Here is a 72,089-nt window from a genome sequence, read left to right as displayed (position 1 = left end):
AACTACCCTAATACTGACAAAGGTCTCATGAGTTACAAATATCATCTATCCCTGTAGGAATACAAACAGTTCAACCTTAATAAGTCTCTTATGATTTCTCTTTCCTATTTACCTCTTCATGTCTCTCCTGAGTCATGTATTTGAAAGTCAAATTTTCTATTCAGCTCTGGTCTTTTCATCAAGAATGCTTGAAAGTTCTCTATTTCACTGAATGCCCATTTTTCCCCTGAATGTTTATACTCAGTTATGCTTGACTGGTGATTCTTGGTTGTAATCCTATCTCCTTTGCCCTCTGGAGTATCATGCTCCATGCCCTGCAGTCCCTTAATGTAGAAGCTGTTAAATCTTGTGTTATCCTGATTGTGTTTCCACAATACTTGAATTGTTTCTTTCTGGCTGCTTGCAATATTTTCTCCTTGACCTGGAAACTCTGGAATTTGGCTACAATCTTCCTATGAGTTTTTCTTTTGGGATTTCTTTTAGGAGGTCATTGGTGGATTCTTTCAATTTCTTTTTTGCCCTTTGGTTCTAAAATATCAGAACAGTTTTCCTTGATAATTTCTTAAAAGATGATGTATAGGCTCTTTTTTTTTATCATGGCTTTCAGATAGTCCAATAATTTTTAAGCTATCTCTCCTTGATCTATTTTCCAGGTCAGTTGTTTTTCCAATGAAAAATTTCACATTTTTTTCTATTTTTCCATTCTTTTGGTTTTGTTTTACAGTGTCTTGATTTCTCATAAAGTCACTAGCTTTCAATTGCTCCATTCTAATTTTTAAGCAAGTGTTTTCTTCAGTAAGCTTTTGGACTTCCTTTTCCATCTGACCTATTTTGCTTTTTAAGGAATTCTTCTCCTCATTAGCTTTTTGGACCTCTTTTGCCATTTGGGTTAGCCTATTTTTAAGGTGTTATTTTCTTCAGTATTTTTTGGGGGTCTCCTTTAGCAAGCTGTTGACTTGCTTTTCATTATTTTCTTGCATCACTCTCATTTCTCTTCCCACTTTTCCCTCTACTTCTCCTACTTGCTTCTCAAAATCCTTTTTGAATGCTTCCATGGCCAGGGACTGATTCATATTTTTCTTGGAGGCTTTGGATGTAGGAGCTTTGACTTTGTTGTCTTCTTCTGGTTGTACGTTTTGATCTTCTTTGTTTCCAAAGTAAGATTTTATGGTTTGAACTTTTTTTTTTTTTGCACAGTTTGCTCATGATCCCAGCCAATTACTTGAGTTATAAACTCTTTGTTAAGGTAGGGGTCTGCTTCCAGTGTGGAGAATGTACTGTCCCAAGCTTTGAGGGTTTTGTGCAGCTGTTTTCAGAGATATTTCTAGGAACCTGTAAATTTCAATTTTCAATTCTTCCAAGGTGGTATGATAAGGAGCAAGGTGTTTACTCCTTTCCTGGCCTGGGCTCTGGTCTATGAGTGACCACAAGCACTCTTTTCTGCCTTGGAATTCTGAGGAGGATTTTCTCTCCACCACCACTACAAGCTCCACTAAGCCAGCACTCCTCCTCACCCCAGGACCACCACCCAGAACTGTGACCCAGATCCAAATACAGGCAAACCAAGAGAATCCTCTCTCAGCACCAGCAAAGAGATCCCTGCAATCCTCCTCTGAGTAGCCACTTGATTCCCTCTCAGTCTGTGGCCTGGAAGTTCAGGAAGCAGCTGCCACCCCAGGGCAACACGTGGGGACTGGGGCTGGGACCGAGCTTCTCTCTCACTGCAGTCATAGACTTTTCCTACTGACCTTCTAAGTTGTCTTTGGCGTTCATGTGTTGAGAAGTCTGGAAACTGCCATAGCTGCCCATAATGTAGTCATCTGAGGCCTGCTCCACATTTGCTGAGGCCTGTTTTGCCTGCGTGCCTGTGCCAAACTATGTTCCTCTCCCTGCCTGGCACAATATACCTTTCCAATCAACCATCCAAGTTATCTTGAGCTGGAAATTTGTTTCACTCTGTCTTTTTTGTGGGTTCTGCTGCTGCTTTAGAATTTGTTTAGAGTCATTTTACAGGTATTTGGAGTGGTTTGGGGGAGAGCTCAAGCAAGTCACTGCTTTTACTTTACCATCTTGGCTCCACCCCCCCCTTCAAATTCTAAAACTAGATGATTCTGTTCTGTGCTCTAGTATACTAAATACATGGCATTATTTTCTGCCAGATATCCTACTTCTTTTGGGTATGGGGTCCTACTTGTCACCTGATCCTTCAAGGAATTTTAGTCTCGACATGAAATTTCTTACTGGGACCACATTTGCAGATGATATGTTAGGCAAGTAATTACCTTATTATTACTTGTCCTAAAGACAAAATACCATACAAAGGATCCAGTCACCAATTAGCAAGACTGACATCATATCTGTGTATTAAGAAGATTTGACAACGTTATGGAGAACAACTTGAAGGGAGAAGAGATGGACATGTGGAGACTGGTCAGGAGACTGTTGGCTACATGGCTCAATACTCTGTCAACTACCTCCATTCTTCTGGTTCTGGGAACCTCCCTGTGAAGGTAGATGGCACAATGGATCGACTACTAGACCTGGAGTCAGTCAAGAAGACTTGAGTTCAAAACTAGCCTTACGCCTTTACTAGCTTTCTAACCCTGGGCAAGTCAATTAACCTCTCTCTGCCTCAGTTTCCTTATGTGCTTTTTGTCAAGCCACTATAAATAAGACACATAAATTGAGGCATCTTTCTCTATTTGTACAGGCTCATGTAAGTCTCTCACATATTTTCCTTTCTGATGAAAGTCTGCAATTTTAGATATAATTTTTGATTAGCTTATAGTTTGTATGTGAATTAGAATAAATTGTTTCAGGAAGAATGGATGGAAAACAATATCCTCTTTTACTGGGCATTTTTATTTACTGGGAATATATTTATAGACAACATGGCAAGCAAATAATAACTTTTCCACTCTTGTATTGTTGCATGTGCTAAAGACCATACTATGGATCCATTAATTAGTAAGCCTGACAAAATCATAGCTGTATGTTATTATCTGTCAAAGATATGGAAAACAACTTGACAGGAGTAAAGAATGGAAATGTGATGGCTGGTTAAGAGATGATTGTGATAGTCCAGATGAAAGATGATGAAAGCCTGAACTAATATGTTGACAATGAAAATCTAAAGAAGGGATGGAACAGGGAGATATTGTAGAAGTAGAATCAGTCATTGAAACTGGAAATTAGTTAAATGTGATTTGTGTGGGAAAGGGATGAAGAAAAGATGATTCCTTGTTTTCTGTTTCCTAATGAGAAATAAACTATTTCAAGTAATTTCATTTCAATATTTTCCAAGAGGAAAAAAAATGATAGAAATGCATTGCTATTTTAAGGTTCATTAAGGAGGATGGTTTAATATCATTATCATTGTCTACCCCTGTTTTTCCATTTGTCCCTCCTGAACTAGACAAGCCACAACCCAGTGTCAGCTCAATTATGCTAGCTCCTGAACAGCTTAACTTGCCCAGTGAATTTCTCTGTTCCAAGACTATCAGGTAAATAGATACATTTCCAAGGTGATGAGCAAAAATGATCAGCCCTAGAGAGTAAAAGGGTAGTCCCATTGAGCTGCTACTCTTCTGGAGTCTGTATAGATGGAAATTTAATGCCATAAAATCAAGCTTGGCAGTCCCTGTTAGCCTGAAGCTATAGCAATACCTTTTCCCCAGCAGGAGCTGTTGTAGAGCAAGGAACCGTAGCAGCTGGAGGGAAGTACCAGGACAGAGTATTATGAGAAATATCTGTATGCAGCATTGTCATTTGATGCAGTGTGATGAAATGTAGGATGATTTTTCCCCACACAAAAAAATCTATTAAAATTAATTCAGAAATACCTCAGGGATAGATTTACTGTCGTAAAATCCTACAAGATGTGCAAATACTTTCTGCTTTGATAAGAGAATTTATTAAAAGCTAGGGGGAAAGTAGGAACCAGAAAATTTAAACTGGCACAAATTTCTACTATGGGACCAGGAAGATTAAAATGATATTTTCTCTATCACACCCACAAACATACCACTTTTATTAGGAAAGGTTTTTTACATTATATAAGCATTCAGATGCTGAACCAGCAAAGAGGGTAAAAGCCATAATTGGAAGTAAACCATCTTTAAAAAGAGACCAGCGTGCAAGAAATTTTATGTTTCAGGAGACATAGAATCACTATATTCAATAAATATAAATTATATATCTCTGTGGCTACATGTAGTCATGCCAACATTGTCTTTCACTTTGCCCATAATGAGGAAGTGGGAACTACACTGCCCTTCTTTACTTATACATAGAGCACATGGCATTTTAACCTCCCCAAATTAACTGATAGATCACCCACCTTATTCATCAGAACTCCCCCTAAATGACCTTTAGCTGTTTCTAACTAATCTAAGTCACCCTCAGTGACTTTCTGCCACTAAGGCCCTTTAAAAAAAAAGTATGTATAAAGCTCCCAAGGTGACTACTTTGAAAGGAATAGCTCATATTTGGAGATGAAAAGTCTAATTTTTCTTTAAAATGCCACAGTATTTATAGTCATACCTCATATGTAGGGGGAAAAATAGCTTGTGCCATTTTTGACAAATTTCTAAAGGTGTTGCAATCTTTCTTTGTTAGGTAAGTTGCCATATGTGGCAAATTATGAGTGATTCCCTTCTATGATGCCCCAGCAATCCAACAGGAAAGCCACTATTAAAGTTTTATTGTTTCTCTTGTTTCTAATCTTTCATTTTGACTCTATACTTATTCTTGTCCTCAGTCACTTAGTGAACATGGAGGCATTGCTTCAAGATGCATTCAAGATCATTTGTAAGCCAGAAATAATCTTTGTTTGGTTAGTTTCGCAAATGGTTGATCCTGAGATTTCTAAATACAGTTTATATAAACATAAAAAAAGAAAAATTCTGTCTGTGTATGTGTGTGTGTGTGTGTGTGAGAGAGAGAGAGAGAGAGAGTGTGTGTTGGTTCTTCCAGATTTCTATCATCCTATGGGGAAGCAAGAACGTTAAACTCAGAAACTTCTGTGTCCCAATGCTATTGTGTATCTGAATTACTCTGTCCTAGGCAAGATGTTTATAGACATAGAGAGGTACAATTGATAACAATGTTCCTTTAAAGAAGGTTACAAATTAATAGAGGAAAAGCAATATGTAAAAAGATAACTTTAATAGGAGATAATTAATGCAGAGTTCCAGGCAAAGTGCTCTAAAAAATTAGAAGATAAAGTGATCAATTTCATATGCCTGGAATTGGGGGAGATTCCACAGAGGAGATGGCACTTGCATTGGGCCTTGAAGGAAGTTTAGAATATTGTGTGTGACAATAATAACAATAGCTAGCATTTATATAATGTTTTAAAATTTACAGTCTTAGGGAAGCTCAGAGAGATAGGTGCTATAATTATCTCCATTTTATAAATGAGGAAACTGAGACAGGCAGAGGTTGAGTGTCTTGCCTAGAATCACACAGCTAGTAAGTGTCTGAGACCAGGTTTGAACTCGGGTTTTCCTGACTGCAATCCCAGGGCTCTACTTACTGTGGCAATGTAGTTGCCTCTTGCTTCATGGATCTCTTTGGTGGTCCTGGTACCTATGAACTCTTTTTCAGAATCATGCTTTTAAATTTATATATATATATATATATGTGTGTGTGTGTATATATATGTATATGTATATACATACATGTATATATATGTATATGTATATATGTATATGTATATATGTATATGTATATATATGATTACAAAAGAAACCTATTATACTGAAATCATAGTTATCAGAAATTAGCAATTATCAACATATTAAGAAAGATTCACCAGATGCCAGGATAATAATCTCCACTCTAGAGATACTCCAACAACTAGAGATGGGGGTAGGGAGAGGGATACATTTTAGGCATGCTAGATCTGTGGGGGAAAAGAAGCAGAGAAATGAGAGGTTAGGATGGAAATGAAGGAGAAAGAGTGAGTAAAGAAATTTGACTCAAATGCTGAGAATGTGAAACAAAGTAGTTTATAACTGAAGTTATAAATCTGAGTCAATCAATCAATAAACATATATTAAGTGCCTACTATATGTCAGGTACTGTGCTAAACACTGGACTAAGTGCTGAGTGACTAAAAGAACAATGGTTCTCTAAATAAATATTGGAGAAAATAGGATGTGAGGATCAGGTTTAGGGAGAAGCACAGTACATGGAACATATTTGGTGCTTAATAAATGCTTTTTGATTGATGTACTCAGCCTAGGAGAGATTGAATTTTAGAATCGATAAAAAGTGCAAATAAAGACATCCAGCAGATAGATTTAAATATAGGACTAAAGAGCAGAATAGAAACCAGGGTTGGGGAAAGAGGTTAGAGATTTGGCATCATTTGCATAAAGGTGATAATTGAGGCCATGGTCCTGCATGAGATCATCAAAGGTGAAGAAATCTATAGGGAGAAGAATAATGAAGAAAGAAAGAAAGAAAGAAAGAAAGAAAGAAAGAAAGAAAGAAAGAAAGAAAGAAAGGGGAAACCAAAAACAAATGCTACTATACCCTAATCATGACCTTTAAATATATCATCCCTAATTCTGAACTATCATATTCAAATTAAACCCCTCTATTCAGTATTAATGAAGCACCCATCAGCATGTGGCGCTTTTCCATTATTATGGTGACATTCAGTTTTATCAATGAGTTCTGAGATGGATGATATGTTATCTATGCTAATTAATGATAGTAAATGGCCCATAAATGTTAAATTGCACCCTTGGTATATTAAAATCAGAAGCCTTCCAAGGATTCTTCATTTCCCTCTGCTCACCCTCACCCCTAAATTCAACCCATCTTCAATTTTTTTCATTAGAAACACCCTGGGAGAGCAAGGGAAATATGTTGTTCTAGTATCCTTTAAGGTACTCTATGTCAGGACCCTAGTCAAAGGCGTTTCTATTAGAATCTTGCCCAAATTCCCTTCCTAGTTTGGCCGATGAGCATTAGGGGAAAAAAAAAACAGAAATGAAAAGTATCCCACAGACTTGAAACATAAGCCACATGGGAAGGTTGTGACCCGGTAGCATCCAAAATGTGTAGCATGATTATCCAACTCAGACATGACAGAATATCAGGTCCAGGAGGCACTTAAGAGACCATCTAATCCAGGGATTGGCAAAGTATGGTCTGTAGGCCAAATGCAGCCCAATGCCTGTTTTGTATGTCTCTAGAGTTAAGAGTAGTATTTATATTTTTTAAATAAAGTTTTATTGTAGTTATTAAATTCTAATCCAATACCACTGCTTTCTCAGGAAATGAACCAACTGAAGACATGATAAAGGAATTGATTTGTCCCCAAAGTTGCAGATACAGGATGCAAACGTGGATCTTCTAACTCCAAGTCTAGAATTTTTTTCCAATGTACAAAGGTGACAGAAGACTATTTCACTGACAAATAACAAAATGCTTTACTGGGTCCCTCATATTGACTTTTGATCCTATACACCAACTCGTCCTTGTCTGATATTCCCACCCTGACTTTTGGGCATTGACCATATCTAAAGTGTCTTGTCCACTGAATCTGCCCTCTCCCCGAAAACAAAAACAAAACAAAAACAGAAATAAAACTTTCTTCCTTTGTGTGCTCTTCCCATACAGATATTGTACTTAGTCTCAGCCCTACCAGATAGGTCAGATAGACCTTTGTCTACCTGATCCCACCTCTTACTTGAGTTACCCCTACAAAGTACCCCAACTCATCCTTAGTCTGGTAATATGAATTCTGGCTTTCCTGCTGAGACAAATCTCCTGTGACTCTGAAAGATATACCTAAGTAGACACTAGAAACTAATTAATGAATTAAACAAATAAAACTTTTCTTTGATTTCAAGTCACTAATTATTAGTTCTAAACACTCCTTACCTTAATAGCTTGTCACTGTTCTTTGAGACTCCAGTGCCCATTATCTTCAGCTTTCCTTGTGATTTTACAAAGAAACTCACATTCTAAACCAGTGTTGTTCGAGACTTCCATATCTCTGCTTAGCAAGACCAAATATCTGCTGGCTGAGGTTTCTTCTAGGTATTTTTTTTTTCTTCCATATTGTAGTAGTTGTTTTATAGTAGTCAAGCTGTATGGAGGAAAGAAGGTCAATTTTGGAATGTGGGAGACCTAGGTTCAAAACACATTTTTGAAAAATACTGGCTGCATAAGCATGAACATGAGAAAATTACTTAACTTCTCAGTGCCTAGGGGAATTCTTTGAACTACAAATTGCAGTCAAGTTGCTGAGACTGTGGTATATAAGAAAGAATGAATAAGGATGGGTCTTGGAAGACAAAACTTGAGGTCATAGAGCCTAAGTGAAAATCCTAGCTTTGCTACTTACTGCCTGTGTGACCTTGGGAAGTCACTAAACCTCACTGGACCTCAGTTTCTTCATCTGTAAAAGAAGGAGATTAGACTTAGATGGCTTCTGAAGTTCCCTCTTATTCTAGAATCTAGACTAGAATCTAGAATCTAGATTCATGATCCCATGATCTATAACTGCATTGATCAAGCCTGTTCCATTCACTGAAAATTACCTAATAACATTATGGTCTAGATTTTCAAAAATTAAGAACTAATGCTTCCATATCAATATCTATTCTTTTATCTGTTTTGCATTTTTCAATTTAAGAAGGTAGAGCTGTACACAAATTACCTCATTTTTGTTTATCTTCTAATTTGATACTGACTTTGATGTTTTGGGTTCTTAAATGACTACCATTTTGGAAATTGATATATTTTTGTGCAGAACTTTATTGTGTTATCATCATATGCTGAATCTTTTGATTCCTTTTATGAAGGAAGGATTCATTACACAAAGGTTTAAGTCTTCTATGTAGTCTACAAACCTCTTCTTTTGTTTCTTAATCCTGAATTATATTTTCAAACATATTTTCCATCTAGCTATGCTATGCCTACCTTTGAATGGACATGATCAATATAAAAGTATAAGCAGATTTAATTTTTAGGGTTGTTGGGTTTTTTTTTGGCTCATTAGTAGTATTTCTGTACCTCTACATCATCTACAATGGATATGGTCACTTAAGCAGCAATTATCTTCCTGACAGTCTTTTTAGTTGCTTATTATGAACACTGTAATATGTAAGATTGTGTGTCCCAGGAATTGTTTCTTTTCTTTCCTTAGAGTCACAATAAAACCATCTTCTGTCTCTGTCTCTGTGTTCCCCCGCACCCACCCACCTCTGGTCTTCCTCTTCTTCATCTTCTTCCTCTTCCTTTTTCTTTGCCTCCTCCTCCTCCTCTTCTTCTTTTTGTTCTTCTTTCTCTCTTTTTTCTTTATTCTTTTCTTCCTCCTCCTGATTGATTGCATCCCAGTTGCTTGTCTCCTTAGTTAAAGATTCAAGGTAACATTGAAAATAATAGATCATGGGAATTGGCTCACCAAGACAACTTTTCTGTTACTTCTTTGCAAGTTATAGTACGCAGACATGCACGTGCATGTGTGTGTATGCACACACAAATGCAAACACACACACGCACAAACACCCTTTTATTGATTTGGTTTGATTATTTTAATTGCCACCAAAAAGATAAAATGTAGAAATATTTACACATAAAATAGATGTTATGAAATAAAAGCATTAATCCAAAGCAGGTATGGGTAGTGTAGTATAATATCTCAATATAGGACATTGTCTAGCACATTTCCATGGTGAAAGATAAAGGTTAAAAAGTAATTAAGTGGAGTTTGGAGACAGTAGCCATGGGCATTTTAGGTCTAGACAAAAACAAAATTAAAATAACTATATACTGTTCTTATAGTACTATTGATTTAAGTGAGTGTTTGGAAAATTTGGCATCTCAAATGAAAAGATCAATGCATTTTACTTCTTAGATATATCTTTCTTTTATTGTAATAGGCATGACATTTAACATTGACAGACAGTATTTTAAATCAAATCTTACCTTTATTATTATCACTAGTTCTTCCAAGTCAGAGAATTCATAACTCCCAAGAGGAATCACCTTTAGTGAGTTATGATACATGTTCATCCATCATGAGCCAACAAGGATAAAAATACTGTCTCATTGCCATCTCTTCTTGTATATTATATATTCAGATAAATTGAGATGAATTGGCAGATCTGATGTATTGCCTGAAAGCTAATACTGGAAAACTTACTTTACCAGATTTTCTTACTTAAGCTTCTATAACAATGCTAGAGCTTACTATCTCTCCAGAACAAAATTTGTGCATTGATAGATGAATTTTCATTAAGACATGATATTTCAGAATATAATCCCCCCAGTGTCCAAGGTTTTGTCACATGTATGTTCTGCATGAGAGATCATAATTTTTTTCATAAAGAGAACATATTTGTTCATAATACTGTGAGTAATCAAGAAACACAGTGGACCTGTTTGCTCCCCAACCCCTATCCCCTGAAGAAAAAAAACCCTTTTGTAAATGACCTGACAAGTTTTGGAACAATAGTTGAAAATAACTGATTTTTTGATCTAGTCTTTCCTTGATGAACCTGAACTCTCAGAAGCTATTAAAAGCAATCAATTAATAGTTGTCATATAAGCCAAGTTTCATTACAATGAATGATATGACACCAAAAATTATTTTGTTTGCAGTGGAATCTTTGTTATAATTGATCATGTGGCTCATGCCATTCTACCTTACTGGTTCATTTTGTGAACCATTCACCAAATATTCATCAAGTATTATGAGCTGCCTTCACAAAAGTCTTACAATTTACCCTTCATAGACAAAGAGTGAACCTGGGTTCTCAAAGGTCATTCCTAAAGATTACAGGCTGTGGCATGTCCTGCCAAGACTATCCTGTCACTTCTTCCAGGACCAGCCTAGCTATATCCAGTGAGATTTATTACAAAGTTGGTAGCAAGTGATGATTTGGGACACAACAGGTAAGTGGCGTAGCAGTAGGGTTCTGGGCCTGGAATAAGAAAGACTTGAGTTCAAATCCCTCCTCAGACACTTACTAGATGTATGACCATGTGCAAATCATTGAACCTCTTTTTGCCTCAGTTTATTCATCTGTAAAATGGGGGTAATAGTAGCATCTACCTCCCAGAGTTGTTGTGAGGATCAAATGAAATAATAATTGTAAAGCAATTGGTATATGTCTGACACATAGTAAGTGCTACACAAATGTTCATATTTGTTATTATTATTATTATTACTATTATTATTATTTCAGATTATTCATTATGTTAAGAGAGGAGAAACAAATTCTGTTGGCAAGAATTATCTGTCTGGTCTATTTCACATAACTAACTCTAATGTAGAAGTGATGTATTTGGGATATTATGTATTTTTTATTTAAGATAAGTACCTGTGATTATGCCATATTCCAAATGATGAATGGTTATGCTATTTTCTCATTTAAAAAGTTGAAAGCCAAATGTAAAGGCCCAGTGGTCTCTAGGATATAACAGTAAAGCAGATAACAATTCATATTATTTGTCTTTCCACTGATAAAGACTTTTGGTATCTTATGTTGGACCATTTTGTAGTGACAAGGACTTTAGTAGTAGCAACTTGCTTTCATTGGTCTTTAATTGCTGAATCTTCCAGGCTGTAGTATCTAAAGAAGAAGATGGTAAGTCCCATCTCCATAAGGATTGTTTCATTGGACATTGGCTTTGAGGGCCTGGGCTGCAAGCAAGATCAGTAGTCTGGATGACATTACTATTTCTTAGAACTCTTGGGCTTACCTGCCCATAGGTGGCAATTGTGCAGCAGTGAGTGTTGATGGTAGGGATGGTGAACCTCTTCTCCATAGTATTTGTTCCCATAGATGATGGTTGTAGAGTTGGGGGTAGGAGGGAGATTGGAAACAAGCCAAAAATTCTCTGAAATACTCTTCCCAGGGTTCTTGGTTTTCAGGTCACACATAGTCTTCTTAGGGTCAGAAGAGAGGTAAAAATTGAGTATTATCAGTGGTCTGACTTGCCTAGCACATGCTACCTCCTCTTCCTACCTCAGGGGACCTTGTTACTATAATGTAGGGTGTGTTTTCTATTGTGTGATTTTATCTATTGTCCGTCATTCGGTTGGTCAACAAGAATTTATTGATGAGGACTTACTGTATGCCGGAAAATGTTCTACTAATCCTGGGAATATAAACAAAGGTAAAACAAGCTCTGCGTTCAAGGAGCTCATATGCCAATGAAGGTGAAAACATGCAAACAACTATACAAGACGGAGGAGAGTTGGTGGAAGATAATCTCAGAAAGGAAGTTATTAGCAGCATTGGGGTTCAGGAAAGACCTACTACAGAGTCTAAATGTCTCTGTCTCTCTGTCTCTGTCTTTCTCTGTTTCTCTCTCTGTCTCTCTTTCTCTGTCTATACACACACACAAACACACACACACACACACACACTTTGGCAAAGTAAGTAAAAATAACATCAGCAAAGCAAGTGAAAAGGTTTCTAAACAGAAGTCAAATTCTAAGTAAATTAAGACCCAGTAATGGTCCCAAACAACAAATAATGATATCCATTTCTTCCTGATAGTATAAAAAATTAGACCTACTCAGGAGAAAAATGCTGTCTTCATTGTCAGATTAAGACACTGTTGTCCTTTCATTTTTTAGGCATTTGTTGTTCAAATTTTTCGGTCATGTCTGACTCTTATGACCCCATTTGGGGTTTTCTCGTAAAGATACTGGAATGATTTGCCATTTCCTTCTCCAACTCATTTTACAGATGAGGAAACTGAGGCAAACAGGATTAAGTGACTTACTCAGATTACATAGTTAGTGTCTGAGTCTGGATTTGAACTCAGGTCTTCCTGACTCTAGGCCACGTACTCTAACCACTGCACCACCTACCTGCCACATTTTCAGATACAGTCACTACATAAACTGTTTATTTACTTCTCTTTGTTAAGAGTAGGTTCTTCTTTTTTGAGTGGAGGTGGAGTAATATAGAATTGACTGTGATTTTAAAACAAAAAGCATTAATAACATATATCTATATATACATATGTATAAAAATTGTAGTACCTAGATAACCCCTATTTTGGTTGTATGTTCACATATCATGCTAAAGATCTCTTAGTAATAGTATTTGTAACTTTGAAAAGTTGATGTTGCCTTAAAAACTTAGAACAAGTCATAGAATACTCAGAGATACAAGGCATTAGAGCATAAGATTTGATTACCTCTATTTAAATAATCATTCACTAACTCTTCTGCTCCCTAATTTTTCTATTGTTCTTATTTTTGTTTACATAAAACATATATAATATATATATGTAGAAACACATACAAATATCATGCATGTGCATACATATGTGTATTTACAGGGGATTACAATAGCCTCTTCCTTCTTCAGAGATTTTATAAATTTAACTGTTTACATATACATACATACATATATATGTACATGCATGTGTGTATACCATTCAGGTGGTTATAATTTAGCTTGTAGTTTGTTTTTTTAAAGAACTGAATCATTATTTAAATCATTACCTTAATGATAACAGAATGAACATTCCTGATACTGATCTTACTTCCCGCCCCCCACTAATAACAAGATATATCTTTATCAGTCTGCATTGTTATGGTGGCAATATGCAAATGCCAAACTGTCCATTTCAAATGGATCAATCCAGACCAAGAAAAAAGCTAGAGATGGGGTACATCTGGGAGGCAGAAGTGAAGAGAAAAAGAACTTGTAAAATACCTCAGCATTTAGAATGGCAAATGCAAAGGATGTGGATTGTAGTTAAGATAACTTTCTTTCTAGAGGTCAGAAAAATGAGGTGAAGCTTCCAATTACTGTGTTTTGCCCTTGACAGGTGGACAGACCTAATTGTCACCTTAACCTGTTCTTGAATTACTTTGACTCTAAGGATAATCAATTCACATTCTTAATTAGCATGATTTTTCCACATACATACAAAACGTATTTTAGGATATGAGTTAATTAGATTGGAATTATAAAATAAAATGCTGCTACTATGACTTAATGATAACAAAACACTGTTGAACATCCCATTTGTTCCTTTTTCTGAACAATACTCTGGCACTTCTTGGTGGGCTAGCCTGGAAGACAGACAACCGATAAAGAAATGACAGGTGACATGCTCTTGGCGGACTAGGCTAGAAGAGACAACAGATAAGGATATGACAGGTGAAGTGCTTCAGGGCAATTATGGGTATCAAAGGATTCCAGAATCCTTTAAATATCCTGTAGCATATAATCAATCCATTGCCTGACATTTCCAGGGGGTCTGCCAGAATTCTAAGAGAAATTTTCCTTTTCCATCCCCCGCTCCATACATATAACTTAGGCAGAATACATCTCAGTTCACAGGACGTCAACTGTCTTAAAAACAATTTAGTTTGAACAATAAATTTATTATTTTTTAAACTAAATTTAGATCAACTACTTAGTATTTTGTTTGTTAGTATGTCTGCCTCCATGATTCTAAGTAACTAGTTTCCAACCTTTTTGTAAATTTCCATCTATTTTTGTATGATCTAAATATAAATTAACCTTGTGCATACATTTATGTAACTTGCTTTATGTTTATGTATATACGTATATATATATATATTTAGTTTTCTATGTTGACTATATCTAAAAAAATATGTCTGTAGAGTTAAATATATACAACCACATACTTAGGTTTTAGAAATTACTTAAAAATACAAGGTATATGAGGTCTGACTAAAAAGCAGTGCCTACAAAAAAGATTTAGGCATGTTATTGAAATTCAAGCTTAAAATGAGTCACCATTCTGATGTAGCAGCAAAAAAATCACATACTACCTTTGGCTATATTAAGAGAACTACAGCTTCCAGGAATAAAGAGGTGGAGGTCTGTCTATACTCTGCTCTTGACAGATTATATGTCTATTTTTTTGTTCAGATCTGGGTACCATGTCTTAAAAAAGGTCTAGTATGCATCCAGAAGGTTGGAGATGTTAAGAATATGGCCTCCCTACACTTAGAAGTCCACACAGAAGGCAACCAGGATGGCGATGGGCCTTGTGCCCATTCTGTGTGGTGATCCATTGAAAGAAGTGGTAATATTTAGCCTAGAGAAGATAAGACTCAAGTAGGGCAAAATAACTTTGTATTTGAAAGGCTACCATGTGAAAGAGGGATTATTAGCTTTACATTTAGCCCCAAAGAACAGACATTAGAATGAGGGTAGAAATTACACAGGTAAATTTAAGCTTGATGTCAGGAAAAACAACAAAAACTTCTTAACCAGTAGTGGATGGGTTAACTTGAGTAACTGAATTTCTCCTCACTGAGAGAATTTATAGTAGAGGTTGAATGGTCACCTGTCAAGTATGTTATATTTGAGATTCTTTTTCAATTATTGGATCAAGGAAATGCATATTGAAGTCTCTTTGAACTTTCAAATTTTGTGATTATATAATTTTGTCAAAGAACTATACATGTTTTTATGTATAGGGAAAGCCTGAGTTCCAAAATAGGCCAGATACAGGGAGGATAGATTGTGGCCATAGACCAAAATTGTCACAATACACCTGAGAATACCTTGGATAATAATCATAGCCTACATCTGAATAATACTTTTTGATTTATAAAATACTTTACATGCATTGTCTCCTTTGATTTTCACAACACCCTATGAAGTAGGAGGCAGAACTATTCAAATAATTCCCACAAACACATTGAGTCTATATTCATACAGAATGCTGGGCCAAGGGGATATAAAAGATATACAGATTAAAACAAAATATCTCCTGCCTTTAAAGATTTTATTATGGCATGCCTGTTACAGATAAATAAACTGAAGCTTAAAGTGGTGAAGTGATGGTTCATGATTATATGGCTAGAAAGTATCAGAGCCAGAAATTAAAACCAAGTTCTCAGTCTCCAAATCCATATTTTTGCCATTTCCGCAGTGGCTGTCTGGAGAAGTAAAAAGATGTGTCTAGATAAAGAAAGTACATTCCCCCCCCCCCCATACTGGTGATCACCCAGTTACTGCTATGTTTGATGTGCAAGCCCTGGAACAATCCTAAGATGGAAATGATTTGATAAAATCAGCAAAATCAAACAATATCAAACAGATTTCCACATTTGCTGCTGGCTCTTTCTTTAAAATAAAATATTTAACAAAAATAATTATTACAAACTGTTCCCACTAAATTACTGAGAAATTGGGCCAAAGAGAGGTAATTTTCCAAATCTCATTATAAGAGATAGAGCTAAGATTGAACTTGCCAACTGTTTACATTTCTAGTAAAATACTTAGCCCAATCTAGAGTGACATTTTGTAAGAAAGAGAGAAGTATGATGGGATGGGGGTTGGGAGAGGGATGAGAAGGCCAATGTATGCTAAAGTAAATTGCTTCTTGCAATTTGTAACACATAATTCCTTCAACAATTATATTTGAATGAAGGTACAAATGATAAATGTACAGAGAGAAGTCAGAAGGTCAAGGAAACAAATCAATTGTCTAACTACTCATAAAAATTCATGTTAGTAGGGCTTAAAAAAAACAGTAACGAGATTACTGCTTTTAAGGGGGCATGACTTTCAAGCCTTTGTCTTAAATTGATTGCAATTAAATTCAAAAAATAACTATTAAGCATCTACAATATGCAAGAAACTGTAATGTGGTGAGAATACAAAAACCAAAAAGAAAGTCCTTGAGTTCAAAGATTTCATATTTTACTGTATTGTTCATTCCAACCCTTTAGTAGGGCTGTAAAGGATGGCATAGGGTTGCTAGCAGGCAGAAGTTTGCTGAGTTACTGAATCCCAAAGGTACCCCCATTGTCACTTCCAGAGTTGTCTATCATTCAAAAATCTTTCTTCCTCTGAATTCCACTCAAAATTTAACACTCAATACCAATTTTGGTGGCTGTGATATACTGACCACCAGATTATTCTCTCTCATTTCTTTAATACTTCATCCATCTTCCTCTGCTGCCTGCCTCCTGATTTTATATGAAAGAACTATTGTTTAAATGTTTGGTCCTCCCAAGTTACTAATCTCCCAATTCCTCAGCTTCCTTGAAAACCATGACCTAATCCTTCATTCCACTTTAGCCACATCTAGAGAAGTCCCAGCACCATTTGCAACAAGTGATCTAATTCATTAATTAAAAACTCCAATATCCCTCAGCTGACCATAAATTCCATTCCCCCTATGTCTCTTCCTTCTTAAACCTATTCTTCATTTTCATTTAGACCTCCAATCTTTCTACCCCTTAATACTTTTTTTTTAATACTATGGTCTCTACTGTGATTATACTTTCCTCCCCTTCCAATCTTAACCCAACAATTAATTCTGTCATTTCTATTAAATCCTCTGTTATACACTCCTTTGCTCCCCTTTTCCTATCATATCTCTGGCAAACCTCATCCCTGAATCACTCCTCCTATCTGCTTCTGATGATCCTACTTATGAGGGGCTAAACAAAGCCGGGAGAATTCTCACAACCAGAATGACTGGGCATGTTATAAATTCATGCTAGCATTCCACCTAAACTAGACCCTCAACATAGCAAAACACTTCTTTTATTTCTTCCTAATTAATCCCCTCCTCTCTCTACTGAGAAGTTATTAGAAACATTCTTTTCTCTCATCAAAACTCCCATATTTCCATCACCTCCTTCTCTCTCTTCTCTCTCTGTGAAAACTTTCTCCAAGAAAACTGAGAAAATCACTTGACTCAATCTTGTATTCTCTTACCTTCCCTCAGGCTCTGACAAGGATGTGGTTTCTTCTTGCTAATGTCAACCCTTCACATGTGTTTGATTCCATCTCCTCCTGACTTCTTCAAAAGAATGCATCTTTAGTCACTCTCTCTCTCTCTCTCTCTCTCTCTCTCTCTCTCTCTCTCTCTCTCTCTCTCTCTCTCTTTCATCTGGCTTCTAATCTTACAACTTTATCATTCAACTCAAAGGAATCTTTCCAAAGTTACCAGCATCTCTGAATTGTAATATTTGATAGTCTTTTCTCAGTCTTAATCTTTCAAAACTATTGATACATTTGACACTGAAAAACACTCAGTCCTCCAGCATACTGTTTATTCACTGGGTTCATCTCCTATCTGTCCCAGCACTACTAATCATCATATCACATTCTCTTTCCACATGTTTTGTATTCCCCAAGGTTCTGTCTTTGCTCTTCTTTTCTTTTCCCCTCTCCATTTTTTCTCTTTTGGTAACCTTATCAAATCCCATGGGTTAAATTATCATATCAATTGCAATAACTCTAAGTTCTATTCTTCCTGAGATTCTCTGAGATCCAATCCCACATAAATTTCCTATTGTACATTTATTATTGGGTATCCTCAAGACATTTCAGATTCAACATATCCAAAATTGAACTCTTTCTCTTTCTCCTCCTAAACCCTTAATTCTTCCAAATTTTTCTATTTCTGCAGAAGGCACCACCATATTTTATTTTTTCCCAAGTCTATAACTATTTCATTATACTCAATTCTGCACTCTTCCTTACCTGATCTATACAATCAGGTAAAAAATCTTGCTATTTCTACTTCTCCATTGCCTCCTGCATTTGACCCCTTCTCTCTAATCACACAGCTCACACCTTAGTTCAGGCCCTCATCATCACTTACCTAGATTATTGCAATAGCCATCTAATTAGTCTCCCTGCCTTAATGTTCTTACCAGTACAATCCATTCTCTACACTGCTGCCAAAATGATTTTTCTTAAGTGTAGATCTCAGCAAACACATGCAAAATTCAATCAGCTTTCCTTTTGCCTCAAGTTTAAATATAATATCCTGAGTTTAGTTTTTAAAACTCTTTACAACTTGGCCTTGACCTATCTTTCCAAACTAATAAAGCTATTCCTCACTGAGGACTTGCTTCCAGAAAAATCCAGTGAATACTGAAATTGGAGGACATTCAATCTTAACTAACATGTGGTTGGGAGTAGCTTTTTTTCCATTGTATGTGTAGCAGGAGTTATTGGTACCCTTAAGATGGACTGACTCAGTATCATTGTGTTTTTGTTTGTTTTTTTGCTGCATTCATGTATGAGGGTAAAGGCAATTCCTTCACTGCGGCTTCCCCTTTACTGAATAACAAAATCTGCCTAAAGCCATACAGAGAAGATAAAATGTTATGTATAAAATGTCTGACCAGTTCAAATTTACATGATTAGATTTGAAGAGTGTATACAGAGAACAAGCTAAGCAGTATTGCCACTAGGACCATATGGCATCTCTGGGCAGTGGTAAGTCATGGTGCTTTGTGGTGCCAGAGAGGTCTCTATGTTAGAAAGATTCAATGACTGGATTTCTGAATACAAATATTACAAATGTAGGTTAGACCCAGTTACTCACCAGCTCCATAAAAAATTTCCACAATTAATACTTAAAAGTATTACATCAAAGATCACCAACACACCTCCTCACTAATTTCAATGCCAAGAAACACAAAAATATAATAGAAAGGAAAGGAGAACAAATAGAATTCACTTTAACTGACCCTCCACACTACTCATAGGCTTCAGTGACTTCCCATTGTATTTAGGTTAAAATATAACTTGTTCAACTTAACTTTTAAAGCCCTTAGTAGCCTGGCCCCAGCCTTTCATCCCAACCTCAGTATGTCTCTCTCCTTCTCACTATGTGATTTGGAAGCCAAATTGGCATTCACTTTGTTTACCAACTTGGTACTACATCTCCCATATCCGTGTCTTTGGATTAACTGTCATCCATGCTTGGAATTTACTTTCTCTTCATATCTACCTAATAGCATCCTTCTTTTCCTCCAAGATGTGGCTCAAATGCCACCTTCCTCTTGCAGCCTTCTGTGATGCTCAACTGACACAACCTTTGATAATCAAGCTCATTCCCATGCCATGGTAACATATTGCTGTAAGACTTTTGTAGAGGTAAAACATATATGTTTTAAGTTCATGGCTATACATTTTTGTCACCAAACTGAGTAAAGGAAGGGTATCATTATATTTAATAAGGAAAAAGGTATCTCATAACATGTAACTTTAAGCAGTTACTACCAAGCTGAAAGTTATAATTTATTGCTGAAAACTTCTCTCTTCCTTTCCATTTCTCATGATATTCTTTGCCTTTCTAGATTCATTCATAAAGGACAGTTTGACACTGGAAATATCTTGCTTTTCACAATGCAGATTGATAAAGTAGAGAAATCATCAGGGGTTGAGATGATAGGGATTAAACAGGGGGATAGAAAAAGAGAACACTGTTATTTTAAGCATAATCTGCTTCTTTCATTTCTATAAGGATATATAACTTTCCATTAGTGCTTCAGTGTTGAGCTAAATTTTACAACTGATAGACAGTAAATAGGAATATTTAAATAAACATTTAATTAGTATTTTAATAGACATATTATTTACTATTAAATCAATAAATTGGTTTATTATTAAATTAATATGATGACTTTATTGTTAAATCAATAAATTTCATTTATTATCACATTAATAAATTTAATTTGTAATTAAATAAATATTTTGGTTTAGACATTATTAATTATAAAAAGAAAATAGGAATCATCTTGAAATTGTTTCTTTAGTAAGCATGCAAGTACAAAGCAGACAAATCAGAGAATAACTATACCTTTTTTGTTTTGTTTCATTTTCTCTGAATGAACATAGAATGTATAAAGGTCAATTGGACATTGGAACATTGATGTATAATGGCTTTCCATTCATTAAATTAAGTAACAAGAGTGCAATTCTTTTAGGAAGAATTCACCAATTTCATGGTTGATGAACACACATGTAGGTAATGCACTCTAATTTTGGAGTAATGAAATTTCATGCTTCAAATGAGAGATTAATCACTACAGATGGCGAAGAAGAATCTTCTCCCCACCTATAGCTCAGTGGGGTTATCTAGATTCTGGAAAAATTTTAAGATGTCTTTATATTTTTTCAAAGCATTAATATTAAATAGCATAGAAGATAGGTAATTGTTGTGAAAATACCCAATTCTTCAAAGGAATGTTTGAGTCATAATAAATATACAATCACACCAAACAAAGCATATATTAAATAATTATTTGAATATGTAATATATTTCAAAAAAGATAGGGAATTGTGGAACAATTAGGGACCCTAGACAACAGCTAAGACAATTCCTGAGATGGAAGGATGCTCACAACTGATAAATGTTAAAGATAGAGTTTGAACCCAGGTGTTCTAACTCCAGGTCCCTGTCACTTTCTAGTGGTGGTGTGCTGCTAAATGTTCAACAACTAATACTTAACAACCTCCTTTCTGAAAAGATGGGCCACACTTTTAAGTTTAGTCTGCATTATTCACATTTTCCTTATCTAGATGTTATCTGTCTAAACAAGAAATAAAAGAATAAATAAAACCCTAATTTGTAGTGTTCAGTGATTTCTGGGGTATAAGTGATCACATTGAAAATTTGAAAATCTGCTTTTGTTAGCTGTTGGGGCCATAGGGAAACAGACACACACACACACACACACACACACACACACACACACACACAAACAATTCCAGGAGCAGTGGTAGATTTTGTTTAATCATGGTTCCAGAACTGGAAGTGATGGGAACATTCAAAAAGATATGCATAGCTCTCTCTAAAGCCTCCAGAGTAAAGTTCAAATACATTTATCTAGCGTTTATGACCTCACACAATCTGGCACCAACCTATCTTTTAAGCCTTATCTTTCATTACTCTCTTCCATATACCCTATGTTTCAACAAACTGAATATCTATTCCTCTTGAATATGTACCAAACCCTCTTGCCTCCATACTTTTTCCCTAACCTGGAATGTTCTCAGCTATCTTTTAAATCAAACTCAAATACCCTGAAACCTTCCAGATTTATCATCTCAAACTCTATCTACTACAATTTGTTTGACAAAGTTTTAAGGGATATTTCATGTATTATTGAGTATTGTAACTATCTTTATTTTTGTAATTTCTTCAAGTTCCTAAGCTCTCCAAGATTGGAGCCTCCTATGGAAGTTTAATTTGTCCCTCAACATCTTCCTATTCATATGGTAGATGATTAAAGAAACTTTGTTGAATCTATTGACTAGGATGAATGAAAGAAAGAGTAATTACCTATGTACCTAAACCATGGCTATACATTATTGGATACAGGAAAGTATCAAGGATCTGTAATTTTATCAGTCAAGGCAGATCACAGATCCCTCTGTAATTTGGTAGGTTGTCTTTTTAACAGTCCTAGTTAAAGAGTTTATTACCCAATAACCAAACTAATGTTTAGCCTCAGAAACTAATTAGATTGGTATCCAGACAACAGATATTCAGTCCACCATGAGCTCATATTTTGCAAATTGGGAGAACCTGTCAGAGATAGTGATTCACTGGGAAAAATATCAAGAACCTAGAATGATCTTGAGGCTATAACGAGACATCAGAGAAGGACTTTAGTGAAGATTGTAATGGAACAACATTTATAAATTGTAGGAATATTAACTAGTATAGGTATCACCATCTGAGACAAGCATAATCAAGTGAATAGGCATGAAAATGCACAAAAAGTTTGGACAATAAACCTGCATTAATAAGGAGAATGATGGACTTACACATACTCCTGACATTTATTACTGTTATCTGAGCAAGTTATTTGCCTTTTGATATATCAGACAATCTCCTAGGATGCATATACAAAGTCATAGATGAGTTGGGATTTTTGTTATTGGAGAGTGTTACCATGGTGATAAATTTGTCATGTATTTCCAGAAGGATGGGCTTAAATGGACATGGTGGAAGGAAGATAAGACAACTTGTTAGCTCTATGTTGGAGAACTTTAATTTCATGTTACTTTTTTTTCTGAATAAAAATGCTATCCTGAAAGTTCTGTGATCCTCTCTTAACACCTTTCCTCCTTCTTTCTGATTTTTTCAGCTAGATGGCAATTAAGTGTAGATACAGAAATGTTGACCTATAATAAGAAAGTGAATTTCTGACTCCATAACTTTTGTGAGTTTTATGTCTTGGCTTAGAAAGGAACTAAGATAAAGAGTCAGAGATGGCTGGAGATAGTAAGGAAATAATGGGCCAAAGCAACTGGCAGCATGGTACACAGGAAAGAGGAATCAGGGAACATGGGTTCAAATCCTGTCTCTATCATACATTATGTGGGTGACTGAGAAAATAATTCAACCCCTCCAAATTTCAGTTTCCTCAAATATAAAAATGAGAGTGTTGGTCTAGGATGCCTCAAAGTTTTCTTGCATTTCTAAAACTAAGATCCTGTGATTTCCCCTACTGTACAAAGCCTTACATGGTAGGCAGAATCAAAGAGTGTCAGATTGTGAATGAAAGGGGGGAGTGGAATTTTTCCAGTTTATTTTCCTTTCTCTTCAAACATGGGACAGGTATAATAATAATAATAATGTCTATGAAATATCCTAGGTTGACATAAAATCATCAACTTGGGGCAATTTGTTCCCAAAGTTTCCACATCTAAGAGACAGTAATGTTTTCTGGTAAATCTCTATACTGCACAGTGCAATCTTATTATGTATGATACTCTCCCTGACATTCTGTATTGCATAATTTAACACTTTATTACATTACTATAAAACCTTTCATGTATAACGGCATTCTTTTCACCAATTATTTTATATTTGTATGTCTTCTAAAGGAGACTGTATGTTCCTTTTAGACACAGAATGTATTATGCTCCTTTATGTTCCCTATCCCAGGGTTCAGCAACTGGTGTACAATTAATACTTCATTAATTATTTCACCTCCTCCTCTGTATCCCTGGATAAACTTGCTGTCAGACTTTGACCAAGCTGTTTTCCTCCTCCTCTCTATCCCTGGATAAACTTGCTGTCAGACTTTGACCAAGCTGTTTTATTTGCTTCAATTTGACCAAAACAAATGTATTAAGTACCTAATATCTACAAATGTAATGGAGGTACTGACCAATAGAGGCAATCTGCTTTTGCTAGTGCCAACCCACAAGGAAGCTTTGGGAGTCTGATTCCAGAAATGAATGTATTTTATGGAAGGTCCTGCCCACCACTTCAGTGGATGAAAAGTTATTCTGTGACTCCAGTACACTTTCTGTGTGGTGGAGAAATTAAATTGTCCACTGAGCTAGAACTGAGTGTGTATCCAAAGGGGTCCATTGGAGGAGGAACTCAACTACTCTTTCTTCTCTGGTGGCAAGGAGAGATAACTGGTTGATCAATATGGGGAACTCAATAGACAGTACATATATCATTAAAGTTTTGTCACAACTCCTTAGGATTACCCTTATAACTCTGAGGAAAATAGTAACATTGCTCTATTTGGTGACTCAACCTATTACTGAAAGTTTGGGTGGATAGAATGACTCAGAAATTATAACTACCCATGATTCTGTGCTAGATTCTGGGAATATAAGGCTTCGTCATAATGCAACCTCTCTGACTCTAGTTTATTCTGCTAGAAAATGAGAGAAGGTTGCAGGGAGGTTATTTCCATCTCTATTTTCTTTACATGGAATTTTCCTCCTTTCTCTATTTCCCTGCCTTTACAAGAAGCAAATGAGAAATAATTAGGGAGAGTTCAAGATGAGGTAGAAAATAGGAGGAAGATTAGATCACAGTGATAAGCAGAGTCATATAGGTAGTTGGGTATGGATTGATAGGAGGGGAGCTTCAAACCATTACATCAACAATGAAGGGTGTATTTTTCCTCTCTGGGGTACGAAGGGGAAGATGTTTCTTATGTGACTTCTAGGTTCTTTGTTGCAACACAAGCAGTTTCTAGGGCCTTGCACCATCTCTCTTTCCATCCTCAATATCTGTGGTGATGAGTTCCTTAAGTTATGGGCTTTCTATAATATTTTCCCCTTACTTGAAGTCAGACTCTCCTCTGTATCCCTATGCCACTCTCCCAACTCCATTTTTTTTCTTTTTTTTGCCCCAGGTGAAAGAATTTACAGATATAGTACAGAGTATTACTCTTCATTTCTCCTACATAAAGGGAATGGAAATCTGTCCCAAAGAAAAATTGGTTTACATTTATAACTTACTCTACCCTACCTCAAAATCTAAGGGGATTTTTTTTATTTAAAAAATGAAAACTCTTTGAGTGCATGAGGTGATGACAACCTGAGTTTCTTGGTGATTCTGTCTTAGTTTTATTTACCTGAATGGTTTATTTGAAAATAATAAAAAAGAAGGAAAGGTATACTTAGTGGCAATCTAGACAAGTAACTAGACAAAAAAATAATTTAGAAAAGTGACAAGTTACATGTAAATCATGACTTTGTGAAACACCCTATGAAGGCATGAGAAAAAAGTGAGCAGCAAGGAAAAGAAAAAAAAGGTTCTTAGGAACAAATGTCAATGGGATGATCCTGGGGGGCTTATTGTTCTGTTGCTGACTTTCAAATTGGCACAATCAGTGGACAGCTGTCTCCAAGTCTTCTACTGCTACAGTGATTTTCTGGCAGTTTCTTTTATAGAAGGAAAGTAATCCCAAGATGCCATGTTGTGGATCTACATATTGCCAAAGAAAAGTTTTGTATTTTTTTTTGTGGGGCAATTTTAAATCTACTAATCCCTGACACTGTTTGTAGCATATGTTTATGTAGTTTCTTATGATTATAGAATTAGATAAAAATATAATATAAATAGAACCAAAGGATAATATATTTAGCACACTAAGGCACCTGTGAAGCCATTTAGTCAAATATATTATTTTATCAATGAGAGATCAAGTAGCAGAACCAGAAATCAAACCCAGGTCCTCTATCTCCTCTTCCAGCACTTTTTCCATATTATTCAATTCTTGGAAATGCACACATATGTACATGTGTATACATACATATATATATATATTATATATATATTATATATATTTATACATGAGAAGCTGTGTAGTATAGTGGGAAGAATACTAGAAACTCAGAGTAAAAAGACCTAGATCTGGTTCTTGGTTCTTTTAATTATTAGCATTTATGGTCAATGTGACATTGCATAAGTTATAACCTCTCCAAGCTTCAGTTTCATCATCTATAAAATGGGAAGAATATTACCTGCCTTGTATACTCCTGGGGTTGCTCTATTATCTACCAAATACTACAAAATATAAACTATTTTTCTAAACATTTTGTATAGTTAATTGTTTTTACAGCTTCTATCTTTCATATTATATCATTAAATCTACCTTCCTAAATTTCAGATACACAAATAATTTGCCAGTGCCTAAGACAATGGAATTACATCTTGCCAAGGCTATAAGGCATTTGTGACAAGATAAAAGATCTATACTTTATGTTATAGATTATTTTTGTGCCTTTATATCATGTCCCAGTGTATTGAAATATGTAATTAAATGTGGAAGTAAGAAATTTGTAAAGATGATTCCTTGTGGAGAGTTCTTATGTGGACAGAATACAAGTCCACATAGCAAGGAAGACTGAAGAGGAAATGCTATAATTTTGGTTATAAGCTATCTTTTTTTTCTTACTTTAGGTTCTGATTCTTATCATTATGTATCTCAACATGTTATTCTGTTAGCCTTGGGATGCTTTTGCTTGTTGTTTATTAATTAACCTGTTTAGAAGGATTTCAATATTTGCTGCTTTATTATTTATGTAAACTTCAGTTTAACATTTAAATAACCCTGTTCCTCCAATATCCACACAAAACAGAAGCTCTGATGGTTAGAATTTTTTTCCTGAAGTGTTATACAAGGTTAAGCAGTGATAATTATGATAACCTAAGGTAATACAAGATCTTAAGATAGAATGAACACTGAATTCACAAATAGAAGACATGGGTTTGAATTCTACTCCTGTTTCTTTCTCATTGCGAAACTCAGAAAGACCACTTTTCTTCAGTAGGCCTGTTTCCTCATTCCTAAAATTATGAAGATGACCTAAATGATCTGAGATTTTTAAATACTCAAATAAATCCATTTTGAGGTTTTCTCTACCATGAATGCAGATCACAACTCATCCACGATTGATCATCCAATACGACTCTTGTTCATGTGTTTTCCATAGTCTTTCCATTTCCATTGTCTATCCAATGTTTTGGCAGCCTTCTTCTATTTCTCGTGACATCATGAAGGTATCCACGGAGCACTTGCCCTGCTCTTGTGTTATCCCTTCAGTAAGAGCATTTGGCCACCTCTTGTTATTCCTTTCTCTCAACACATGACCAAACTCATCCTTTTTAATCACACATTTCCCTTTACTAGGGGGAAAAAAATAAACTCCTTATCAGATTAAAAAAAAAAAAAGAAAAAAGAAACCTGCTGGGAAAACTCATAAGCAATATGGAAAACCTAAGGATTAGACAAATATTTTATAATATGTTCTAAATGTATACATGACCTTAATATTAGTAGTCACACCATTAAAAAATTAGAAGAGAAACAGATTATATACCTCTCACAGCTATGAATAGGAGATGTATTCTTATCCAAGTAATAGATAGAGTTGATTACAAAAGATAAAATACATAATTTGGTTACTTGAAACTGAAAAGATTCTACAGAGACAAAATTCATATACCTTGGATAAGAAGGTAAGTGGTCAAATAGGAAAAAAAATCTTTGTATCAAATTTCTTTGACTTTTAGCCATTCCCTAAGAGATAAATAGGGCAGCTAGATGGTGTATTGAATAGAGTACTGGGCTTAGAAGCAGGAAGCTTTATCTTCATGAGTTCAAATCCAGTTTCAGATACTTATTATGCTATGTGACCATGGGCAAGCCACTTAATCCTGTTTTCCTTAATTCCTCATCTGCAAAATAAGCTAGAGAAAGAAATGGCAAACTACTTTATCTTTGCGAAGAAAACCCCAAATGGAGTTACAAAGAGTCAGACATGACAGAAAAATGACTAAAGGACAACAAGATATAAAGTGTCAAGGGATAGGAACAAATAGTTTTCAAAAGAACTACAAAGTATTCACAGCCACATGAAAAAATGCCACAAATCACCAATAATAAGAGAAATACAAATCAAAACAATGCTGAGGTTGTACCTCACACCTTTCAAATAGGCAAAAATGACCAAAAAAAAGGCAATAATCAACATTGGAGTGGCTGTTGAAGGATAGGCACACTAATATATTGTTTATGGAGCTGTGAAATGGTACAACCATTTTGGAAACCAATCTGGAATTAGGTAAATCAAATAACTAAAATTTTTATACCCTTTAAAGAAACCCCATTACTAGGCTTATACACAAAAGAAGCCATCAATCTAAACAAAGTCCCTATGTACTCTGAAATATTCACAGCAGAACTTTTTCTGATAGCTAGGAATTAGAAACCAGGTAATATCCATCAATTGGGGAATGAGTAAATAAATTGTGGTACATGAATGTTAAACAAAACAAACAAACACAGTTATGGAAAATTACTGTGCTGTAAGAAATTATGTATGTGGGGGCAGCTAGGTGGTACAGTGGATAGAGCTCTGGCCTTGGAGTCAGGAAGACCTGAGCTCAAATCTAGCCTCAGGCACTTGACACTTACTAGCTGTGTGACCCTGGGCAAGTCATTTAACCTCGATTGTTCCATCAAAAAGAAAAAAAAAAGAAAAGAAAAAAGAAATGTATGTAATGAATAAAGATGAGCATAGAACGATCTTTATGAACTGATACAAGGTAAAGTAAGTGGAGTCAAGAAAACAATATAAACAATAACTCCAACAATGTAAATGGAAAGTACAACTACACACCAAAAAATCACATGTAATACAATTATAATGATCAAGTAGGACTGGAATGACAAGATATGAGAAGACATTCCTAAGTTACTGCTTCACTGATGTGGGAGGACCACAGGTCTTACACAGTGTACATGTTTGAAGAATTTTTCAATGCACTGATCAGTTGTGTTGATTTTTCTTCCATAAGAAATACTGTTGTCAAATAAGATGGCTCTCAGGGGTGGGGGGAGACACTTGGTATAACTATGGTAGTAGAAGTAATAGAAAATATCAATGAAACTATTTTAAAATAAAATTATTTTTCAAATCTTGCATTTCCTTGTGATATATTTCACTCCAATTCTGCAAAGATCCAGGTTTGTGTGCTTTGTGGCCTGTTCATAATCTGTGGCCTGCTCATGTATCTTTCCACTGACTTCTGTGTGGTACTCATTTTAAATTCTCAAAGATTGCAGTATTCTATGCTCAATGACATACATCATAAGTGGAATATTGTCATTAAAATAGAGGCCCTACATGTTAAAAATAAGTTGAAGTCAATGGAAAGAATATATATAATATATATATATGGACATACACATACACATATATGTATATTTGTAGTATATGTTTATGTATATATATGTATATATATATTATATGGGTGCATTCTTTGCACAGCAAAGAATTAAAAACAAAATAGATAGCCATCATTTGGTGAATGGCTAAACAAATCATGATATGTCAATCTAATGGAATATTGCATAGTAAGAAATAACAAAAAGTAAATTCTGAAAAATCTAGAGAGAATTGTATAAACTGATCAGAAATAAGTGAACAGAATCTGGAAAATAATTTATGCTATTATTATAAAAATATAAAGGGAAACAACTTTGAAAGACTTCTAATTAATGAAATTCTGAAACAATTCTAATTAATGTATGACCAACCACACTGATAAATCTAATATGCTAAAGATTAATGATGCCCTAGATATTCCTGTTAGGGTACTTATGTTAAGATATACATCACAACCTTATATGACCTGTGTAACTTGATAAATGACTTTTTGTATGTTCTGTAAGTAGAAAATGCATCACCCTATAATCAACCTGGAGATAAAACACCTCAAACTTTACTAGAATGGCCCAGTATTGTAGCCAGGACTGTATACCACTAATCTCATATTTGAAGCCTTTGCAGCTCATGAGAACCTACCACAGGTATTGCTACACTGACATTACCTCAAGAACCCCAAGTGGCTTTTTTATATCAATGAGGGAAAGAACTTTAATGGAGGAAGAAACAAATTAACATACCTTATAATGTTAGTAGGAATTTACTTTTACCATAAAGAAGTAAAAGTAGACTTCCACTTCCGGGAGCCAAGATGGCAAAATAAAAAGTTAGTTGCTCTCACCCTCCACTATCAACCTCTGAAATCCCAGAAAATATCTCCCCAGGAAAAATCCTGGAACAGCCAAACCAGAAGAAAGATGGGGAGCAGCAGTCCAGTAGCCCAGGTAACTTGAGGGATTAACAGGAAAGGCCCCTCTTGTCCTGGGGTTAGGGGAGCAGTACAGAACAGGAGGCGTCCCAGCAAGTTAGCAGACAGCCTCACCTCAGCATACCAGCAGAAGATCCCAGAACCCAGGTAGCAGAGCAGGCAAACACCAAGACCTGAACCTGAGTGCCTCAATGAGAGTGGGAGAGCCTGTGGAAACCAGCTCAGAAAACCATCAAGTGCTTTGGCATTCTACAGCAAACGGGTCTCCCAGTGCCTCAGCAAAAATAAGGGAAACAGCACCACAAAGGGTCCCAGGCAGATAAACACCCTGCAACATCCATCTGAAAGGAGCTGAAGAAAGTGAAAGGAAAGGAAAAGCAGGCAACCTGGAATTGCCCTAGAGTTCCAGCCTTGCTGATTCCAGCCCAACATCAGGTAAGCTGCCAGAACCCTACAGCCTCCAATTGCCAACATTGGAGGCCCCAGCACACAAAGTCAGTGACTAAGACCTAGGCTCCCAACACAAGAAGCTTGAGTCAGTGCCCTCTGCTCCCCAGCAGGAGAGCTCAATCTCTTTAAAGGCCAGGAAAAAATCAAACACCATGAGCAAAAAGAAATGCACCACAGATTCATATTATGAGAACACTGAAGATCAAGGTAGAAATTTTGAAGAGGACAACATTGTCAACAAACCCATATCTGGAACCTCAAAAGGGAATATGAACTGGTCTGAAGCCCAAAAAGCCTTCTTAGAAGAGCTCAAGAAGGATTTTAAAAGTCAAATGAGAGAGGTAGAAGAGTCCTTAAAAAATAAAATTGGCCAACTGGAAAAAAAGTACACTGAAGAAAACAAATCCCTAAAAAATACAATTGGCCAAGTGGGGAAGGAGGTACAAAATCTAATAGAAGAAAACAATTTGTTAAAAATTAGAATTGGGCAAATGGAAGCTAATGACTCTATGAGAGAGCAATAATCAGTCAAACAGAAACAAAAACAAGGAAAAAAGATGAAAACGAAAAATACCTCATTGGCAAAACAACTGACCTGGAAAATTGATCCAGGACAGACAATTTAAAAATTATTTGTCTACCTGAAAATCATGATGAAAAAAAGAGCCTGGACAGTATCTTTCAGGAAATCATAAAGAAAAACTGCCCTGAGGTCCTAGAACCAAAGGGTAAAATAGCCATAGAAAGAATCCACTGATCACCTCTTGAAAGATGTCCCAAATTTAAAATGCCAAGGAATATAGTAGCCAATTCCAAAATTACCAGGTCAAAGAGAAAATACTGCAAGCAGCCAGAAAGAAACAATTTAAATATCATGGAACCACAGTCAGGATTACACAAGACCTTGCAGCTTCTACATTAAAAAATTGTAAGGCATGGAACATGATATTCCATAAGGTAAAGAAGCTTGGATTACAACCAAGGATTAACTACCCAGCAAAAATGAGCATGATCTTTCATGGGAGGAGATGGATATTCAATGAAATAGGGGACTTCCAAACCTTCCTGATAAAAAGACCTGAGTTCAACAAAAAAATTGATCTTGAAGTACAAGATTCAAGAGAGACGTAAAAAGGTAAGTGGGACAGAAAGATACAATATGTTGTTAACAAGGGCAAATTGTTTACATCCCTTCAAGGGTAGATGACACTTGCAACTCTTGATAACTGTGTTGTTATTACACCATGTTAAAGGAGTATACATAAAATGGGGTGGATATAAGTTGATTTTGATGTAAAGATAAAAAAAATCTAATCAAGTGGGTTAAATGGATTAATCTGATCTAAGAAAATGTACTGAGAAAGGAGGAGGCAGACAAGGGTAAATTACATTACAGGAAAACTCACAAAAACCTATTACAGCAGATGGAAAGAAGGGAGGGAGATGAGCATTGTTTGAACCTTTCTCAGATTTGGCTCAAGAAGGGAGTCACATAATCAGTTAGGTATAGAAATCTAACTTGCCCTATAGGCAGTAGGAGGGAAAAGGGGAAAGAAAAGGGAGGGGGGATAGAAGGGAGGGAAGAAGCAGTAAGGGTAAAGGGGAAGAAAAGAGAAATGACTAATAGAAGGGAGGAGGGACTGAGGGAGGTGGTGGTCAAAAGCAAAACATTAGTAAGGAGGGAAAAGGAGAAAGGAGAAAGAAAAGCATAAACAGGGTGGAAAAAGGATGGAGAGAAAGACACAGATAGTAATCATAACTGTGAATGTGAATGGGATGAACTCTCCCATTAAAGGGAAGTGGATAGCAGGATGGATTAAAAACCATATTCCTACAATATGTTGTTTACAGGAAACACATTTGAAAAAGAGTGACACACACAGGGTAAAGGTAAAAGGCTGGAGCAGAATATATTATGCTTCAGCTAAAATAAAAAAAAAGCAGAGGTAGCAATACTGATCTCAGACAAAGCAAAAGCAAAAATAGATCTTATCAAAAGAGATAAGGAAGGAAACTACATCCTGCTAAAAGGCACCATAGACAATGAAGTAATATCATTACTAAACACATATGCACCAAATGGTATAGCATCCACATTCTTAGAGAAGTTCAGGGCGTTACAGGAAGAAATAGACAGCAAAACTATAACTAGTGGGGAACCTCGACCTCCCCCTCTCTGAACTAGATACATCTAACCACAAAATAAACAAGAAAGAAGTTAAGGAGGTGAATAGAACATTAGAAAAGATAGGTATGATAGACCTCTGGAGAAAACTGAATGGGGATAGAAAGGAATATATTTTTTTCTGGGCGGTACATGGCACATACACAAAAATTGACCATGTACTAGGGCATAAAAACCTCACAATCCAGTGCAGAAAGGTAGAAATATTAAATGCATCCTTTTCAGATCATGATGAAATAAAAATCATATGTAATAAAGGGCCATGGAAAAATAGACTAAAAAATAATTGGAAACTAAGTAATCTTATCCTAAAAAATGATTGGGTCAAACAACAAATCAAAGAAACAATCAATAATTTCATTCAAGAGAATGACAATAATGAGATAACATACCAAAACTTATGGCATGCAGTGAAAGTGGTTCTTAGGGGAAGCTTTATATCTCTAAATGCTTACATAAATGAAATATAATTAATTCAGATTTATAAGAATACAAGTCATTCCCCAATTGATAAATGGTCAAAGCATATGAACAGGCAGTTCTCAGATGAAGAAATTAAAGCCATCTATAGTCATATAAAAAATGTTCTAAATCACTATCGATTAGAGAAATGCAAATCAGAAGAACTCTGAAGTACTACATCATACCTATTAAATTGGCCAAAACAGGAAAATGATAAATGTTGGAGAAGATGTGGGAAAATTAGAACACTAATGCATTGTTGGTGGAGTTGTGAAATGATCCAGCCATTCTGGAGAGCAATTTGGAACTATGTCCAAAGGGCTATAAAAATGTGCATACCCTTTGACCCAGCAACAGCACTTCTAGGGCTATATCACAAAGAGATCATACAAATGGGAAAAGGATCCACATGTACAAAAATATTTATAGCAGCTCTTTTTGTGGGGGCAAAGAATTGGAAATTGAGAGGATGCCCATCAATTGGGGAATGGCTGAGCAAGTTGTGGTATATGAACGTGATGGAATACTATTATGCTATAAGAAATGATGAACTGGCTGACTTCAGAAAAACCTGGAAAGACTTGTATGGTCTGATGCTGAGTGAAGTGAGCAGAAGCAAGAGAACTTTGTACACAATAATAGCCACATTGTACGATGACTAATATTGATAAACTTAACCCTTCCCAGCAATACTAGGATCTAAGATATCTCCAAAGGCCTCGTGATGGAAAATGCTATCCACATCTGATGAGGTCTAGAGTTTTAGGGGTGCTGGAACCCCAAGATGGCAACACATGGGCTCTGTCTGAATGAATTCAACCCAAATCTTCTTTTAGCCAGGGAAAATGTTTATTAGAAATAAACCATGTAGGCCAGGAGAAACCCGCAAGGATGAGTGGGCATGAAAAAGTCTCAGCATTTAAATGGGAGCCAGGGTGGATCTTATATACACTAAAGCAACTTTGGGTGAACAGGGAAGGGGCTAAGAAAAGGGTCTAGGTGAGAATTCTGATTGGAATGTCTAAGAGATTGAATAGACAATGGGAATAGATAATGAGAGGAACTGGAATGAAAGAGTTTGAAAGGCATCTGAATGAGATCAAAATGTGGGGCTAGGGCTTTCAAAGGGAGAAAAGGGAAGTCAATAAGGAACCATTTGAGTCCAGAATAAGAAAAGTTTAAGGGCTTTCTGGGGTAGTAGACAAATGGGAGCCAAATTCTTTTTGGGGCAAGGGGCAAAGGTCTCAGCTTGGACCCATACCACATCACATCCAAAGAAAGAACTATGGAATTTGAATGCAGATCGAAGCATACTATTTGCTATTTTTTGTTCTCTTCTGTTGAGTTTTGTTTCCTCTTTCTGATGGTTTCTCCTATTGGTTCTAATTCTTACTTACAACATCACTAATGTGAAAATATGTTTAATAGGAATGTATATGTATAGCCTATATCAGATTGTGTGCCATCTTGGGGAGGGTGGTAGGGAGGAAGGGGGAGAAAAATTTTAACCTCAAAAGCATATGGAAGTGATTATTGATAAATCAAAATAAATTAATAAAAAGGTAAAAAAAGAAAAAGTAGCATAGGAATTATAACTTGTATTATATAAGTTATTTATATATTTATATAAGATAAATACTTATCTTCTAAAAATAAACTACTTTAAATGTAGATCCACACAATGGGAAGGGATTCTTTACCCTGAGGTTGTATTAAATTGAGCAGTAATAATGAGCTGATATCATTTCTACATTGTAAAATGTATGTTATTAACTCTATTTACATGCTAATTTATGCTTATTTTAAATAAATACTAATAATTGTGAATGCTGACTCTGTCCTAACTGGAATATATAACAAGGTTCCTAATTCCTCATTACATCTTTGAGTGATGGGGTCAAGAAGAAAAGAGTTGGACAGCATGGGTCATCTGTCCCCAAACAAAACTAATGTAAAATAGATTCCCCTACAGTGCATTAACAGAGAGATTTCAGGTATGCAAAAACAAAAATAGTGCCACTTTTGAAAGGTTAAATAATGTTGATACATTTTGCTGCTGAAAGATCCATGTACCACATGCCAACTAATGAATATAGGAAACAAAATACCCTGTTCTCTGATACCCTTATCAGGTGAGACTATCTTTGATTCAGTTATGGAATCAATCAATTAAAATGTACAATGGTGTAACTAATTTCTACATACCACCACCAAATCAGTTTGTCAATTAAAAACAAAAACTAAGGGTGAACAAACTAATTAATAAATTTGGGAGAAATCAAATGTTGACTCCTGGGGTGGGTTAAAAGAAATTAAACTAATTCTGTGTTCATGTACTTACTATATTTATAAGATCACAGACTTTGATGTAGAAAAAACTTTAGAGGTTACAAGTCCAACTCCCAGATTTTAAAGAAGATGTAACTGAGGCCCAGGGAGTCAGATTGACTTTGCCCAGTGTTATGTGGGCAGTAAGTGGAAAAGTATAACCCTGACTCCATACCATCTGACTCCAAATTTAAAAACCTCTTTACTAAATAACAATCTTTTTTTTTTAAAGTTATAATGTATCTACTACTGCACAGTGCAATATTAAGTACTGATGAAGATAAAGAAGTAAATGAGACATATTCCCTGCCTTCATAGAGTTCATAATCCATTCCTGAAAATAGCCCCATATAATAGGTACTCCATAATTGGAGCTTAATAGTTTGTTAATTTTTAAAATAGCATCTTTCCCCTTTTACAGCTAAAGATAATGAAGTTCAGAGAGGGAAAGTGAATTGATTGTTGTTGAGTAGTTTTTCAGTTGTGTCCAATTCTTCATGGCCCCATTTGGGATTTTCTTGGCAAAGATACTGGAGTAGTTTGCCATTTCCTTCTCCAGCTCATTTTACAGATGAGGGAGTGAGGCAGAGTTAGGTGATTTGTGCAGGGACACACAGCGAGTAAGTGTTTGAGGTCACATTTGAACTCAGGATGAGTCTTCCTGACTCTAGGCCCAGCACTCTATCCCACTGCACCACCTAGCTGCCCTATGCTGCAGCTAGGTTGTGGAAGTTAAAACTTGAATTCAGGTCTTCTTAATATGAGTTCAGTGATCTTTCCTCATAAGCTCTTATTATCTACTCAAAATAAAAAGTTGGTTGTTATAAACCAGAAAGGTTTCTGAGCTTTCCCTACTTCCTTACATCTGAGAAGGGAATGCTAGATTGAGCAAAATATTCTACTGAGTATGGTACCAATTTCAAGTCAGATTGAATAACAAAAAGGTTACAGATGCCCCCTAGTAACTAACCTGGGGAGATGCTATTTTTATATGATGACGGGAGCTCATATCCCAGGGAGTGGTAAATATGTGGAATTACTCTTTAGTAAAAAACAAAAGCAAAGCATAGAGCCATGAGATCACAGATGTAGAGCAGGAATATGAACAATAATAACTTGTATGTCTATAGCACTTTTTATTCTATGATTTCACAGGTCATCTCATTCGATCCTCTCAACAGTCCTGTAACATAGATGGGAGAGGTATTTTACAGTTACAGATCTCGATTTCACAGAAAGGAAAAAAAATGACACCAAGATAAATAAAATGAATTCTTCAAGGTCATTTGGCATGTGGGTGATAGAGGCAGAGCTAGAACTTGTATTTTCTTCCTCCTAGTCCATAGCTCCTTCCACTACACAAGCTAATTTCTGTGATGAGATCGTAGGAAGAATACATGACAAATCACAAATACTGGCTATATTGAGAATGTGAGAAGGAGAGAAAGGCTGGTATCAGTCAGTAGGGAAGACAGTGAAGTGTCATGTAAAGTGTTATATTTGTAGTCAAAAGATCTGGGTTCAGTTCATAGCTCTGATATTTTCCAACTATGTGACCCTGAACAAGTCTCTCTAGTCTTGTTTTCCTTATCTACAAAATGAGAGGATTAGACTAGATGATTGAAAGTTAAAAGTTAAGGGTAGTAAAAACATACCAAAAAAACCCCCACTGAATTTGGATTTAGAGGGCCAGGGTTGAAATCCTGGCTGTAACCTTTGTCAAGTTATTTAACCTCCTTGGGCCTCAGTTCCCTCATCTGTAAAATGAGATTGTTCAACTTGATCACCCCCAAGATTCCCTCTAGCTTGAAGTATCCAGATTATCAGGTTACACTGAACTGATTGGATATTTGGGTAATTATTCAACTCTCCTTTTCACTCTATTTTTGTAGGAAAAAAAATAACAAAAGAATCACTGGAAGGATGGATTAATTTGAAGACCATAATGGAAAAAGGGAAGGAAAAGGAAGGGAAGAAGCATTTATTAAGTGCTTAGTATGTGCCAGGCAGTGTGCCTTAAAAGAGCATCTCATTTGATTTGAATAGAAATATATATAAAGAACATAAAGTCCTCAGCCCCTTAAAGAACAAAGGAAGTCAACAGAAATCATTACTGGTTTTAATGGTGAGTAAAACTTCCTCCTTGGTACACACTCTGACAACATCAGAGCAGTCTGAAGGTGGGAGTTACAAGGAAATTGAGTGCATTCGCAAAGGCACTTGTCACCCAAACCTCTGATTACAGTGAATAGCATTCGCTTCCAAAATACACTCGGCAAGCAGGGACAGCAGTAATTGCTTTGTGCAGGGGGTTCAAATTGCTGAGCCAGCACTGTGAATGCAGTCTGGAGATGAGCAAAGCTTGGAAGGATGAAACAGGGTGGAAATGTTTGTTAACACAAGCTGACCTCATAGACAACAAAATACTGACACTCTGAATACTCTGGTCTCCACAGCAAAGCTTTTGGAAACTAAATTTGCAGACAAAATGAAATATATCCATGATAATGTCAGTGTTTCTCTGATCAGCATCTTCTAAATGGCTCCCTTTCCTTCCTCCTCTCCACAAAAGTGTCAAAGGAAACAACAAATAAAAATAACAACAGTCTTATTTCTCATGCGAACCTAAGTATTAGTGTAGATCATTCTGTGGCTATGCGACAGAAAGCAAACTAATTACCTGCACCATAATGAGTGTGGGTGAGCAGATTTCTAGTCTTAGTGTTCGGGTCAATTATAGTTCAGTTTCTAAATAAACAATTAGTAACAATGCCATGATATAGAAATCTGAAGATATAATTTGTATCAGTGATATTAAGATTTAATTACATAAAATTTAGTGATGTTAGGAATAGAAATAGCATACCTATCGATTATATACCTTTATTTAAAACTAGTCATATTGTCATTTTTTTGGAGAGGGGATATACAGCATTGGAATAAAGGATAATTATGATTATGATGATGGTGATGATATTCAACAGACATATAGATAGATGATAGATGAGAAAGAAAGGAGAGAGACACACACAGAGAGACAGAGACAGAGACAGAGACAGAGAGACAGAGACATTGCCATGGGCATGGAACTCAGTTTAAACCTCTTGCTATGCAGGCCTGGAAAAGTCACTTAATCTCTAGCTGCCTCAATTTCCTCATCTGGAAAATATGGATAATAATCACTATCAATGCTAGTAATTACCATTGTTGTTAATAGTAGTAGTGAATATTTCTATATCCTCATCTGCAAAATGGGGAAAACAATAGCACCCACCTCAAAGACTTGTCATGAAGAACAAATAAGCTGTTAATTATCATCGTCATCATCATCATTATCATCATCATCATCATCACCTTAAAGTGCTGTAACTAGCTATTGTTAGTGTTATCAATGACGTACCACTAGCTATTACTAGGGTTGTTAATAAAATGCTACTAGCTATTATTAGTATTGTTAATAAAGTGCTATATCAATGCTAATATTATCATCATGACTATTAATGATTGGCTATACTATAACTGTTGTTTCTGATAACAATAGCTAACATTGATATAGCATTTTATTAACACTAATAATAAAACTAGTAGAATTTTATTAACAACACTAGTAATAGGTAGCATGTGTTTAGCATATTAATGTTAACTAATAGTAACAGCTTGTTTGATCCTCATGACAAGACTATGAGATATATGCTAGTAGTACCTCCTTTTTGCAAATAAGGAAATTGAAGAGATGTTAAGTGAGTTACTCAAGGTTGCCCAATTAATAAATATCTGTGGAAGGATCTTAAATAACATCTTCCTTGACCCCAAGTCCAACATTTTATCAACTGTACCACCTTATTTAATTGATCAGATGTTTATATAGTTTTATAATAGCAGATTTTTATATAGCACATTAAGTTTGTGAAGATGCTTTGCATAGAAAATTTCGTTTGATCCTCACAACAACCATGGGATATAGGTGCTGTTATTAACAGCAACTTAACAGATGAGGAAATTCAGTCTCAGAGTTGTTATATAACTATTCCAATGTCACATAGATATTATATATCTGAAGCATGAGTTAAACCCCTTTCCAATATGCCATGCTACTTCACAAAAATGATACATTTAAATTTTACAAATTTGATACAGTGATGTCAAAATTTCTATTTTATATAGGCATCAAATGTTCATGACCTACACCTGTATGTCAGTGTTAATTTAGGCCAAAGATTAGGGCCCAAGGTAATGTTTTACAAGTTTTTCTCTTTGACCTTAAATCTTTTACAATCAACCCCCAACCTACGTTTCCAGATTTAATGAGTTTTGATTGATTAAAAACTACGCTTCACCATTTTACAGATCAGCCAACCTTATCTTCTTACTCTTCCTTATACAAGACATTCCATCTTTAGTCTCTGTGTCTTTGACCAGACCATCATCGACACCTGAAAAGTATGCCCTCGTCCCCTCTACTTCTTAACATTTCTTTAGTTCAAAACACAGTTCAAATGCTATGCTCTACATGTATCATCCTTTCTTCATCTCTTCAGCTGCTAGTGCCATCACCCCTATGGAAGCAGGTTACATTTTTCCCCTAGGAAAAAGTGAGTTCACTGAGGACAAAGACTCTTTCATTTTTGTCTCTGTAGTCATAATGCTTAGGCCAGTATCAACCACATGGTAAGTGCTTAATAAATGCTTATTGATTAAATATTTTATTCTTGTTCTAGGCAGGTGGAGCCACTTTGTAAACAGAGAATAAGGGACTTAATTTGTTGTCTGGTCTCACTTGTTGTCTAGGCTCTCAAAGACTATTTGTTTCAGGAAGGAAGCAATTAGTAGTACAAAGAACACTCAACGAAAATATCATAAAATATGACTTTTAGTTCTCGCTTTCCCATTAATTAGTGGTGTTGACATTAGGAGAGTGAACTTAACCTCAACAGTGACATACTGTTTATAAATGGTGGTGTGGGAGCCAATTTTATGCATTTAAATCTGAACTGGCTATGATTTTACATTCTGGTTTCCCTACACAGTGTCGGACATGGAGAGTTGACGCATTAAGAGTAGTTAGTTTAGGCAGGTTTGAGGCCCGTTCTTTCCTAACAATGACTAATTCAGGAATTATTTAAATGATGCTACTTTCTGAATAAATCCACTCCTGCACTGTACAATAATGAAGGTAAATAAGTAAGATAATCTACCCCATTAGTTAATTTCTCACAAAATTCCTACAAAGTATAGTGACTTATTTTAGTCTATTTTATAAATGAGGAAATTTAGAATCATTCTCCATACAATGTCTACACCACTCCCTGTTAGTTTTGGCTATGTTAGCATCTAGTGAATTCATGATTTATAAAGAAATGTGTTACTATTGTTCATGAGTTTTGATGTTAAGTTCTCTTATTCTGACCCATAAATAAAGATATTCTTCCAAGTTTTTGTGAACTGTATATGCTTCCTGGAAGAGTAACAAAAAAGGTGCATTATGCTATATTGCAAAGTGTTTTGATTTTCTATGTGGAAAAAACAGATACAAACAAAAGTAGAGAGATGAGGACACACAAAATATACTCAGATACTGAATGTTATGAAAGAACATTTGACACTTATGAACTGCAGAATATCCCGAAATACCACAGAATTTACCAGAATAAAAGTCACCCAAAACAGGGAAGGGTAATCTGGGAGAAAATTATGTGTCATCATATCAATTAATTGTGATTGGTGATGTTGATGACAGGACAAATATTTTCCTTCAATCCAGTATGTCTATATTCTATGGACTAGGACAGGGCCAAGGAGATTTGTATGTTGCTTCCCAAATTATGAATCTAAATAAATATTCCTGCTTAGGTGAAATTCAAACTTTCATACATGTTAAGAAAGTTCTAGGGCTCTGGATAATTCCATATGGAGATTAATAACATTGAATGTAGTCTAATTTCAATGGTTTACTCAGAGACTGCTATTTCACTATGGCAAATGTATTACATGGCTCATAATGGAAATCAATTATGCAGTTCTGTGCAGTCTAAGATTAAACTTTTCATTCCACTATACACATGGGTAGGCAGGTTATTTGTGCTGTTAAAAGGAAAACTTGAACCAAAGCAAAGTAATCACAGATATAAATGTTACTCTGCCAATCAATGTCAGATTTATAGTTTTATATCATCACCATCCCCTTCCCTCTTCTACCAACTGCTATGTCTGTGCTGGGGTTGGGTGGGAAACAGAACACTTCTAATTTGTGATCTACAAAAGCCTAACATACACATTTGCTGCCAAAATGGCTAAACTGGTAGCTTATTGAAATCATTGTCAAAGATTTGTAATTAATTTTGCAGGATGAAATGGGTTTGCTTTTTCAAAAATAATCGTAACTGATATTTATGTTGTCTTTAAAGTTTGTAAAGCACTGTGAATATATCATCTTATTTTATAAATGCCATAGAAGAGGTATTACAAGTATTCTTGCCTCCACTCTTCAGACGTAGGAATTGAGGCTCAGAGAACTTAAATTTCTTGTCCAGGTTCTCACAAGTGGTAAATATCAGAAATATGACTAGAACACAGAGATTTCTAACTCAAAGCCAAACATTTTATCCACTATACCATCTTTCTCTTAAAAGATAAATCTGATAAAAAGGTCTTTTGTTTGGTAAGAGATTATGTTCATTTATTTTGGATACAGTATTTAGTTATATAGCTGATCATTGATAGTTTAACTGCCAAGAAACATATTTGAGGAAATATTAGGGTCTTCCTATTTATTGGTTCTTCCTAAACTTGCCCAATCAAATCCATTTTTCATCAAATCATCTGTTTAAGTGAAGTGAACAAATGGCGGATGAATTTTGGTGCATACTTAGAAATTTGTGCTGTGAGTTATTCATTTTAGTGAATGATTTGCAAAAGACATTCAAATAGCATTTGCCATTATCTTGTTAATAGGCCCTACTGCTTTAAATCTATAAGGTATGCAAATAACTGATAATTCCACACTCATTAAGGAAATCTCTAGCGGCTTACTTTGGTTAAATGTTCCAACAGGCATGTTTAGCACTTCTATTGGGATTGGTAAAGTTCCAAAAATCTGTAAATTAAAGTTCTGCAGAGTGCTATAAAATATGCATAATGAAGCCCTGGATGTAAATTAAGAAGATTTATATTGCTGCATTCTGCTTACGTTATTCAATCTGAATGCTTCACAGGTTTTTATGAAGCAAATAAAGTGTTTTTTTCTTGAATTTCATTTTAAATGGTCACTATGGATTCATTCTTACATTACTTGATTCACCCATTAAGGATAGAATTGTTCTTTTTAATCTATATTTCATCTAAAGTTTTATAGCACTATGCATTCAAAGCCTATGTGGTTTTCCAAGCATACCCCTACAAAGTGTTGCTCTGTAGAATATGTGGACAGTTCAATATCCATTGAACAAATATTTATTGAGTCTATGTATATGAGTGTGTGTGACTTCAATAGGCATTAAAGTCTGCCCTAACTGTTATCTACCGATTATGGGTAGACACTTAATCCAATAGTTTGTCCTTTATTGTTAGTCTTGGTTACATTCAAGCAACATTAACTTTGTACATACAATTGCAATTCTGATGGGAATTATTCAGTCTATAGATTGAACTACATAGATTTTTTTATATGTGGATGGATAATTATGATATATTTCTCTTTATCCAGCAGGGATCTGATTCTAATTTTATAAATTTTCATCTCTTAAAAATGAAGGGATATATATATATATATATATATATATATATATATTTTATAATGAATTGTCTGGGAATAGACCAATAATTGTAGACTGGGATCATAAAGTAGAGTCTAATAGAGCACAGCCTATAGCAATGATTACAGCAATAAAGCACAATGCTCAGTTGTAACTAATAAAACCCTTTAGAGTTTGAAAAGTTTATATATGTTATCTCACATCATCCTCACAATAACCCTGAAGGTTCAGCAGATACTATCATCCTTCCTGCCATACTAATAAGAAAACTGAGTCATAGAGAGGTTACATTACTTGGACAAGTCACAGAACTAGTTAAGTTCCAGATGAGACTTGTATCCAATTCTCCTGGGCTCCAGCTCCTGGACTTTCCATGAGTAGGGTTGTTTGGTATGAAGAATCTCTTTTGAGAGACCATGATTAGAAAACTTTAGATTTAGAAATAGAAAATCCAGCAAAATTCTAGCTATGTAATAAAGAAAACAGAGTTGACCATCTCCAAGGGCAAGGCAAATACTTGCTTGATTATCCTTGCATCCACCAAAAATCCACTGTTCACAGGGGGCGGGGGGGGGGGCGGGATGGCTTTGGGAAATAAGTAGTTTTCCAAATAGTGCTGAAATCCAAATATCCAGAATGAGAAGTTTATTTCTGGTTAATATAATCTATGATAGAAGCAACAAAGTCCCAGTGAAGAGCAAATGACCTTGAAGCCAGAAAGGCCTAGGTTCAGGTTCTAACTCTGATACACACTGGCTGGGCAAGGCACTGTAAACTCTTAGTGTTCTAAACCAGAGTTGTCAAACACATAAGCTGATGGGTTGTTTATAGCCCACAACACTTCCACACATGTCCTGAACTAGATGACAATGTAACTGAGAAATATTTATTTTTAAATTTAATTTAATTAAAATATTTTAAGTTCTGAATTCTCTCCCTCCTACACCTTCCCTACCCACTGAGAAATCAAGAAAAATGATAAATTGGGAAATATTTCACAAAATAAAAATATAACAAGATATAGATAATATTATATTTTAATACTAAGTGACTATGAAGCCCACAAGGATCCTTTTGTATGAGTTAGTGACCCCTATTTCCATTTGAGTTTGACACCACCACTCTAGACAACCCCCTAAGACTGTAGTTTTCAGAGAAGGTGCTGACATACATTAGATGAGGAAATTTCCTCACCTGTGAGTTCCTTATTGCAATAAAATCAAAGTCATAGTTGCTGTCATTATCATATAACCCATATAGTGAGATATAAAGATGATCTGGAAGAACGAAAATTCATTATTACTGGTATATCATTCATAGGCCAAGTACTCACACTCAAGTATGCTCACATTGCTTATACATACATAAGGTTTGCAGAGCACTTCATATATATTGTGTTATCCTTACAACAATCTTGTGAGACTAGTGTTATTATTTTCTCCTTTTTTGAGATAAGAAAACTCAGTTCCAGAAAAGTTGCCCCATGTCAGTCAGTCAGAATTGAAACTTTCTTCCTGAACTTAGCCTAGTATTTGATCCAAAATGCCTGGCTTCCTTTGAGGAACTGCATCATTTAAATCTGTTGTTTTACCTTTAGTATTTTTTTTAAATAAAAAATTTCCCCAAAAGCAGGAATTACAAAAAGATTGCATAATTAGTACAAGTAAGAGTTTGATGATAGAACAAACATGCTATCATTCTGTCTATATGGGGTACAATAAAAAAAAGTAGTTTAGATTTGGAGCAGAGAATGTAGGTTTGAATATCATTTCTACTATTCACTCCCTATGTAATCTGTAACAAACCATTTGTCTACATAAGTCTTAGTTTCCTCATCTGCAAAATAAAGGAATTGGAGTAGATTTCAGAGGTAGCTCTTAGCTCTAGATGCTGCTATCTTATTTTGCTTCAGTATCCATCTTTGAATAGCACAATACATTGGAAAGAATATGGGTTCCAAAGTCAGCAGATCATACATCTAGACAATAGAACCCATATGTTTTGTTTTCTAGAATATTCACTGAATTATCTCCAGTTCAGAAAGGATTTTTCATACTTTGCAATTTTCAACTTCAATCTTTAAAAATAATATATGAAACATCATATAATATATGTGACATTACATTATGTAATATGTATATAAACATGGTATCCAAATTCTGCACTCAGAACTTGGTTTTCTTTCACTTAAATGTTATTTCTACATATTACATAAATAAAATATACTTTAAATTGAATTAATTATTTGTACACATACATATGTATTTGTTTCTATGACCATATGCCAATTCATAATACTTTCAGATAATTACATTTCAACTTCATAGGATTCAGCTTACAACAGACACTAAAGGATGTTAAATGATGCTTTAACTGTTAAGTGAACTATTTAGCAATTACTAGTAATTTCTAGTAATTAAATACTAATTAAGTAATGAAATACTGAGTAATATCATAAGAAATCAGCACACTACAATAAATGACATCATTTGATAAGACTCATGGACCTTTGTTGCATGACATTAAATTATTAATAGAGTTTTAGTGTAATCTCTGGGAAGGGTAAATTCATCAATCAGCCAACAATCACAATATTAGTAGTTAAAATGCCTCCATATTGATACCCAAAACAGATGGGTAAGTGCAATGGAAGTGAGTAGGCATGTGTGGGGACAGGAATCTCTATTTCTCAGGCATAATAATTCCATAAAGCATCTTGTCAAATGTCTCACACTACGCTGCTGGCACATTGCCCTTTTCCCCAGCCACCAACCACAGAGTTGGGGAGAGAAGGACCAATCAACAGTGACTTAGCTAAGCAGGGTTCGAGGCAGACTTGGTGCCTACAGTAGAGTTGGGTTGAGTGACACAATTGCCAGATGGGTGGAGAGGAAAATAGCAGGATAATAGCAGGAAAATAGCGTTAATGCCATAGGAATGTTGGTGACAGAAGGTGATGTATATCACGTAAAGGATACCCTCCTGACAGGCAACATGGCACAGGGGACAGACCACAGAAGCAGAGTCAGAGAAGCCTTTGGTCAAATCCTGACCCTGACCTTAATTAGTAGTGTGTCTGTCAATGTCATTTAACCTTGCTGAGCCTCATTTTTTCCATCTGTAAAAGTAGGGTTAATAATATCATCTTTTTCACAGAGTTGCTATGAGGATTGAGTAAGAGTTATCTATGTATATGAAATATTTTGTAAATCTTAAAGCATCATTTAAATGGACGCCACCACCACCATCATCACCATCTCCTGGACCCTCAGAATTGACACTGATTTCCTTAAGACAAAATTTCTTAAGAAAGTGGTTAGAAGCATGAAAATACAGTTTTAAAAACTGTACATTCTTCAGGAAAGAATCTCTGCTGAATGAGAATTTTAATGTAGTTAATTTATTGATGCTAAGAAAAAATATTAATCATCCATTTATTACTAGAGGTAATTCTGTTAGAAGAACATGAAGAAATAAAAGATGTGTTAGCATTTCTCTGTGAAAACAAGCAAAACCAAAAACAACTCCAAATTGATAAAGTGCTCAAAGTCTTTCATCACCTCTCAGCAGCCTACCCATTCCAATCTTAAGGGCGTTTTCCCAAAATCACAGTTTTTCTAGCACATCTATAGGCTCTGGAAACCCATGGTGTTCTCCTTACCCTTTGTGACATTGCTCTCATAGAAAAGGTCAGATCCTCTTAGAGAAGAGCAGTTTACTTGTGAAATCATTTTTACTTTCTTTACCTTGAGGCATCCATCTTTTGTGTGCCTGAGTCAAGTAGTTTTATAGGCATGGATTTAACAAATGTTAGAGGGATAAAGTGTTTATAAATGCATAATATGATGCATATAGATAGTGAGGATAATAGAGAAGGGGAACTATATTGCTATATTACTCTCAGACTACTTTTGGGACTAACTCATTTTTTGACCAGTCCAGTCAGTTGAAATACTCAAACAGGCTTCTCTGTATGTGTAGATAAAGCCTTAGCCATTACAATGGCTACATGAGACATTTTTAGACCATGGTTATTATAGACCTAAGTGTTTTTGTTCACACAAAATCTCAGCAGTTATCTCCAGAGGTCACCACCTTGTCAGCAGTCAGCTCTGACAGGCATTGCCTGCTCACAGAAATCATCACCTGATCACAGTCTTCATCACTTGCCCCACAGAGTTGTCAGAAAATGCCTGGGCAGGAGCCCTTCCTTTTCACAGCTGACCAATCAATGGTAATAATGCCCATTTATCTCCACAAAGAAAAGAGAATTGAAGATATTTTCAAATGCTTATTCAAAAAAAACCTCTCTCTGGGAACTAGTTTCCTTTGGTGAGCATATTTTTCATCAGATTGCTCTTATATTTGATATTTCTATAGTACTTTAAAGTTCACAAAGAATTTTACCACCTAAGTCATGCAACAACTCTGTAAGGTCCTCGAGTATGGATATTTTAAACTCCATTTGTTGGAAGAGAATTATGAGGCTCTTGGAGTTTAAGTAACTTCATTATGTTTACACAACTTCTGTTAGAAATGGGATATGAACTCAGATCTGCAACTAGAGGTTAAGTACCGTATCCATTATGTAATATGATCTCAGTTCTATTACAGTGAACCACCCTTCCTTGGATGTCTATCTCGGGTGGCAATTGTGAAGTCTAACCAGCAATTTTAGTTGCCTAAAGACTGACAATTTGTGATATTAACTACTACAACTTCAAATGTCACCACCCTAGATGATGTCAATTATGTTGATGATGAATATAGCACCTTTAGATTATAAAGTGTTTTAATCTATTACCTTAATATTAACCCACACAGTAACTCTGGGAAATGAGTGTTATTATTATCCCTGTTTTGCAGATGAGGTGACTGAGGCAGAGAGGATTAGGTAAGTGACTTAGGCAGCTAATAAGTTTTCCTTACTCTAAATCTAGCCATCTATCCACTGTGGGTTGCTGTTATTCTTGTCCTTGGCCTTGTTGTTCTTGATAATACTAATATTTACATATTTTACATATTTTAATTTCTGGATATAACCCTCTCACCCCTACATACACACACCTGAGGCACTAAAGCCTTTTGTGTAACTATGTTAAATAACAACCAACATGGTGATATTCTAGCAAAGTATAGATAATGACTGTTCTACCCCTGGAATCCTTGTGTCTCTGTAGAGAAAGGAGGTATATTTGATTATCTGCTCTCTGAGATTGCTAATGGTTTCCTAGTTCCCCAGTTTTGTCCAGCTTTAGTGATTTTTTTCTTTTATGTTTTGTTTTTTGTTGCATGCATTACTCTGATTCTATTTATTTCACTCTATATTATAGCTCATAAAAATTCTTATATTTGTCTGAATTATTCAAATTTCCCATTTCTTATCATACCATAATATTCCACTTCATTAATGTGCCACAGTTTGTTCAGCTGTTCCTCAACTGGTACCCACTTTAGTTTCATACTTTGTCACCACAAACAGTACTGCTGTGAATACTTTGCTGTATGTTGGAGCTTTATTTCTCTCCTTTATTGATCTCCTTGGGGATATATGTCAAAAGGTATGAACAGTTTAGCCTATTTTCTTGCAAAATTCAAAGTGTATATCCAGAATAGCTGAATCAATTCATAGTTCCACAAGAGGCTTCCCATATTTTCTCCACCATCAGCTAGTGCTCCTTTTGGTCACATTCACCAGGTTTCAATATGCAGTTGCATTTGTTCATTTGTTCATACTTGTTCACCTAATTTTTCTACATATATCTTGAGGAATAGCTTTTGGTTTTATATATTTGTGTCAATTCCTTATGTCTCTTGGATGTCAGAATTTTATTAATAATGTATGATGCATAGTAATTTTTTTAAACTCAACAGTTTTTCTTATTCTATTTTCATTGATTTTAGTTATAGAGAAACTTTTAAATTATATGTAATCAAAATGTCTACTTACAGCTTATCTTTTTCATAATTCATTGAAGCATATAACTGAGTTCACAAATCCATAAATTCTTGAGTAATATTATAAAGCTAATGCTAAATGTAATTGTGCCCCTCCAGAAAAAAAAAAGATAATGTCCTGAGCCCCAAGTTGTCTCCAGAGGACAATAAAAATGAAATAATATTTTAAAATAAAAATTATCCTCCATTTTATAGTGGATATAGAGCCAGGTTTAAAGTCAAGAAGCCCTGGGTTCAAGACTCTGGCCAAGTCATTTAATTTCTCAGTGTTCTAGACAAATGTCTAAAGTCACAAGTTTCAGAGAAGGTGCTAATCTACATTGATATAATATAGGAAGGTTCCTTGTTTGGTAGTTCTCTATACTGAAGAAATCATGTCTGCTACTATTCCTTTCCTTTATTTCCAAAATATTTTTGTTTTTGAAGAATTGATATAAGAGATGCTCCAAAGAGAGTGCAAAGAGAGTTCATTTAGAGCCCTCAAAAGGTCACAGCATATTTTAAAATATATTTAAAAATTTCCTTATGGAGGTGGGGTGAGAATTCAAGGTTCATTTTGCCAGATCTGGGATTTGCACTATAACAAAAATTTGGAGTTTTTGAGAATGTATTGACCCTGAGCTTTTCTTCCTCTAATTATCAAAACAACAACAACAACAACATTGCAGAGTAATGCCTTTAGAATATTAGAATAAAAATAAATAACATCATTTGATAAGATATATTAATCTTGGTTTGTTTTTTTTTAATCTTGAAACTCTCTATTTCCTTTGTGTTTGAGACAAAGACTTATTCAAGACCTTCTCCTACGCTGCTTTCCGCTCCTCAGTTTGTTTGTTTGTTTGTTTTTTACTGTCTTTTTACTTTTCTGGAGTACTCTTCTTCAGGAGCATCTCAAACAAATATTTTCAGCACATTTTAATCCTTTTTTAAGTTTTATTTCTTTTTTCTCATTAATTTATTTGTTTTTAGTTTTTAACATTCACTTCCACAAGATTTTGAGTTCCAAATTTTCTTCCCATCTTGTCCCTCCCCCCACCCCAAGATGGGATGGATTCTGATTAACCCATCCCCTAATCTGCCCTCCCTTCTATCTTCCCTCCTTCTCTTATCCCCTTCCCCTTCTATTTTTACTGTAGGGCAGAATAGGTTTATATACCCCATTGCCTGTATAGCTTATTTCCCAATTTCATGTGAAAACAATTAACATTTGATTTTAGGGCTAGCTAGGTGGTATAATAGATAGAACACTGGCCCTGAAGTCAGGAGGACCTGAGTTCAAATCCAGCCTCAGAACAAATACTTGACACTTACTAGCTGTGTGACCCTGGGCAAATCACTTAATCCTAATTGCCTAAAAATTAAAAAAAAATAAAAAGTTAACATTTGGTTTTAAAACTTTAGGTTCCAAATTTTCTCCCTTCCTCCCTCCCTACCCACCTTCATTGAGAAGGCAAGCAACTTGATACAGGTTATATATGTGTAGTCATGCAAAACACTTTCATAGTAGTCATGTTGTAGAAACCAAACTGTATTTCCCTTCATCCTATCCTGCCCCCTTTTATTCTATTCTCTCTTTTGACCCTGTTCCTCCTTAGAAATGTTTGCTTCTTATTACCCCCTCCCCCAATCTGCTCTCCCCCTTATCATCACCCTGTTCTCTTATTTTCTTCCCCCCTATTTTCCTGTAGGGTAAGATAGATTTCCATACCCAATTGAGTGGGTATGTTATTCTCTCCTTAAACCAAACCCAATGAGAATAAGATCAACTTATTCCCTCTACCTTCTCCCACTTCTCCTCCACTGTAAAAGCCTTTTCTTGTCTGTTTTATGTGAGATAATTTACCTGATTCTACCTCTCCCTTTCTTCTTATCCCAGTATAATCCTCTCTCAGCCCTTAATTTTATTCTCCAGATATCACCCCTTCATCTTCAACTCATCCTGTGCCCTCTATCTATCTACCTATATATACATATATACATATATTTTTTCCCTCCAATTACTGTAATACTGACAAAGGCATCATGATTTACAAATATCATCTTTCCATGCAGGAATATAAACAGTTCAACTTTAATAAGTCCCTTATGATTTCTCTTTCCTGTTAACCTCTTCATGCTTCTCTTGTATTTGAAAGTCAAATTTTCTATTCAGCTCTGGTCTTTTCATCAAGAACACTTGAAAGTCCTCTATTTCACCGAATGTCCAATTTTTCCCCTGAAGGACTATACTCAGTTTTGCTGGGTAGGTGATTCTGGGTTGTAATCCTATTTCCTTTGCCCTCCAGAATATTATATTACAAGCCTTCAGCTCCCTTAATGTAGAAACTACTAAATCTTATGTTATCCTGATTGTGTTTCCACAATACTTGAATTGTTTTTTTCTGACTCTTTGTACTATTTTCTCCTTAACCTGAGAACTCTGGAATTTGGCTGCAATATTCCTAGGAGTTTTCCTTCAGGGATTTCTTTCAGGAGGTGATCAGTGGATTCTTTCAATTTCTATTTTGCCTCTGGTTCTAAAATATCAGGGAAGTTTTCCTTGATAATTTCTTGAAAGATGATGTCTAGGCTCTTTTTTTTTGATCATGGCTTTCAGATAGTTCAATAATTTTTAAGTTATGTCTTCTGGATCTATTTTCCAGGTAAGTTGTCTTTCCAATGAGATATTTCACATTGTTTTCTATTTTTTCATTCTTTTGGTTTTGTTATACAATTTCTTGATTTCTCGTAAAGTCACTAGCTTCCAGTTGCTCCGTTCTAATTTTTCTTCATTATTTTCTTCAGTAAGCTTTTGGACTTCCTTTTCCATTTGGCCAATTCTGCTTTTGAAAGCATTCTTCTCCTCATTGGCTTTTTGGACCTCTTTTGCCATTTGGGTTAGGTTGTTTTTTAAGGTGTTACTTTCTTCAGTATTTTTTTGTGTCTCCTTTAGCAAGCTGTTGACTTGTTTTTCATGATTTTCTTGCATCACTCTCATTTCTCTTCCCAGTTTTTCCTCTACTTCTTTTACTTGCTTGTCCAAATCCTTTTTGAGCTCTTCTGTGGCATGAGACCAATTCATATTTTTTTTGAGGGCTCTGGATGTAGGACTTTTTTGTCTTCTTCTGGTTGTATGTATGTTTGGATCCTTGTCACCAAAGAACTATTCTGTGGTCTGACTTTTTTTTTTGCACAATTCACTTGTGATCCTAGCCAATTACTTGAGTTTTAAACTCTTTGTTAAGGTAGGGATCTGCTTCTAGTGTGGAGAATGTACTGTCCCAAGCTTCAGGGATTTTGTGCAGCTGTTTTCAGAGGTACTTCTAGGGACCTGTAAATTTTCCATTCTTCCAAGGTGGTACAATCAAGGGCAAGGTGTTTACTCCACTCCTGGCCTGTGCTCTTGTCTATGAGTGACCACAAGCACTCTTTTCTGCTTTGGAACTGTGAGGAGGATTCCCTCTCCACTACCACTACAAGCTCTACCATGCTACCACTCCTTCTTGCCCCAGGACCACCACCCAGAACTGTGACCCAGATCCAAGCCTGGGCAAAGCAAGAGAATCCTTCCTCATCACCAGCTAAGAGACTGCTGCAATCCCCCTCTGATCATCCATTCAATTCCCCCTCCATCTGTGGGCTGAGCTCCAGAAGCAACCGCTGCCACAGGGGACTGGGGCTGGGACCCAGCTTCTCTCTCTCCTACATTACAGATTTTTCCTACTGACCTTCAAAGTTGTCTTTGGCATTTGTGGGTTGAGAAGTCTTGAAACTGCCACCACTGCCTGTTATTCAGACCTCTGAGGCCTCACATCTTAATCCTTTGCTCTCCATTTTTCTGTCTATATTCTCTTGCTTATAAAACACACTCACTCACAGCTTCATTTATTACCTTCATGCCATTGGTTTCCAAATTAGTCCTCTTCATTCCTATACTCTCAGTCTAACTCCATTCCTACATCACTGATTGCTTAACAGATATTTCCAAAATATACCTAATTTTCACTTCTAATTCAGCCTGTTAAAGGCTAAGTTCTCTACAAAATCATCTCCCCTTACCAAATGTCTTTCCTGTCAATGGATTATTTTCTCATAGTTACCATACTTCATTCAAGTCTTTCCTTCATTTAGCACATTTAGTCAGTCAAAAAGAGATGTTTGTTTTTTCTCTTTAAAATGCTTCAGAGCACTTCATGTTGTATTGCTATATTAATTAATTTTTCCTTGGGAAATTTAAAATGATAACTAGCATGCCTCTTTGATTCTATTCTCTCATAAGTTAAATCCACCTGTATATAACTGCCAGATATGTCTTCTATTTTAACATTTTGCTGAAGCCTAGCCTGTTGCTTCATTTATATCTCTAAATCACCTATGATCCTGGCTATGCCAACCTATGATACATTCTGCCATGTCCTATTAATTTAGAAAGACTCCATTTTAAAATTATTTCACCACCAAAATTATATATATAATATATATAATATGTGTGTACATATACATATATAATAAACATACATTATAAACACACACAAAAAATGAAAAAATGAAAAGTTTATAGGGATAATATATTCCTAGCTTTAGATATATAAAGTGCCCATATATACCAATTTTTATGGAATGGTCTTGATTTCAAATATCCTGTGACATTAGTCCCAAAGTGTTCCAGAAATATCAATGTTTCATCAAATTGTAACCAAAGACTTCAAAGAGATAAATATTGACTTGATGTAAGGAAAATCTTCCAATGATTACAACTATATCAAAGTGTAAGAGTTGCGTTGAGAGGTAGGGTATTGGGTCCTTAGTCAAAGGTGTGATTGGCAGTTCATTAGAGCCAGCCACCCCGCCAAACTCTCCCAATATCCACCCCCTCCCAAAAAACACACACACACACACACACACAAAATTAAAATAAAGCCTTAAAATGAATTCTGGAGCAGGAAAACCATCAAAAGGATGAGATGAAACAATTTTCCAGCTGAAAACAACTTAGAAGGTCAGCAAGAAACATTTACCTTAATGGGACGAGAGTAGAAAGTAGTACAGAATTGTCCTGGCAAACCAGGAGCAGGCCTTGGGGGTATCTGAAAGGGCTGCAGCAGTGACTTCAGTTCTCAGACAACAAATGGTACAGGGGTCAGATATTTGGTCGAGAGATTTTAGTGGACCCTTTGCTGTAAGTGGGAACAGGAGTCTTTTGCATTGCTTATTTGTGCTTCTAGTCCCAAGGTGAGGAGGAGTATTAACAGAATCAGGGACCTTGTTCATAGTCCCACAGTGGAAAAGAGTGCTTATGATCACTTCCAGACCAGAGCAATGACCACACCTCTCCTTAATTCATACTGCTTTGGAAAAAACTGAAAATTTACAGATCTTCAAAACTTGCTCTGAAAATAGCAGCACAAAAAACTGAAGCTTGGAACAGTGCCCCCTGCACTACTGGATCAGAGTTCAATTTTAACATAAAATTAAAAGTCAAGAAATATTCCAGAAAATGAGCAAGTAACAACAACAACAAAAGAACCTGACCATAGAAAGTTACTGTGGTGACAGAGAAGATAAAAACATAAACTCAGAAGAAAAAGAAATCAAAGCAGCTACATGCAAATCCTCTAAAGAAAAATAATGAATTGGCCCCAGGTCCTGGAGGAGCTCAAAAAGGATTTTAAAAAATTAAATAAGAGAGGGGGCAGAGCCAAGATGGCAGAGGGAAAGCAGTGACTTGCTAGAGCTCTCCCCCAAACATCTCCAAATACTTACAAAAAATGTCTCTAAACAAATTCTAAAGCAGCAGAACCCACACAAAAAAAAAAAAAAACAGAGTAAAACAAATTGCCAGCCCAAGACAACCTAGATGGCTGATCAGAAAGGTATATCGCACCAGGCGGGGAGAGGAGCACAGTTCGGCATGGGTGCTCAGGCCACAGCAACCCTTGAGCAGGCCTCAGAGGACTGAATCGCGGTTTCCAGACCTCAACCCAGAAATAGCAAAGACAACTTAGAAAGTCAGTGGGAAAAGTCTGTTACTGAGGTGAGAGAAGAAGCTAGATCTCAGCTGCCCTGAGGGCAGCAGCTGACTTCTGAGCTTCCAGGCCCACAGACTAAGGAGGAATCTAGTGGCTGATCAGAGGGGGATTGTAAGGATTTCTTTGCCAGGGCTGAGGCAGGAATCTCTTGCTTTACCGGTGCTTGGATCAGGGTCACAGTTCTGAGGGGCTGTCCTGGGGTGAGGAGGAGTGCTGGTGGTAGAGCTTGTTGTGGTGGTGGAGAGGAAACACCTCACCCCTTATCATACCACCTTGGAAGAACTGAAAATTTTCAGGTCCCTAGAAGTATCTCTGAAAAGAGCTGTACAAACCCCCAAAGCTTGGGACAGTACATTCTCCACATTGGAAACAGACTCTTACCTTAACAAAGAGTTTAAAACTCAAGTAATTGGTTGGGATCATGAGCAAGCAGAGCAAAAAGAGTCAGACTATATTATCTTACTTTGGTGACAAAGAAGATCAAAACATACAACCAGAAGAAGAAAACAAAGTCAAAGCTCCTACATCCAAAATTTCCAAGAAAAATATGAATCAGTCCCAGGCCTTGGAAGAGCTCAAAAGGGATTTTGAGAAGCAAGTAAGAGAAGTAGAGGAAAAACTGGAAAGAGAAATGAGAGTGATGCAAGAAAATCATGAAAAGCAAGTTAACAGCTTGCTAAAGGAGACCCAAAAAAATACTGAAGAAAATAACACCTTAAAAAATAGCCTAACCCAAATGGCAAAAGAGGTCCAAAAAGCCAATGAAGAAAAGAATGCCCTGAAGAGCAAAATTGGACAAATGAAAAAGGAAGTCCAAAAGATTACTGAAGAAAATACTTCCTTAAAAATTAGAATAGAGCAATTGGAAGCTATTGACTTTATGAGAAATCAAGACACTGTAAAACAAATCCAAAAGAATGAAAAATTAGAAAACAATGTGAAATATCTCATTGGAAAAACAACTAACCTAGAAAATAGATCCAGGAGAGAGAATTTTAAAATTATTGGACTATCTGAAAGCCATGATCAAAAAAAGAAAAACAAATTAAATAAGAGAGATAGAGGAAAAATTGGGAAAATAAATGAGAATGATGAAAGAAGATCAGGAAAAAAAAAGAGTAAACAGCTTAGTAAAGGAGGGACAACAAAAATGCTGAATAAAAATAACACCTAAAAATAGAATAGACCAAATGGAAAAAAAAAAAAAGACACAAATTCCCTGAAGAGGAAAACAAACAAACAAACAAACAATCTTCTCAAAATGTAGAATTGGCCAAATGGAAAAGCAGGTACAAAAGCTAACTGAAAAAATAAATAACGCCTTAAATACTAGAATTGGTCAATTGGGGGCTAATGGATCCATGAGACTTCAAGAAACAATAAAATAAAGTCAGAGAAATGAAAAAATAATAAAAAAAGTTTGAAATATCTCATTAGTAAAACAAATGACTTGGAGAATAGATCAAGGAGAAATCATTTAAGACTCATTAGACTGCCTGAAAGCAACAATCAAAAAAAGAGCCTAGACATTATCTTTCAAGAACTTAACAAGGAAAAACTGCTTTGATATCCTAGAATCAGATGGTAAAATAGAAATGGAAAGAATCCACCTATTACCTCCCAAAAGAGAGATCAAAATGAAAACTTGCAGAAATATTATGGCTAAATTTCAGATTTTCCAGGTCAAGGAGAAAATATTGCAAGCAAACAAAAAGAAAATTCAAAAATCATGGAGTCACAGTCAGGATCTCATAAGATTTAGGAGTCTACATGAAAAAATCAGAAGGCTTAGCATGTAATGTTCCAGAAGGCAAAGGATCTAGGATTAAAGCTAAGAACCACCAACCCAAAAAAAGTGAGTATAATCCTTTGAGGGGTGGGGAATAGATCAGAGATAAATAGAAAATTTGACTTTGAAAGATAAGACTCAAGTGAAGCATAAAAAAGTAAACAAGAAAAAGAAATTGTAAGGGATTCAATAAGGTTAAAATGTTTACATTCCTATATGGGAAGATACTTTTAACTCCTAAGAACTTTTATCATTATTAGGGCAGTTTCAAGGAATGAAAATAAACAGAGGCCATGGGTGTGAGTTGATTTCAATGTGATGTTGTAATAATAATAATAATATGATTAATAATAATAATAATAATAATAAACTAAGGGGTGAGAAAAAGTGGTACAATAGGAGAAGGGAGAAGAGAGTGGTAGAATGGAGTGCATCCCTTTGAGTGGGATAAATATCTTTAAATGTTTACAACAATAAAATAGAAAGAATAGATCAATGAATTGGGTATGCAGCTTAAAAAATATAAAAGGAACAAATTAAAAATCCTCAATTAAGCACTGAATTGGAAATTCTGAAAACCAAAGGAGAGACTATTCAATCATTGAACTAATAAATAAAACTAGGAGCAGGTTTTATGGGGAAAAAAACAATAAAACTGATAAACCATTGATTAATTTGATTTAAAAAAGAAAGAAGAAAACCAAGTTATCAATATCAAAAATGAAAAGGCTGAATTTACAACAAACTAACAGGAAATTTAAACAATTATCAGGAGCTAGTTTGTCCAATTATGCAACAATAAATCAAACAACCTAAGTGAAATGGATAAATATTGCCAAAAAATATAAATTGCCCAGATTAACAGAAGAAATAGAATACTTAAATAATTCTAACTTATAAAAATAAAATGAACTAGCCATCAATGAACTACCTAAGAAAAGGTGAGTATAGATTAACAAGTGGATTCTACCAAACATTTAAAGTAAAATTAATCTTGATACTATTTAAACTCTTTGGGAAAATAGACAAAGAAGGAATATCAAATTACTATTATAACACAAATATGGTGTTGATACCTAAGTCAGAAATAACAAAAACAGAGACAGAAAATGTAGAACAATTTCCCCAGTGAAGATTGATGCAAAAATTTTAAATAAAATACTACCAAGGAAATTACAGCAATATATCACAAAGCTCATATGCTCTGACCAGGTGGGATTTGTACCAGGAATGCAAGGCTAGTTTAATATTAGGAAAACTATCAGCACAATTGACCATGTCAATAGCAAAAACAACAAAAATCTTATAAATATTTCAATAGATGCCAAAAAAGCTTTTGAAAAAATAAAACATTCATTCCTACTAAAACACTAGAAAGCCCAGGAATTAATTTAGCTTTCCTTAAAATGATAAATAATATTTATATAAAACTATCAGCAAACATCTGTAATAGGGTAAGCTAGAAGCTTTCCCAATAAGATCAGGTGTGAAGCAAGGATGCCTATTATCACCACTATTATTCAATATTGTACTAGAAATAAGAGAAGAAAATGAAATTGAAAGAATTACAATAGGCAATAAGGAAACAAAACTATCATTCTTTATAGATATATGATGGCATCCTAGAGAATCAAATAAAAATTGCTTGAAATAATAAACAAATTTAGCAAAGTTGCAGAATATAAAATAAACCCACATAAATCATAAACATTTCAACATGTTACTAACAAAGCTCAACAGCAAGAGATAGAAAGAGAAATTTCACTTAAAGTTACTGCAGATATTATAAAATGTTTGGGAGTTTACCTGCCAAAACAAACCCAGGAACTATATGGATACTTTTTTTTTATAATTACAAAACACTTTCCTTGCAAATAAATTCATATCTAAATACCTGGAAAAATATCAGTTGCTTATGGGTAGGCCAAGCTATGATAATTTACCTAAATTAATTTATTTATTCAGTGCCATACCAATCAAACTACCAAAAAATTATTTAATAGAGCTAGAAAAAATAATACAATTCATCTGGAAGAACAAAAAGGTCCAGATTATCAAGTGAATTAATGAAAAGAATTTTCTGGGAAAGACTTTTTACAACCAGTATCTCTGATAAAGGCCTCATATCTAAAATAGATAGAGAACTGAGTCAAATGTATAAGAATACAAGTAATTCCCCAATTGATAAATAGTCAGAGGATATTAACAGGCAGATTTTAGAGGAAAAAATTAAAGCTACCTGTTAATATCTATCTAAATTAAAAAATGCTCTAAATCACTATTGATTAGAGAAATGCAAATCAAAATGACTCTGAGGTACTGTAACACACCTATCAGATTGGCTAACATGACAAAACAGGAAATTGATAAATGTTGGAGAAGATGTGGGAAAATTGGAACTCTAATGCATTGTTGGTGGAGTTGTGAAATGATCTAACCATTCTGGAGAGCAATTTGGGGCTATGCCCAAAGGGCTATAAAATTGTGCATACCCTGTTACCCAGTAATACCACTTCTAGGTCTGTATCCCAAAGAGATCATAAAAATGGGAAAAGGACCCACATACACAAAAAAATTTATAGCAGCTCTTTCTGTGGTGACAGAGAATTAGAAATTAAAGGGATGCCCATCATTTGGGAATGGCTGAACAAATTGTGGTATATGAATGTAATGGAATACTATTGCACTATAAGAAATGATGAGCAGGCAGACTTCAGAAAAACCTGGAAAGACTTATATGAACTGATGCTGAATGAACGGAGTAGAACCAGAAGAACATTGTACACAGTAACAGCCACACTGTGCAATGACTGACTTTCTAAGAAAACTCCAAAAGACTCATGATGGAAAATGCTATCCACATCCAGAGAAAGCACTATGGAGTCTGAACATAGATGGAAGCACACCATTTGCTCTCCTTTTCCTTTGTTGTTTTGTTTTATTGCTTCATTCTCATGGTTCCTCCCATTAGTTCTAATTGTTCTTGACATCATGACTAATGAAAAAATATACTTAATATGAATGTATAAGGTGAGCCTATATCAGATTGCATGCTGTCTTGGGAGTGGGGATTAAGAAGGGGAAATTGATTTTTCCCACGAATCTCTACCTAGCTGGTGTCTTTAGAAACCAATAGACTAACACCAATAAAATTAACACCGACCAATATTCTGCATTTTCTGTTTATATCTTTTCCTTTCCTTTTAATGGGAGTTCAGATAAGTTTTAAAAATGATTTGAAAATAGCAGGCTGCCTTTTCCCTCTTTCTTTTCCCAAAGGGAAAATGTGTAAGTTTAAAAATGAAACTTTCATTTTCCTCGTTATGACAATATATTACATTACAGACTGTAGATGGGTGGATGCATAGATAGACACATTTAGATGTCTTCAGAAACAGGGTACAATAGACATAAAACTGGAAGGAATCTTAAAGATTATCTCTACTGCAACTTCCACATTTTATAGATGAAAAAACTGAGGCTGAGAGACATGTTACCAGTCACATTGGTAGTGATATAACAGAATGGTAATTCAAAACCAAGACTATTGACTTCAAATCTAGGAGTCTTCCATTCATTAATGATTTTCTTGACAAAGATGCTAGAGTGTTTTACTATTTCCTTCTCCAACTCATTTGACAGATGAGGAACTAAGGCAAATGGGGTTACTTACCCAAGGTCACACAGCCAATAAGTATCTTAGGCCAGATGTAAACTCAGGAAGATGAATCTTTCTGACTTCAGTCTTAGCCCTATATCCACCCCTATTTCCTGTGGAATTTCTCTTACCGTCAGAGATTGTTTGGGTTTCTTTTGATTTTGGTTTTGTCTTTGTTTTGTTTGTGTTTTGTTTTGTTTTGTTTTCTTTTCTTTTTCCTTTTAAGAACTCAGCACATAACTTCACATGTAGTAAGTGATCAATAAATGTTTGTTGAATTGTATGAGAATAAGGTAAAGACAAATAACTTATCCAAAGTGATAATGATGATTGAGAATAAAGGATGGAGGATAAAGGAGAAGGAGGAGGAGGAGGTTTCATGGAACATCTTGCCTCACCCAGAATAAGCTGATGTGAAATTCCATTACTAGGCTGACTGATTCAGATTTGTGTTACCCAATAACTTCTCAAATCCCCCAGTCATTTCTCCCCTCTGATTGGAGACTGGAGGATAGAGTATTGAACTCCTCTAAAAGCCTAATTTTATAGAGGGCTAAGATATGAACATTACATTTTCCATCAGCACCTGTTTGGTTTCCATGCAATGTAACATCATGCCCACTTGCTGGGTACCTAATTTTATTCCCCCTTCCCCCTTTTCAAATCCCTTTCATGTATTACCTTCCTCCATTAGATTGTAAGTTCTTTGGGGACAAAGACTATCTTTCTTTATCTTATTTGTACCCATAATGCTTAACACAATGCATGGTACATAGAGGGTATTTAATAAACATTTATTGAACTTAACTGCAAAAAAGATAAAACTAAGACTTAAAATCTTGATCATTTGATTCTAAATCCAATTCTGTTTTGATTAGGCCACCATATATTATTTTCGTATGCTTTCACAAAAAAAGCAACACATTTTTATTTTAATTCTCTAGCTTCTATCCAAAAAGTTTCTTATTAATTAAAAAAAGTCATTCAACTTCAAATATGTCAGTAACTTAGAATGCATTTTTAAGAAACTTATATTACTTTTGGTTCATCTGAAGGACAGAAATGTAAGCAACTTATTGCTAGAGTGATAATAACCCAAATTTGTATGAGAAGGGATCTTAATTGATCTAAATTAAAACTGAAATTTTAATTAGTAAGAGATTTTTATATCTTCACATCAAAAAGCCATTTAATTTAGGTTAGTGCCAGATTTGTAATTTTTCTCATTCATACTAAAGACATGCTTTTCCTTAAAGATAATACTAAACTCTAAGATAATAATGACAGTTAATATTTTAAGCTTTCCCTTATTGGAAGATACCTAGGCTAACCAGATGTATTTTTAGTTCTGCAGTTATAATTCACATTTATTCAACAATAGCAAACCAATTTCATTTTATGTTATTGGATTTAAATTTTAGTCATGAATTATGAGTCTGCTTTGAGAACAAGAGGATTGCTTTAGGCAATCAGGCAGAGAATATTTAAGTGAAAAATGTATACATTTCTTATGACTCATTGGCCCATTTCAAATACATACAACTTAATTTCAAACACTTTCTCTTTGAGTTCTAGAAATATTTGAAATGCAAAAATCTATTACCAAATTATCATGCACTCTACAGATGTGTTTTCATTGCCTAATGAAACAAGTACATCAGTTTTCAACAAAAGATATAGAGTTGTTTGTGAATATAGAAAAGAAATTTCATTTTTCATTAGGTATATTATTATTATTATCATTATCATTATTATTGACAATTTTATCTTTGTTGTAAGGGGACAATAATTGGAATTATCTAAAAGTGAAATGAATGCCTAAGGAGACTGTGAATTCCCTTTCACTGGAAATCTTTAAACAACAGATGGATTACCACTTTCTGGGTTTTTGGAAGAGGTTTTCCTAGCAACTTTTAAATCTGTGTAATAATGGACATCCTTTGAGCTCCTTGATGCTAACAATTATTTTATAAATTAGATATAAATTAAATTCAATTTCTTCCTAATGTTCTGAATTTAAGCAAGGTAATATAACTTATTGCTTTAACAGGCTTATCAGCCACATGTGGTAACACACCAAAGTCTGCATTATTATGGTGAGACTATGGACATGATCAGTAGGGGTGAATGCACCAGGATGACTAAGGAGAGATGAAATGAGCCAGGTTGGAAAGGTCAAGGCTTCCATGCTGATCAATGGTGGGATCAGGCCTATTAATGGTACTCCCAGCCTGGATGATATATGGAGAACCCATCTCAAAAGAAAAACAAAGCCACATCAAGTGCTTGTTTAGTTGTTTCATTTATCTAAGAGTTAAATCAAGAAAGATCTCAAAACAACTTTAGTGCATATGTAGATAATGTGTTTAGGGAAAAGAAAACATTGCCCCACAAATAGAAGAGCCCAAAGAGGTATAAAATCACCCACCCCACCCCATCTATGATAGTTTCAAGGTAGCTGGCATATCTCTGTATATCTTTCTCTATTAAATATCTACCCCAATACATATTTGTGATATGGAGATAGCTATGAATTCTTGAAAAGTATGCCAATGAAACCCAACTGTGGCACATCATATCAAGTTGGAAAGACCTTGAAGTCCATCTTATCTAATTTCAAAGATTTTTATTACCAGGTTAATCATAGGTTGATGAATTTATTTGCCACAACCACTATTGAAGACTATCTACCAGATTATAAAACAATTATGTTCTTTATCAGTGGAGATAACCAAAGAAATAATGAATTTCTTCATGTTTTTTTAAAAATTATTTTATTTCTAAATTTTGGAATAAAACAAGCATTTATATAACAACATAATAAAATGATGATTGCATGTGAAACTGTAAATCTATTATGTACAATTTGCTATTCCTTTTATAAAAAAAGTTATAGTATAAATTTCTTGTTTTTCCTTTTTCCCTCCCCCCCACCCTAGAGATGGCTACCATTAGACACACATATGCATACATGTGGATATGTACATATACACATATATGTAAAACCATTCTATACATACTTCCTCTTCATTAGTTCTTTTTCTAGATGCAGATAGCATCTTCCTTAATATATCCTTTGTAGTTAATTTGGGTATTTATAATAGTCAAAATGACAGTCACTCAAAGTTGTTTTTAAAACAATATTGTTGTTACTGTCTACAATGTTCTCTTGGCTCTGCTCATTTCACTATTCTTTATTTTATGAAAGTCTATTCATGTTTTTCTAAGATCATTGAGCTCATCATTTCTTATAGCACAGTAGTATTCCAGCACAATCATATACTACAACTTGTTCAGCCATTCCCCAATTGATAGACATCCCCACAATTTCCAGTTCTTTGCCACCACAAAGAAATCTGCTATATATATTTTACAACATATAAGTTCTTTTCCATTTTTCCCTAATCATCTTGGGAAACAGACTTAGTAGCGGTATTGCTGTGACAAAGCATAAAGGAAGTTTAATAACTCTTTGGGCATAACACCAGATTGCTCCCCAAAATGGATGGATCAGTTCACAGTTGCACCAACAGTGAATTAGTGTCCCAGTTTTCCCATATACCCTCCAATATTTGTCTCTTTCCCCTTTGATCCTTTTAGCCAATCTGATAGATGTAAAATGATATCTCAAGGTTGTTTTAATTTGCATTTCTCTAATCAATAATAATTTAGAACATTTTTTTCATATTTCTATAAATTGTTTTGATTTTTTCCCTTGCAGTCTTTATGGTTAAGGCAACTTTCAGTTTATTGGAAACATTTGGTAACAACACAGTAGATTATATTATAGTGTCTGTCAATAGGCATCAGGAAGCGAAGTTTGACAAAGAACTTTTCCTTAAGATTTTACTTTTTCTTGAGATTTCTCTTGACCTGGATCTTCTGCTCTGATACAAATTTAAAAGATGATAGCTCTTCTTGATATTTCTCTTCCATAACTCAGCCCTTACTTTTTTTTTCTTCAAAAAGTATGATGGAAATGCCATGCTTGCTCTAATCTCTTAAATCCAGGTGTTCAGAATACTTCTCTCTCCTTCCACCATTTCACAGTATCATAAATGTAGAACTAATGGGAACCATAGAGGTCATCTACTTAATCCCTCATTTAACAGGTGAGGAAATAAAGATTTAGGAAGATCTAAATGACTTTCCCAAAACAACATAAACAGTAAACATTAGAGTCATCAAACAACAAAGGTATGGAAAGAATTCTGATCTTCTTCCATAGAAGAAGTACCCATAAAAATGAAGCATAAATATCTTTAAATAGTAAGGACTCTCCTTGCCACCAAAGTTTTGTGACAGAGTTCAGAACCTCAACATTCATGTGGGTGGACCATTGCTTAATAATACACTCAAGCAAACACTGTATGCTGAACAAAGGAATGACCAAAACCTGCTTATGCATTGGCTGCTCTCACACCTGACTGCCCTACCACCTGCCAGGGAATATAGGGAGAAGAAGAAGAGAAACCATTACAAGAACAAACACAATAGTGGTAACAAAAAATAAAAGAAGGCTAGTAAATGAGCAAGGGAGACGAGTGCTTGGAAAAATTCTATTACAGCAAGAGAAACGAAGAGGAAAAAATTTGTAGAAGATAACAAAAGAAGGCAAAAAGAATAGGAATAAGGATAGAAGAAGGAGAAATCAGGCAAATATACATGTGGGAGAGTTCAAAGAATAGAGGCAAAATTATAGCCATAATTTATTAGCAAATGAATATCTTAATATTTCCCCATCCACTGCTCCTGGCCATCACCAGTTATTCCTCCCAATCTTCCCTTCTCTCCTTCCTTTTTCTTTCTTTTTATTACCTAACACTTTTTTTCATTCCACTTAAAATTCAGTAAAAAAAAATAGTCTATATTAAATGCATATGAATAATTCACACAGTTTTGTCTAAAACTTATTTAACCAAATTGATGCTCTGGTTTAATGTATGAGATTATCTTGTTGTCTTTATTTACCTACCTACTCTTCTGTTACTGAAACTGCACCTTTTTCTTATTCCTCTCCCTCCCTCAACAAATCCCTAGGTATAAGTATTGTCTTCTGTAAAGAGGAGTCTGGCTTGCTACAAAAGAATATATAGAAAGATTTTTATCATGCATTTCTTTAGCTAATGTGAAAGTCACCTTTATAAAGTAAAGTAAAAGTTGTTTAGCTTACTTGATATTCCTGTGATGAGATGCCCAACCTCTTAAGAGTCTGTGTCTATGACTTGAGGAGTGTTTTTTTTTTAGTTAAAATGTTAAAGCATTCATGAAGTGTATATAAAAACATATATACACATACATACATACATAAACATATATGTATGTATGTATATACCTATATACATGTAGATATAGATATATTCTCCCCCTGTCAACTTACTGATATGCGCAGTTAATTCACTAAGCATCTTTTTTTTTTATTTTAAAAGTGTCTGATAATATAACCCCACATAAATTCTCCTTTATATCACAGGGGTATTGCCTCAGTATAAACCATCAAAGACTGTTGTCTGGTAAGGTGGATAAGAACAGTAGGCATGGAATGAAAAGCACCTAGGTTTTTGTTCTAGATCAGCTATGTTAGCTCTGTGACAGTGGGCAACTTATTTCACCTTTGTGGTTCTCAGTTTCTTTATCTGTAAAATGATGGGTTTCTACTAAATCATCTCCAAGATCCTTTCTTTGCCTGAAATTCAGTAAAAATGAACAGCATTTTATTTTCATTTCTGCATAAAACTAAGAAAGGTACCAGGAGTAGACAGATAGGTGCTGAACGACTGTTCCCTTTGGTCTGCCTGTGATCTTCCCATAATTGGTGACAAATGTTCACAGAGCTGAGTTCAACCAAATTAACATAGATCACTTAGTCTCTATCTAACTCATTATGACCATCTGTAAAATGAGGGGGTGGAGTCTTTTCCAACTCTTAATCTTTGAAACTATTTAACCAATGTATGCTTAAACTATTGAAAAAAATTCATTTTGTAAAATTCTTAGCCAGGTTTAGAGTCTTCAATGGTCACCTAAGTTATTATTTATCATCATGTGCTTTTGGTGCTGACAGATAGAGAACCTTGGAATTACATTTAGACCAAAAACAACAGGGCAATTTTGAGAAAATTCTCAAATGTAAATAAACTGCAGAGGAAGGACTAATCCCTGTGGAAAATAGCATGGCCACCATTTTCCTGAATTTAGACACAGAGACAATTGCTTCTTCTCCAGGTGCCACTACCTTCTGCCCCTGCTGTAGATGTTACACTACTTCAGGATTTGTACTTTGTCATGAGAACCCTGGATGGGGTGAAGGCTCTTTAAATTAGAGTCTCCAGCCCCACCTCAGTTTAGCCTAATAAAAGGTGAGGAAGAATACCTGTTGTCAGCAGGAATTGGTTTTTTTCCACTCTGGCTAAGTAAGGTACTCATGGTGATCATGTGGGATAAGATGATTTTTTTTTTCTAAACATGACTCTCTGCAGCCTTTCAAAGCCAGCTCAGTAATTGTTGCCTCAATAATTGTCACTTAGATGGGCTGTACAGCCTGGCGTGGTGAACTAGTCTTTATTCAGTTGGCCTGAGAAGCCTCTAGCAGGAAGTATGGCAAACTTCACATATTCCTCTGAGTTTCCCAATCAGGTAATTGCTGGCTCAAGGACGTGTCTGCATCACAGGCCTCACTGTTTCAGGGGGAATCCACCTGAAGTGAATTTTGCATCTGAATGGTGTCCAGGCTCAATTTCTGGCCTATTACAATACTTAAATTCATGAAATTAATAGCTGGAAGATTAAGAAATATCTGGGCTATAAGCTAGGCTCCTCTATGAACTCTTCTTTCTTAAAGGGGTACTGTGGGGCAGTGGAAAGGGCAGTGGAAAGAACAGTGAAAAATGGAGATGTGATTTTGAATTCAGCTACTTAGCACCTTTCTACTTCGATATCTTCTCTGTAAAGTGAAGGGCTTGAGTTAGACCAGCATTTTGTACCTTTTTTCACATTAAGGAAACATTTGGGAGTCTGGTAAAGCCTATGGACTCTTTCGTAGAATAAAGTTTTAGATGCATAAAGTAAAATATAAAGGATCATTTAGGAAACTAATTATATTGAAATGTATTTATCATTTTTTTTAAAGTTCATGGATTCCAGGTTAAGAATCCCTGGCCTAGTTGATATCTAAGATCTCTTCTAAGCCTCTAGACAGTAACATTCTCTCTTTACTCTATGTTCACGTGAGAAGTTTGTGGTTTCCCTATAGCATCTACCATATTCTAGATGGTATTATATTTCTTTTTTGAAAATATGTTTTGACCTATGATATTTGCTTATAAGCTGCCTAAGTAGAGTAGGATTGAGATGTCACGGGGATAGTGAAATATTCTCCCCGGTGTAGGATAGTGCTATGGAAGTATTTGGCTTCTCCTTCCTTTGTATTCCCCTATGCTCTACCCTGGAGGTAGGTAGTAAGCAATCACCCCCAGATTATTTGAATAGTCCTGCCTAATTGGCCATAGAGCAAGACATGGAACCTGGAAACTGATTGTAAAGAAGAAATAATCTGACATTTTACTAAGCTTCTAGACCAGTGGGAGGTAATGCTAAATTTATAATGTACACAGTCAGGATGCTGTGGAAGAATACATGTCAAACTGTAAAATTCATCCTGATTCAACTGAGTATTGGGTATAATAGAGGCTGTCTTGGAAGATTAAAGGAGTCGGATTTTGCTAATTCCTGAGCAATGATAATTCCTGATAAACTAGCTCGAAGGTGAATATCCAGGGTCTGGGGTCCCAGAAATCCCTTAGAGTTGGGTTCTAGAAATTGGAAGGACACTCAACTAAGACAAAACATCTCTGATATAGCCCACAGTCCCCAATCCCAGCTGCAATGGAGCATGTCTCCATTTAGCCTTAGGTTTAGCCTTAGAAGCTATTTTAATGGGACACTGGAAAACTGAAAGCTGTAAAAAAAAATGGAAAATAGGTCCCCTGGTACTGGAAGCTACATAGCAAGTGAGTTGGAGACTCCTACTGAAAACATTTCCAGGAGCTAGGAGTACTTCACTGTAAGTGCCTCAAACTATACTGGCTTCTAGACTGGCTGGTGAGAAATGGCTTATAAATCGATGGCATATGTTTCTCTAAGAATCCCATTAATTGGCTTTACACTATAAATTAATTTTTTGCCCTTTAATTGTTTTTAATCTTATCCTTATAAGGGATGGGGTGGATACCACAGTAGGTGATATCAGCTAGTGAAGTACATGGATTGTCTGGGTCGGGGTAACAAGGCCACAGGGTTGGAAGTCACCCAAAATGTACCTGAATTCTTCATATCATGTGAGAAATTCAAACAGAAAGTATCATGACACAAATTTTGTTCCTTATTGTATCCTCCACAGTTTTGCATAGAGTAGGTGTTCTATTAATGTTTGATCAGCTGAATTAAACTTGTTATTGGATTGTTGGAAACATAAAAACTTGAGTCATCTGTAATGTAGAAAAGAAGAGGGAAACTTTGGTGAACACTATATGTCATCCAGTATTTCATTAACTTGCTTAGAGTTTCTTTTTATCCATTTTATTAACAAATATGCAATACTGAGATTTATGATATTAAGAACTTTCATAGGCATTTTCATTATTTACATGAGGCTATTCTGCCTTACATGCAGCATGACATAGAAGATAGTGTGTTGTTGGACTTAGAATAAGGAAGATCTGGATTCAGATTCAACCTTGTATACTAATTATGCCACTATACTATAAATCACCAAATCAATGATTATTGTTATTTTTATTTCCTTTAGTCCTTGAGTCCATAAGAAGAAGCCAGAATGTAGGGAATGACACAAAGAGCAGAGCACATTATTAGATATTTTTAACCAAGTCAGAATTTGGGTAATCTGATTAAAGTTGATCTACAGATTTCTGTCTCCTACTATTATCAGTATTTACATTTTTCTCTTATAGTACTTAATTTTAATATTTAATGAAACAAAATAATGATATAATTCAGGGGTTGAAATAGAGTAAAAGATAAGTTTTATGTTTTAGAGGATATATTGAAATTTCATTTTGGTTCTAGTTCAAGAATTTAAGAAATTTGATTTTATATGAAAATGATCCAATTGTAAAACACACCAACCAGCTAGGGAACTAATAAACCATGTTAGCTGATTAGAAATGTACATTAGTGGGGCTGGCCAGTTTGTTTGGGATTTATCTTGATGTTTCAGGGATGTAACAAATTATTATACTTTTTGATTTGGGGTCACGGTTGATTTAATTCAAGTGTTTCATTTAGCTTACTGCATGACATATAAGAAGAACAATGCTTTTGTTTGCAACTTACTGCCAGATTCAAATGGGCTTGCTTTCTAGAACTTTCCCATCTTGAATTGTCTGAATTACAGAATTCCTTTCAAAGCTAGTATCTTCTCAGATTTTGGATAAATTAGAAGAATGGAGCTAAGTAGGTGCTTATACATTCTACATTAGACAAGACTCTTGTCCTGTTTATCCCCACTGAAATTTCTGGTTAGAAGGGATACTTTACTCAGGAAGAATTCTCCCAGGACTACTTAAAATTGGAGGGTTTAAGATTTTTTTGTGTGTGTCATTCAATCTTTTGTTAGATGGTGAAGCCAATAGATGCCTTCTCAAAATAACGTTTAAATGCATAAGAATATATGTATGCATGTATGCATATGCAAAGGAAACCAGTTATATTGAAATAACTATTTTAGGGGGCAGCTAGGTGGTATAGTGGATAGAGCACTGGTCCTAGATTCAGGAGGAATTGAGTTCAAATGCAGTCTCAGACACATAACACTTACTAGCTGTGTGACCCTAGGCAAATCACTTAACCCCATTACCTAGCCAAAAAAAAAAAAAAAACAACTATTTTAAAAAGAAGTTCATAGACAGGGTTAAGAAGCTCTGTCTTTAATGGATGTAGCTCTGTTTCTGTCAGTCATTAATGTATATTTAGAAAACTAAACTAAAAACTTTAAAAGCTGTGAAGAAACTATTCTCCAGTGTAACTCTTACTTTTCTGTGTAACTTTTCTGTCATAGAGAGGGGAGTGTTAAAGATCAGGAGAGGAAACCTCAAAGGATTCTGCAACATTTGCAGAACTCCCAGCATTCAAAACAGTTGAGCTGAATGTTATCTGAATTTCTCAAGAGCTCACATACCTTCAATATATTTTCTTCTCTCCAACCTAAGTGCTAATACTCTAGCCTTTTTCTCACTCTTCTTACAACAAATTTGATGACAATATGCCTTCTACAGATTAAAATGTTTTCCCATGTCTCATTTTTCTTTCCTCACACAGTTTATCAAGTCCTATTTCATCTTCCTTCTCTATATTAGATTCCTTTAGTATTGCCTTTATGGAAATGCTTAAATTATGTATTATTTAGATTTACATCAAATAACCTTCTGTTATTTTTTTCTGGTTATGTTCCCAACTAAATTTTAAGCCTGCCAACTGAAAAAAACTGGGTTAAAAAGAGGGTTTTAGCATCTATCTAATATTGCTATTGTGAGAACAAAGCATATCCTCTACAAGGGAACTAAGAAATGGCACTTGGCTTTGCTTAGAGACTTCTAATGAGAGGGAATCTACTATCTTTCAAGGCAGTAGATTCCATTTTAGGATAACTTTAATGTTTAGCAAGCATGTCTACCTTATACCAAGCCTAAATTTTCCTCTTTTCAAATTCTATGTATTGTTTTAAGTTGAACTGTGAACTTATATTTTTATATATATTTTGATATATGTATTTTAACATAATTAGTTTCCTTTATGTTTTATTTTGTACATTTAAAAACATTATTTGAGAAGGGGTCTATAAATTTCATCAGATTCTAAAAGAGGTCCATGACAAACAAACAAACAAAAAAAAAAGAAGAAGAAGCTCTGTGTTATGGGTCCTGTTTCTAGAAACAAGTTAAACAAGCAAATCATTCTTCTACCATGGCAGCCCCTCTGTTGCATTGGGAGAGAAGAAGCTTCTGTATTCCCTCCCTATGTTCTTTGTTGTACGAACTAAATTTATTTATGGCAATTTTCATATGATATGAATGCAGCTCCTATATTCTCCTGGGTGCTTTTCACCGACCACTTTCTAACTTATCAATATCCTTCCTAAAATGTAATGCCCAGACTTAAACACTTTGGTGGTCTGACTAGAGCCTGAGCTCAGTCAAATTGTTGCTTCAATTTTCCTTGACAGAATGAAGCAGTTAACCTAATATTGTATTGGCTTTCTCAGCTGATATATCATACAGTTGAGCCTTATTGAGTTTTTCATTCAGTAAGCAGCCCCCATACC

Source organism: Vombatus ursinus, unplaced genomic scaffold (genome assembly GCF_900497805.2).
Source record: "Vombatus ursinus unplaced genomic scaffold, bare-nosed wombat genome assembly UNPS02014818.1, whole genome shotgun sequence".
In the NCBI taxonomy this organism is placed as follows: Eukaryota; Metazoa; Chordata; class Mammalia; order Diprotodontia; family Vombatidae; genus Vombatus; species Vombatus ursinus.
The sequence above is the reverse complement of the archived record's forward strand: the minus strand, read 5'-3'. Positions refer to the sequence as shown.